This window comes from Poecilia reticulata, chromosome 7, assembly GCF_904066995.2.
Source record: "Poecilia reticulata chromosome 7, P_reticulata-male-v2, whole genome shotgun sequence".
Classification (NCBI taxonomy): domain Eukaryota; kingdom Metazoa; phylum Chordata; class Actinopteri; order Cyprinodontiformes; family Poeciliidae; genus Poecilia; species Poecilia reticulata.
In genome coordinates, this window is record NC_088836.1 from 32572353 (window position 1) to 32638755 (window position 66403).

Consider the following 66403-nt stretch of genomic DNA (forward strand, 5'->3'; position numbering starts at 1 on the left):
GTTTAGAGGTGTTTGAACCCGGAGTTGTCCAGGTCAGTTGGTGGTTCCAGGTTCCACTTTTCGCCTTAAAGAAAACATTTTAGTCACATGATGCTTTCAGCAGGAACCTCCTGCAGTCAGACTGAGTCACTCTGACACGTAGGTAACTTCTTGTTTTACACGGTTTGTCTGGGTGGTTAAAGGCCGCTAGCTTAGCATTAGCGCTAGCTGCTTGACCAGAGTATGACGACGGGTCTGAATGTTTTTGAGCTTCGTTCCCTGGACGGCCAGTGAATTGCTGTCTTGTTGGTGACTCTCCTCCTTCCTGCTGCGAGGCGTGGAAACATGAATGTTCTCTCGTTCTGCATCAATGTCCACTAAACTAAAACACAGCAGAAATGTTTCTTCGTTCTCAGGTTCTGTGGTCGTCAATGGCAACGCTTTCTGCTCCACAGCCAATCACAAGCCAAGCCCAGATTCCAGCAGCTCCTGGTTGGACGACAGGTTCAGTGACCCCGCCCCCGGACGCTTCTCCAGCCCCGCCTCCGGCCTATCAGGGCTCTCCAGCTCAGTGATGTCAGCGACCTCCGAGTCGGCGCTGTCCACCCAGTCGGGATGCTCCAGCGGACGAGACGGTGAGACGTTCAGTTGTTACGATGGAGAATTAGAGCCAGATTTAGATTTTTTATTCTTTTATTGTGAGAATAAAGTCCTGATGTTAGCAGAAGAAAGTCAGAGAATTATGAAAACAAGTTGTTTAATGAGCAAAGATTTGATTTATCCAACAGTTTTGATCCTTTTATGGAGGATTCTGTTTCTTTCTTCTGTAATATTTAGACTTTACCTTTATTGTACGACGTTATTCTTATTACACTGAATGTTTATTATTGACATGTGAAAAAATATCCTGGCCAGGATTTTCTTGTAAAAGAGATTTTTAATCTCAAAAAGATTTTCTGGTGAAATAAACGTTAATAAATAAAAGTTACGTTTTCTGTTGTCTCTCTGTTCTTATTTTGGATCGGGAGTCCGTATTGATCGTATTGATCGTATTGATCATATTGATCGTATTGATCGTATTGTTCGTATTGATCGTATTGATCGTATTGGACATTGGAAAGTCAACATGTCTGGTTTTCTAGCTGTTTGGTTGGTCGGTGTCGCCATCAGACGGTGTAATGGCGCTGACTCACCAGCAGGTGGTCAGCGATCTGATTGGCTGAGTTTGTGACCAGTCCCAGCGAAGTTGTTCTCTTGTTGGCAGGATTCAGTTCATCGGACTTCGTCCTGAACCCTCTGGACCCGCAGAACGCCGACCGGCTCCGAGTGAAGATCGCTGACCTGGGGAACGCCTGCTGGGTGGTGAGACATCTTCATCCTCTCCTCTTCCTCCTGTGCAGCTCCGACCAATCAGACGGCTCCCTCTCTCCTTCACTGTGTCTGAGCAGCACAAACACTTCACCGAGGACATCCAGACCAGGCAGTACCGGGCCCTGGAGGTTCTGATCGGAGCAGAGTACGGGCCGCCGGCGGACATCTGGAGCACCGCCTGCATGGTGCGCGCACGCACACACACACACACACACACGCACACACACACACACACACACAGTCGATAATTTTCAGAAAGTTTCTGTTGGATTTCTGGAAGCTGCTCAGAATAATTCATGTTTCACACAAATGGCTCCCCCTGCTGGTGAACTAGAGAAATGATCAGTTTTCTGATGTTTTAGTTTCTGCTCTCTGCTGCCACCACCTGGTGACCAACGGTCTGTCACACATTGAGTAATATTATTATTACACAATTAGACAGGCTGGAAGATAATAATAATAATAACAATGTTATTATCCCCCAGTGAAGACTCTGTGTGTTATGAGTTGATTAGACAGTAAAAACTTTTATGATAAATATAAAAATAATTATATTTATCAAATATAATTGGTTTTTATGTCACTTATTAATTGACATAAAACAAATTAAATGCAGCAACGATATGCAGCCCCTCCAAGATGCTGCAAAACCATAATTTGGTTGCTGCAAATAACCTTCCCAAAAGGCACAAAGCATGAAACCAGGTCCAGAACCGGGTCCAGAACCGGGTCTAACCATCTTCCTCCTCCAGGCGTTCGAGCTCGCCACTGGGGATTACCTGTTCGAGCCGCATTCAGGAGAAGATTACACCAGAGACGAAGGTAAAGCAGGGGAGGGTTCTGGTCGGGTTCTGGTTCTGTACTTCCTCAGTTGTGTAACCTCTCTGCAGATCACATCGCCCACATCATGGAGCTGCTGGGTCCGCTGCCGCTGCCCTTCGCGTTGTCTGGCAGGTACTCCAGGGAATACTTCACCAGGAGAGGTGAGACCCGCCCACAGGTCCCACCGGGCTCTCTGATTGGCTCTCTGATTGGCTGTTTCTCTCGGCATACCTGTCCAGGTGAGCTGCGGCACATCTCCAACCTGAAGCCGTGGGGTCTGTTTGAGGTTCTGCTGGAGAAGTACGAGTGGCCGCTGGACCAGGCGGCGCAGTTCAGCGACTTCCTGCTCACCATGCTGGAGATGGAGCCGGATCGCCGCGCCACGGCGGCGCAGTGCCTGCAGCACGCCTGGCTGCACACATAACGCACACCTGCACACACACCTGCTCACTGTGACTCGCTGACCCGTGTGGTCGGAGACGCCTCTGCTGATTGGGCCACTGGTCAGTGGGCGGGGCCGATGAACGGTTTAGCCCCGCCTCCCCTCTGAAGCTGACCGCCAGTCACACCTGAGGAAGCCTCACCTGTCTGAACTGAGCTGAGGTTGATGCTCAGAGACGACCTTTGACCTGGCCAGGTGAAACCATCCAGATGTTTAGTCCCAGATTAACAGCTGCTGCTCACCTGGACAGGTGAACTGTCAGAGCTGACTCCAGAAATCGCTTCAGTGCTGCTGTACCTCACTTCCTGTTAGACTTCCTGATTTTCCACCTGACTTCCTGTCTTCCTTTCATACTCACTTTTTTCCTGTCTGATTTCTGATCAGTTGTTTGAGTCGATCTGATCGATGAAGCCAGCAGCTCGTCTGTTGCGTCATCGATCGATCACCGATCGATGGATTGACTATCCATCTGCTGATCACCTGATCGGCCGTCAGTCCATCAACCTGTGTGAGTTTCCGGTGCTGAACTTCCACAGATCCGCTGAAATCTGTTTTTCTCTCATTTCCCTGAATTTTAAGTGTTTTTATTGATCCGTTGTCCCTGCTTATTGATTATTGATCAGTAGATTACGAGTTCCACCTGTTCTGATGACGTTAGTGCCTTGAAACAGCCCCGCCCCCTGCAGTGACATCACTGATGATGTCAGGGGATTTTCTACCTGTTTTTGTGTGAATCTCACCTGGTCAGGTGTTCTCTGGTTTCAGAATAAAAGTCGCCTCGGTTCTGGGTTTACTGGGGGTGAATCGGAACCGTTTGGACCTGGTGGTGTAGAACCGCCCGGTTCTCTGGGTTCTGGAGGGAAACCTGCCGCGATCGGTTCCCTGGTTGTAATTTAACGTTTCTGTGCTTTAATTAAACCTTTTCTTATCAGCATCACTGGATGGGAAATTGTTTCATAATGATAATAAATGAAACGTCCTCTAGTCTCCATGGCAACAGTCCACCTGTGCAAAACGCCTGGGTGGACCTAGCCCCGCCTTCGAGGCGCAGCTCCTTCAGACTAGCCAGCAGCAATTAGCAACCAGCTGCTGAGCTGCTGCTCAGAGCGACGCTGGTAAAAACGTTAATAGAGGAGCCATGTTGGGACGACTTCCTGGAGGCGGAGCTTCAGAAAGAGCAGGCGTTCTTAAAGAGACAGAGGCCCGATTTAAAGGTGTTAAAATAGGAAGCAAATTTTTTTAGTCATATTTGATTTATGTAACATTTTTATAAGAATTGAAGGTAACATTGTTACTGATCATGGTGTCCCTTTAAGAGTCAAACTGACCAGACTGGACCAATTGATCACTGATCAAAGCTGATCCAGTTTCTGTATGAGGATGTAAAAGCTCAGTTCAGTCAGACCAGAAGGTTCAGAATAAATCTGCAGGTCAACGACTCGAAGCTCTGCTGCGTTTCCATAGCAACGACATTAATTAGGACAACAAACCGAACTCGATGTGCTGATTGATGGCTGATCATTGCTTCACTCTGTGTGTGACGGATTATTTGGCCTTTTCTTGTAGTTTCTACAGATGATGTTCGTCATAAACTGGTCCTATATAAAGTAACAGTCAGAGATTAGGGTGATGGTCAGGAGACCATCCAACCTTAAAGGCTCGTGATGGTCAGAAATCTCTTCAAACTGCTCAACAGTTTAAACTTTTCTGCTTTCATGCCAATAATAATAAACTAGGAAAACATTTTTTCCTCTGATTATTGAAGAGTATAATTAATTTTCCAGTATTTTCTTATAAAGCATGAATAAGATAAACATTGTTTATGGAAAGTTGTTGCTCCTTCTCACTGTTTTATGACTTTCAGACATTTTCTCGGTTAAATGAAAATAAATTTAAATCTAAATGATCCAATATTTTTGGTCATGTTATCCAGAAAACGCAGCAGCCAGAGTCCTGATCAAACACGGGTTGTTTCTGCCTTCATTTGGCCCCCAGTCAAATCCAGATTATAATCTCAGATTCTCCTTCTCACATAGAAATAATGAGAAATCCTCTTCCTCATCAAGTTTCTGCTGCCCCGCCTGCCTCATCCTGACTCAAGGATCAACGCTGATCTCTGGACTACAGGAAGTCATGATGCTGCCAGTTCACTCTGGAGCCGAGTCGCCCCCTGCTGGGAACCTGAAGGAAGTGTTCCAGGTGTTTCCATGTCAGATTTACCTTCCAACCTGTAAACATCCTGATGGAAAAACATTCAGAAAGTGAAATAAGACCCTAGAGAAACGGAAGCTTGAGGTGCAAAGGTTGGACCTAAACGAGTTTCAAACAAATCGTCTGGTTCCAGATCAATAATCGGTTCAAAATCCCTCGAAGTCTCTGGACCGATCCGATAATCGGCACAGAGACCGGGACTTTGAACCGATTGGCTTTCAGGTTGGACCAATCAGTGATCAGGAATCTGGACCCATCAACTGATGTGATGTAGTTCAGTTCGTCTCTACAGACGTTAGACGGGTTAATTTGACCCGTTTACAAACCAGCAGTGACTTTAGTGGACCTGGTCCCATCCAGGATTCCTGGTTCTGATCCAGTTCTGTGATAATCTGAAGCGGCGCTCCAGCTGCCATCTTCCCTGTAATCAATAATCCAGAAGCTTCGTGACGTTTTCATCTTTATTTAAGTTCTGCTCTGAATACAGACTGCAAGGGGTTAAATACCAACAAAACGTCCAGCAGCGCTCATTAATTATTCATGACATCATACCTTACCTTTCAGAATAAAAGCAGTTATTGTAAACAACTCCACGAAAAACGACTTCATGATTTTAGTGAAAATATTCCAGAACATCCGAAGAAGCTTCAGCAGCTAATTAGCATCATTAGCTCCTAATTGCAGCTAAGGTTAATTAGCAGGTCCATCAGCTAATGCTAATTAGCATCAGCTAATGCTAATCAGCTTTAGCTAATGCTAGGTGGCATTATCAATAAAAATATTTAATATTTTTAGCTTCAAAGAACTGAAACGTCCAGAACCATTCAGAATTTTACCTAAAGCAGCACAGAACCAGGGAGTCCGGGTCGGAACCAGGGAGTCCGGGTCGGAACCAGGGAGTCCGGGTCAGAACCAGGAAGTCCGGGTCCAGCCTAATATGCTAGCATGTGGTTCTGTAACGATGCTGGATCAGATTGTTTCCGTCATCCTGAAAGTTTCCACCTGCTTCTGGTTCTGCTGGACCTGAGAGCAGAACCAGAACTGATCAGAACTGAACAGACTTTTAATAGTTTTATATTTTTTAATTGATTGGTTCTGTTTAGTTTGACCCATTTTAATGTTCTGAATAAACAAAGATAGTTATCCAACTAGTCCATCAGAACCGGATCATCTGGAGTTGGAAGCGCCTTCCTGGAGGCTCCGCCCCCAACATGGCGGCTCCACAGCAAAGTCCAGTTCAGGTCCGGTTTGTAAAGTTCTGGTTCTGCTCGTCACTTCTTCCTCCGGACCACGGTCCAGCCGTCCTCTTCGTCCTGAGGAGGAGGACGTGTGGTGCTGAGGGACGGGCAGGACTCCTCACACTCCATGCCCTGCACGCACACACACACACACACACACACACACACACACACACACACACACACACACACACACACAATTAATGGACCAACAGGAAGTTCTAATAAACTTGTTACACGTCTACTTTATAGCCATGTTGCTTAGCAACCAGTCCCGTGGCGTACCTGCGTTTCGCCGTTGCTCTCCTCATCGTCCGACTGCGCGGGCGGAGCCGTGACCTTTGCCCTCGGCGTCTTGCTCTGAGTCAGTGTGTGGACGGTGCTGCGGAGCTGCTGCAGCGCCCCCTGCTGCCAGAGGGAGAACAGCTGCAGCAGACGCTGTGACACCTGCAGACACCAGACACACCTGGTCAGGTAGCAGCGAATCAGGAGACAGAGCCACAGCTGCTGTGTGTGTGTGTGTGTGTGTGTGTGTGTGTGTGTGTGTGTGTGTGTGTGTGTGTGTGTGTGTACCTGAGGTAAGCTCCCGTCCTCCACCACCGTATCAAACTCCTGATCCATCAGCTGAGACAGGAAATCCTCCACCTCATACTGCTGCAGGTCAGCTACCCCCCCAACACACACACACACACACACACACACACACACACACACACACACACACACACAACTGAACTGTGACGTCAGACAGGAAGTGAGGTTCTGTTCTGTCAGAACATTAAAACGTTCCAACTGAACAGTTCTGAATCAAACGGGAAGTTATTGTCAGCCGTTACCATGGAGACGTACCGTTGTCATGGAAATACTGCTGAACGACATCCACCATCCAATCAGCTTTCTGCTGGCCGTAAACGCCTCCAAAGCCGTTGTCCACGGCGATCTGAGGGACAGAGGGACAGTTCAGGGACCAGAGGACACATCCGGAACCGGGTCAGATCCGGAACCGCTTCCAGTCGGAACCACAGCTGAAGAGAAATATTTACTTTTTAATATTTCTTATAAAATAAATCATCCGCTGGACGCGGTTCTGATGGGTCAGGGTGGTTCTGATGGGGGAGGAGGTTCGGTTCTGATGGATCAGAGTGGTTCTGATGGGGGAGGAGGTTCGGTTCTGATGGGTCAGGGACGTTTGAGTCTGATGTATTGTTCAAAAGGTCCAATCTCAGCCCGAACCTGTTACTGACAGAAAATGAACAAACTGGGTCAGCGCTGAGCAGAACCAGAACCAAAACCTGGATCATAACTGGATCTTGAGCAGCCGTTTCTGAGCTCCGAATTAGACCGGTTCGGTATGAGACGGAACCAACCCAAACAGGAGCTGCTAGCATTAGCTAGATATTTTCAGCCCACTGATCACGTGTTCCAGTGGAACCGCCTGATTATCTCTCCGTCCCCTCAGACCTGGTTCCGAACCCGGTGGTTGACCCGGTTCGGAGCTCACCTGTAGAACCGGCCACGTCTGAAGAACCGCCCGAACTCCCTCCGTGAAGAGTTCACGCGACGCCGTGGAGGCCGCCATCTTGGACCTTCTTCTTCTTGATTTTAATGGCGGCTGGTGCACAAGGTGGTGCATACCGCCACCAGCCGACGAGGAGGACCAACAACAGCCTCATCCGTTCAACGAACCCAGTTAGCGTCAAATACAGACAAAATAATGTTCAACATTCATCAGAAGAACTGTTTTTTTCATAATCTGATTCTTAGAACGCCAAAGTTAAATATTTACTTAATAAACAAAATATTTAGGTAGCTCAGAGTTAACTAAACATTGAGCTCAGAATATCTGAAGCTAAATATTTATCTGGCTAAATACAATTTATGGAGCTAAATATTTAACTTTCTTACTAAACGTTTAGATGGAAATTGTGACATTTATAAACGAATGAATAACATGGTGAAAATATGGGCTAAAACAACAAATTCCCATCGGTTTCTCTTATGACAGGCTAAGTAACACAAATTGTTGCTGGTAATTTTTGACTGTATGACTTTATAAATGATGAATCATAAAACTCGAGCATGAAGTCGCTGCTTCATCTGTGAACCTGGTTCTGGTCCGCTACCCACCAATCCGCAGTGGATCCACAGGAACTGGTTCAAGTCCACATTCTAATTTTTTCTTCACTCTAGTATTTTTTTGTTTTATTCTGAATGAGATAATTTCGCCTGTTTTGTTATTTTTCAGATGTTTTCTCTGGTTTCATCAGCCTGTAGTTCCACATGTCGGCCAGCAGGGGCAACACCTGGTAACCTTCAGGTTCCATCCGTCAGAAATCTGCGGAAACCAACAGAACCAGAGCCCTGAAGAAACCTGCATGAATCGGTTCTGACCACCCGAACAGAACCAGTACCACCTCACTGAGACCCAAACACTGAAACCAGGACATTTGAAATTAAATAATTTATTCACAGAGAGATTCATCGGAATGTTGGAGGTTCTGGATCTGTGGATTGAGGTTCTGTTTCACTGAGATGCTCAGAACCTGAACCTCAGAACCAGAACCCAGCACTGACCATCATAGGTTCCATGGAAACAGAGCAACAGGTGAGCTCCTCAGGTAAACCCTCCTGCAGTTCACCCATTTCTTACTAAACATCTAGTGCAAAACTTTTATTGTGAAAAGTCAGACTCTGACAGGAAGTGCTCTAGTGTTGTTAGTGATGTCACAGACCCCCACCAGGCAGAATGACGTCTCCATGTCCATTGTTGCCATGGCAGCATCACTGAGCTCCACACCATCCCCTGAACACAACATGTCTCCACTTCCTGTCTGACCTAAAGTCTGGTTTTCACAATAAAAGCTCAGCATCTTCATGATAATGATGGTGATGATGTCATCAGGCTCTGCTCTGGTTGGCTGGTACCTGAGGAGGAGAGAAGACAGGTTTCATCATCGGTCAGGGGTCAGATGTTTCTGTCGGGGTCAGGATGAGTTCAAGCATCAAATCAAGGTTTTGTTCTTCGTCAGTAGAAACGCTGAAACGTTCCTTGCCTCCAGCAGGTGGAGCTACTGAGTTCTGTCGGGCTCGATCTTGGTGTCTCCGTTCGGTTTGTCGGTCTTCTGGGACAGCGTGGCTGCCTGGACGACCGCCTGCAGCGAAGCAGCATGGCGGTTAGAGCAACAGGGAACCACAGCAACAACCACCTGAGAAGAACACCTGGTTCTCACCTTGAAGCTCCTCTTCCTCTTCTGGACGTTCTGCTCCGGGTGGAAGACGATGACATAAACTTTGGGCATGTACAGCATCCCCAGAGAGACAGAAGCACTGAGGGACATGGAGACGGTCAGGGTGGCGGTCTGGATGAACATCTGAGGAGACAGAGACCCGAACTGAACAGAACCACCTTCATGTCTGCAGAACTCCTCCAGAAACACAGAAAACAATCAAATCCTGGAGAACAGAGGAACCTGCTCAGGTTGTTATACAAAAGTTCTCAGTCTTTGTTTCTGGTACGACCATAAATCTGATGCACATCCGCGATCAGCAGCGACGAAGCTGCTTCTCTGCGTCAACTGGGTGTTAATTTCTGCTTCTGACTGGACAACGGGAAAAATATTTTCAGTTTACGTTGTGCTAAAAGGAGTTAGCTTAACAGCAAAGCTATTCAGGCCTAAAATCTCAAAGCTAAGCATGTAGCAGCTAACGCTAACGTCCATGTCCACATGCATACAGAAGCTCCATGGAGGATCAGGGCTTCACTTTGTTCCAATCTGCTGGTTAAGAACAGATTAAAAGCTGTAAATGTCTCTGTTGTTGAGATCAGATGACAGTTTATTCAGTAATTTAGCGACAAAAAGAGTTTTGAATCGAAAATGTTACTTTTTTTTGTTGACAAAATACAATTAATTAATTATAAGCCCTGAAATTAACTCGAGTCCCCCCACTGGCCCATTAATATTTCATATTTATTGTGTGTGTGTATGTGTGTGTGTGTGTGTGGTTGCTTAGCTATGGTTGTCTCTACTGGCCTTTACTTGATAGTGAATAGACAAGAAGGAGGGTAACAAGAGGGGGAAGGCATGTGGCAAAGGTCGCCAGGCCGGGAATCGAACCTGCGGCGGCCGCGTTGAGGACTAGGGTCTCCATATGTGGGTTGTGCTTAACCCTTCGCACCCCCTGGGGACTGGTTCTTGACTTACCACCAGCATTATGAGGACATTTGTAGCTGTGAGGACGTTTTGCACACAATATAAAAAGATAATTTGCGGGGTACACTGTTAGCTATATAACTACTATACTGCCTTTACCTTGTACCTCATGTTAAGGCATAAATACATTTTTGAAAGAAAAAAAAAGATAATTTGTGGGATAGGGTTAGGTATAAACTTGAGGGGGTCAGGGAAAAGGTCAAAGTTAGGCTACAGAAACTAAAGGGAGTCAACTGAAGTCCACAGTAGAATATTGAGGGAGGAATGTGTGTGTGAAGCTAACGGCTCCTGCAGCAGTAATCCTCTCCCAGCTCCTGTTGGTTCTGTTGTTCTCAGATAAAAAGCTTCTCTTAAACCCTCCTTCATGAAGCACCAGAACCGAGAGAGAGGAGGAGGTCCGGCTGTTATCAGAGAACCACAGAAGAAGAACCGGCGTGTGACCTGCTGTTGTTTGCAGCTCTTCTCATTCATGTTTTCATGAATTATTCTCTTTGAAACTTTCCAAGCAGCTGCCGAAACATCCTGGAAAGTCTCCATGTTCTGCTGCGGCCTCCATCTTTAATCCTGCAGAGGAGCTTTTATTTTGTCGGATCAGCAGTTCTGAAAGCCTCTTTCCTCCTCCCTGATATTTTGGTCTGTTTGTCTCTTTTGTTGGGGCGTTTGGGCCTCGTTACGTGTCGGTTCTAATCTGTATAATCCGACCTGAAAGTGTCTGTGTGGTTTATCTGTCGCATAACGGACCCGTCCCTCCCCCCGGCGCCGCTGACCCAAACACTCCAGCCTCCACCTGGTTTCTGTCTGCAGTGACAGGATGGAGCCGGGTTCCTCTGGTCCGCTCACTTCTACTCAGGTTCTGATTGTTGTCCTGATGCACACTGACCAGAAGATTCTGGAGAACCTGCAGGAACCAGAACTGAACCAGAATAATACAGACATGAAGCCGGCTTGTTTAAAGGAACAGAGATGGTTCCTCTGAGGTTCTTCCTGGTTCCTCTAGGTTACCTTTGGTTCTGGCCATATCTAACCAACTCACTTGAAGTCTGGTCCAGTTCTAAGCAACTACCTGAAGTCCAGTCCTACCTTCTCGGTGGACTGAGCGGTACCAAAGAAGATGGGGACGAAGGCCAGCCAGACGATGCAGGTGGTGTACATGGTGAAGCCGATGGGCTTCGCTTCATTGAACGTCTCCGGAACGCCTCGGCTCTTCACGGCGTAAACCGTACATGTTACCTAGCAACGGAGGACACAGTTTCTTACAAACAGAAATATTCAGGTTCCCTCCCAACAGACGTCACAGATGCAGCTGAGAATTACAGTCCAGTTCTGGTGTTTGTTATGGCTTTGAAGGAAAACCCCATACTGTGAAGTACGTTGGTGGAACCATCATGCTGAGGGAAAGTATTTTTTTACCATGAGGACGATGCTGTAGCTCAGGCAGCAGATGATGGATAGGTCCGACATGTCACACTTGAGGATGCCGCGGGCCAGGTCTGGGTTTGGTGGGCGGAGCTCCTCGTAGTCGATGATGGTGTGAGGAGGAACCACAGCGAACCACACGAACACGCCCAGAACCTGACGGACACCCAGGCGTCACACAAGGTACCTGCAGGTCACGTGACCTGCGTCCACTTACCTGGACAGAAATGAGGATGAAGGTGATGGCGAGCTGGGAGGTGGGGCTTATGAATTTGGGAGGAGTCACCGACTTCTTGCCCTGTTCGAAGATTCTGTAAATGCGGTTGGTTTTGGTTAGCATGGCGGAGTAGGTGATGGCCATGCCGAGGCCCAGCAGGAGGCGCCGGAACGCACACACCACCACACCTGGCTCGGCGATCATCAGGAAGGTGATCAGGTAAATTAGAAAGATACCTGGATGGAGAGAGGCGAGGTCATCCACTGCTGATGACCTCATCCTCAATGATGTCATCCATGCTGACAATGATGTCACTCACACCAATGATGACATCATCCATACTGATCATGTCACACAGCAGCATGTCATTTAGTCAGTCTCCAGTTTTTCACAATTCTGCAACTGCACAATTTCCACATGCCAATAAAATATCGTGTTTTGGTGATACTAACTCCCACCTGCAGGTGGCAGTATTACTTGTTCTCCTCTACTGCTGCAGCCTGATGTCCAGCTATAGTCTGTGATCATTCTTAATGTCATACATGAGTGAAAATATCTCAAGATGTCCAGCAAGTATTCCTAAAGTATCACCAGAAAATTGGTCAGTTTGACTGCAAAACTCACCAAAGTAACCGTGAAATCCTGGAGGGACCGATCAGCGAACTCACCGGTCAGGAGGACGTAGCTCAGCTCTCTTCCGGACGCCCTGACGATAGGGGTGTCATTAAAGCGGATGAAGGTTGCCACCACGGCGCTGGTTGCTAGGATCCCCAGCATGGCGAGCGAGGCGGGCACTAGGGCCCAGGGAGAGTTCCACTCCAGCTTGATGATGGGCGTGGGACAGCAGGCCGTCCGGTTGGGGACGGGCCGCATGTCCGTTGGACACATTTCACAGGTGAACTCGTCCAACTGGTACTGGTACCCGTCACAGAGCTGCAGGCAGGTGGGACACGTTTCATTCCTTTTACCTCACTTCCTGTAACCATGTTCCAGGCTCCGGGTACCTCGCAGTGCCAGCAGCAGGGGACTCCCTTCACCATCTTCTTCCGCTCTCCGGGTTTGCAGGGGAAGCTACAGATGGACTCTGGAACGGACTTGTCTCCTCCGGACCACTGCATCTCCTCCAGCTGCAGAAACACACACCAGGTCAGGGACAGAAACGTCCTGCGGCCCGACCTTCATCGCACCGACTCACATTGAGCCTCAGGTTGTTGGTCCATTGGCCGATGACGTGGTAGCCAGGGTGGCTGTGGTTGGTCATCTGAAACTGGAAGATATCGTAGCGTCCTGGAGCGTCTCCGTTCTCATTGAACAGGACGCTGGTTCCAGCACTTCCTGGAAGACAGAGGGACGGATGGCAGTTTTACTGGGAGTTCTGGGATCTGGACTGGAAATATAGAAGCTCTCTTGTCCTACGAATCATATGAAACAAACATCTCATTCACTCAGCCACACCCATCGGTAGGCACCTCGCTCAAAGGCACATCAGCAGGAACCGATTGCAGAGCCACGACGGCACGGCCCTGATCAGGCTTCATCAGGGCCGTGCAGAGACCTTCAGAGGGCTCAGAGTTAACAAGGGGCCCATTGAACAAGGTCTTAAAACAGCGTACAATAACACATATTAATCAAGAATCTAATATTTAATCGGATCATACTGGATCGTGTCCTCATGTGGGGACAATGAAAAATGAATATAGTCCCAGGTGAGGAGATCAGGTCTAACAGATCTATATGACATAGATCTGTTAGACCTGATCTATGTTACAGACCATAGATCTGAACCTGCAGCATCATTTATGGAGAATGGCAACGTTATTACATTTTGTTTAATGCATCCAGATGAGAAAACGTTTCGGATTTAATTAGGACACTCTGTAAAAGTTTAAATCTTGATAGTTTGATTGTTGTGTTGCCATGGCTACAATATGGTGTAATATTTGTGTTTGAGCTGGTTTGTTCACAAATACAGCAAATAACCAATAATCAATTATTGAATTTAAACTCAGCATCTCTGGAATCTACCTGGAAACCACCTAGAATCCACCTGGAATTTACCTGGAATCCACCTGGAATCTACCTGGAATCCCCAGGTGGCCCCTATGTCAGTCCTCTGATGCTTTTGGGACATTTTGATCAATTTAATTGTGTCATGTTTGGTTTATGCTGCGGTTCTAATTATTGCTGCAGTATTTTCTGATGTTTATGTTCTGAAGTCCAATTGGGTCGAATCTCCTTTAACACTGGAGGTTCTGCAACAACTTCTATTAAAGCCGCTCACTCCAGCCCAGAACCTGTCAGCAGCGGCTTTAACCCGCCTGGTAGAAACATTGAAGAGAAGAAGAGCACAGAGAGCAGGTGGTACCGGTTGGTACTGGTTGGTACTGGTTGGTACCGGGGCTCTGAGTTGCTTCACCGTGACACTGGTTCTTCATATCAGGATGTCTGGTTCTGACACAGCGGTGGGACCGACTCAGGCTGCCTGCAGCAAACCGGGCATTTAGCGCGGCTCTGGGGCATTTAGCGCAGCTCTGGGGCATTTAGTGCGGCTCTGGGGCATGTAGTGCGGCTCTGGGGCATTTAGTGCAGCTCTGGGGCATTTAGTGCAGCTCTGGGGCATTTAGTGCAGCTCTGGGGCATGTAGTGCGGCTCTGGGGCATTTAGTGCGGCTCTGGGGCAGATTGATGAGGTTAAAGTGCACAGATCTGCCCCCCTCCTCACCTGGGACCTGCTGTCTGAACAACATGGAGGCAGAGAAACTGAGGGCAGTCAGACTGTATTTACCTAAGTTATTATATTTAGCTAAACATTGTTGCTGAGGGCGCCAGCAGGCCTCCTGACACAGATTAAAACAACAAATATTAAAAAACAAACAAACAAGGGGCACTAGGGGCATTAGGATAAAAGGGGCAGAGGCCCAAGCCCCCCTTCGCCCCCCCCTCAGCGCGTGTCTGGGTTTCATTCAAAACACACATGTATTAATAAACCACATAACCATCTGGTGTTTCATGAGAGATCCCTTATTGTCTGTAAATATTTAATCAGTTGAATCAAAGCGGGTTCTTCTTCTTCTGCAGATCATCCGTTTGCTGACATGTGGTCCGCCTCTCCCAGATGATCCGCTCCATGTCTTCCCGCTGCTGCAGCTTGTCATCTTTATTAAAACTATTCTGGATGTCTGACAGGAGGAGTTTAGGTAGTTTGAGTTTCTGTGTCTGAGAACCAAAGAGTCGGATAAGGATGAAGACTAAGGCTCCAGTCCAACCAGCCTGTCCAGTCCAGCTCCAGTCCAGCTCCAGTCCAGCTCCAGTCCAGCTCCAGTCCAGCTCCAGTCCAGCTCCAGTCCAGTTCCAGTCCAACCAGCCCTGTTCAGTCCAGCTCCAGTCCAGTTCCAGTCCAGCTCCAGTCCAGCTCCAGTCCAGTACCAGTCCAGCTCCAGTCCAGTTCCAGTCCAGCTCCAGTCCAGTACCAGTCCAGCTCCAGTCCAGTTCCAGTCCAACCAGCCTGTCCAGTCCAGCTCCAGTCCAGCTCCAGTCCAGTTCCAGTCCTTCTCCAGTCCAGTTCCAGTCCAACCAGCCCTGTTCAGTCCAGTTCCAGTCCAGCTCCAGTCCAACCAGCCCTGTTCAGTCCAGCTCCAGTCCAGCTCCAGTCCAGTTCCAGTCCAGCTCCAGTCCAGTTCCAGTCCAGCTCCAGTCCAGTACCAGTCCAGCTCCAGTCCAGTTCCAGTCCAGCTCCAGTCCAGTACCAGTCCAGCTCCAGTCCAGTACCAGTCCAGCTCCAGTCCAGTACCAGTCCAGCTCCAGCTCCAGTTCCAGTTCCAGTTCCAGTCCAGCTCCAGTCCAGTTCCAGTCCTTCTCCAGTCCAGTTCCAGTCCAACCAGCCCTGTTCAGTCCAGCTCCAGTCCAGTACCAGTCCAGCTCCAGTCCAGCTCCAGTCCAGCTCCAGTCCAGTTCCAGTCCAGCTCCAGTCCAGTTCCAGTCCTTCTCCAGTCCAGTTCCAGTCCAACCAGCCCTGTTCAGTCCAGCTCCAGTCCAGTACCAGTCCAGCTCCAGTCCAGTTCCAGTCCAGCTCCAGTCCAGTACCAGTCCAGCTCCAGTCCAGTACCAGTCCAGCTCCAGTCCAGCTCCAGTCCAGTCCAGCTCCAGTTCAGCTCCAGTCCAGCTCCAGTTCAGCTCCAGTCCAGCTCCAGTCCAGCTCCAGTCCAGTTCCAGTCCTTCTCCAGTCCAGTTCCAGTCCAACCAGCCCTGTTCAGTCCAGCTCCAGTCCAGTTCCAGTCCTTCTCCAGTCCAGTTCCAGTCCAACCAGCCCTGTTCAGTCCAGCTCCAGTCCAGTACCAGTCCAGCTCCAGTCCAGCTCCAGTCCAGCTCCAGTCCAGCTGTCCGGTTCATTAGGGGAGCTTTGAAACGATAATCAAACTGTGACACAGTCTGAAAAAACAAACTCTGGTCCTCCTACAAACCTAGATCTGGGTTTGGTTGAAGTGAACTCTGGTACGTTTTGAATTCAGATGTGAATACTGAACGCATCAAAGACCACTCTAAAACCAGGGAGCACAGCACAGGGAATTCTGGGTAAATACAACCAAAAACACTCTAGTCAGTAGAGACCTACAGTGCCCAAACCCTCTTATGAGACGCAAACCATCCAGAGAATTCATGAAGGAGAGCCGGGGACTTGCTGCTCTGCCCAGAGGATGAACTTACCGTTGAAGTTGACGGCTCTGATGTAGTCCAGCAGCAGGCGCCCCTCCACCGGGTCCATACTGCTGCAGACCCCGTGGCTGTTGGGACAGAGGTCCTGGTGCATGTTGTGCAGAGCGTAGGCAACGGCATAAACAGCATCAATCACAAACTGGACCTTCCCCTCCTGCTCGTAGGACGAGTCCTGACCAATTCGCTCGCCTCCTGCAGACAGATAGACCGTAATGAGGGAACACCTGAGACCTTCACACATCTCTCTCTCTCTCTCTCTGTCAGTACCTGTGCACTTCTTCTTGTCCGGGTCCAGTTTGATTCCGGGACGGGTCAATTTGCACCTGAAGTCGTCCTCCCAGAACTCGGCGAACCAGATGTTCCTGCGGTTGTTCTCCAGGGACCGAGACATGAAGTACTGATCAAAGCCTGTAGAACATACAAAACAGATGAGATCCCTCTAAAACCAGTGATTCTCAATTCCGGTCCTCAGTTCCCACTGCCTGCATGTTGTAGTCGGGTCTGTGCTCCAGAACATCATGATTGCATGACCTCCTCTGCAGCCATCAAGTGCTGCAGAAGGCTGTTAGTTAGTCACCCACTTAGTCAAATCAGGTGTGTGGCGTAAGGGAACCACCTATAACATGCAGGACAGCGGACCTTGAGGACTGGAATTGAGAAACACTGCTCTAGAATCCTCCAGAACCAGGTGATCCTTGACCAGGTGCATCCGGTTGTACCGTCAATCGAGGCCCGCTTGGGCAAGATGGTGACAGCGCCTTCTGCCATGTCTTCCAGCTCGGCGATTGGTGAGCTCTTGGCCCCCCAGCTGTCTGACCCAACAAACAGGAAGTGACCCGTCAGGTTAGCCTGCCTCGCCGCTTCAAGAACACGCCTACCAGAAAGAGAGAAAGAAGAATCAGCCTCAAGTCTTGTGACCACACCAACCAGGTGTCTCTGGTGGATTACTTGATGTCATCCTCGTTGGCGAAGATGATGACTCCTCTGGCGTTACTTGTCTCCATCAAACGTTTGATGATCTTATCGAACTCGCCCTCAGCTGGCTCTCGGGGGATCTTCACCGACTGGGCAATGCACACACCACCTGGTGGAGAGACATAGGCAGGTCAGAGGCAGGTGGTAGACGGGTCAGAGGTGGGTGAGACAGGAGCGTCCCTACCGGCCTCTCTGGAGATCTGCATGAAGGCCTCGACGCCGCTCTCGCCGTAGTTGCCCTCGGATGCCAGCGTGGAGACGTAGTTCCAGCCCAGAGCCTTGACGATGTCCAGCATGGCCTGGGCCTGGTACGAGTCCGGCGGAACAACCCGGGAGAAGAAGTCATAGCGGTTGTTGTCGCTGAGCTCTGGAGCCGTGGACGCGTAGCTCACCTGAGGAATCTGGAATTCAGAACCAGAACCGGAACCCAGTTCAGAGGGACGAGTGGTGGAGCAGCAGAGACCAGAACCACTCAGACAGATTAATGTTGTGTAACAGCTGAGCTCAAAGTGGGCCAGCTCTTCAATCACATTAACACCCAGTGATTAACAGAGACCTTCTTAACGAGCGGACCTCGTTATTACAGCAACCTCATCATCATCATCCGAGGAAGAGGAGGAAGCATGAGCTGCAGATCTTCACATCATGGAAAACCATTCCCCTATCTAGTATGTTCTACTGGGTTTTATGATGCTCTACTGGGTTCTACTGGTTTTAACTGGGTGTTATGGTTCTCCCCTAAGCTCCAGTAGGTTGTACTGGGTTCCACTAGCCTCCATTGCGTCTTTATTATTCATTTCATGGAGGAAGTCATTCTGTCCACTTCACCAGGTTGGACATCTTTGGTAGAAGGTCTTCATGATGCTGATCTAACTGAAACTGTCCGCTGATGCTACACTCTGTCTCACCTCTCGTCTACTTTCCTCTACCAAATCCTCACCCGTCTCTCACCTCGAACAGCCGCAGGATGTTGGCCACCATGATGGACACGGAGCTGGCCGACGCTCCGATCACGCCCACCACCCTCTCCGGTTTGCGGATGAGGGGCGGCTCGCCGTTGGAGCAGCGGATGTCGGATGTGTCCTTCTGGATCAGCGCCTGGACGAAGGTGAGGGACTGCTCCAGGGCGTAGGTGTCCCTGGAGCAGGTGTCCAGGATGCGGGCGCCCAGTGTGATGTTGGGCAGCAGCTCGGCGTCGCCGTTGATCTGGTCCAGGGCGTACAACATGGCCTCCATGCGGTGGATGCCCTTCTCCTTCTTCAGCTCGCCGCAGTTCACACCGTGGGGGCCGCGGGCGTGGATGGGGAACAGCCCCCCCAGAGTGATGTCACCAGGCAGCTTTATGGAGTGGGGCTGGAAGTGCTGGTGTGATGCCCGCACCTGGCCCAATGGGTCACCGGTCCAGATCCAGAGAGGCAGCAGGAGGCGGGGCCACAGGGCAACAAGGCGACCAGTGGCAACGTCAGGACAGAGGGACAAAGGGGCGTGGCCTGATGATGTCATGCTGAGGCGACGTTCAGCATGGACCGTTCATCCTGACACGGACACCTGGGGACATGTCAACCAGTCAACGAGATGGAACACGACCCGATACAAGTCACGACATGGGTCAGTCGTGACCCCATACGGGTCATGGGTTATGACCCGTATGGGGTCACGACTGACCTGTGACCCGATACGAGTCACGACTGACCCATGACTCATGGGTCAGTCACAGGTCACGACTGACCTGTGACCCGATACGAGTCACGACTGACCTGTGACCTGATACGAGTCACGACTGACCTGTGACCTGATACGAGTCACGACTGACCTGTGACCCGATACGAGTCACGACTGACCTGTGACCCGATACGAGTCACGACTGACCTGTGAGTCACGACCGACCTGTGACCCGATACGAGTCACGACTGACCTGTGAGTCACGACCGACCTGTGACCCGATACGAGTCACGACTGACCTGTGACCCGATACGAGTCACGACCGACCTGTGACCCGATACGAGTCACGACTGACCTGTGACCCGATACGAGTCACGACCGACCTGTGACCCGATACGAGTCACGACTGACCCGTGACCCGATACGAGTCACGACTGGCCTGTGACCCGATACGAGTCACGACTGACCTGTGACCCGATACGAGTCACGACTGACCTGTGACCCGATACGAGTCACGACTGACCTGTGACCCCATACGAGTCACGACTGACCTGTGACCCGATACGAGTCACGACTGACCTGTGACCCGATACGAGTCACGACTGACCTGTGACCCGATACGAGTCACGACTGACCTGTGACCCGATACGAGTCTCATGACTCCTTACATGATCAGACATGAGACCCAGCTTTTATTTTGGTAGTCCACTTCTGGTTATTTTCAGGTGAATTTGCATATTATCTAAATATTTCGCTCTCAGCTGGATATTCTCCAGACCCCAAAAACAAAATAAAATAATAAAAGATGATTTCTGTCCCTCTGATCACTGACCAATCAGCATCGATCAGCTGCAGCGACTCATCAATTTTTATCAGCTGGTTTTAAAAAATGGAGAAAGAAGGCAATCACTTGTCCTCATAAATTTTATCTTTGATCAGAAAACTGGAAATCAGAGAAAATAAAAACTTGAGCGATCAATAAAGTTCTGATTCAATTAACTGGTTCCTGCGGTTTGACCCACTTTACGGGCGAACAGGTGAGAAAAATAAAGTTAAATACCTGCGAGGCGCTCCGTTCCGATCGGTCCGCACAGAAACCCGCAAAGACCCGCAAAGACCGCAACAGCCTGCGGAGAGAGGAAGAGTCCGGCTGCTGCTGCGGCAGCCAGCGGAGGACTGGACACCTGTCTGTCCGTCTGTCTGTCTGTGTGTCCGCTGGTCTGTATCCCTGTGAGGACCAGCTCGGTCTGCGGAGCGGCAGGATTTCTGCCACTGAGGACTCTGGTGACGTCACGCGGGAATAACTGTTCATTAATTATGGAAATTATCGGAGGGGCGGGGCTTGGCTCTCTGACAGGTTTAATAGTGAAAATCTGACCGAACCGAACCTCCGTCCAGAACCAGCAGGTCCAACAGAACCTCAGACATTACCGGATGTTCACAGGAACTCGTTCAGGAGAACCGGATCTCCTGAACAGAACCGACTCCCACATGACTGATGTTATTTTTGGCTCCTGAAATTTATTTATTAGTAAAAAATAAATAAATCAACAGGCTGTTTAATTTGATTATTTTTAATGTCCAACTAAAACTGCACCCCATGACCTTTGACCTCAGGAATCACATGTTCAGATATTGGTGTTTTTAGACCTTCATCAATCAGTCTGTGAGCTGCATCAGAAAATAAAACTAAAATATTATTTTATTAAGATTTTAAATTAAGATTTTAAATTAATTTAATTAAATTAATTTAATTTAATTAAATTTAAATTAAGATTTTAAAATAAGATTTTATTAAAATTTTCAATTTATTTGTTGAACATAAAGTTACTCAACTCCAGCTTTTATTGCTGAAAACACGATAAAATAATAATGATTATAATAATAATCACTGATTTACTATTTTTATGATTATTTTTGTCTGCTAGTCTCAAATCAAATGTATCATTATTATTAAAATAGAAAAGTTGTTTATCTTTAATAAGGCAAACGGCCGTTTCCTTAAAAAACAAAAACTTTAATTATAATATTATGAGCTGGCATAAAAGAGAATAACATAAATGTTGTTGCTTAGTTTTCAACAGAATTATGAATCTGTGTCCAGAAATAAATTATGACAAAGTTTAGTCTCTTCTGGTTTAACGTTAAACATTTTAAAGTGTTTCTGGATTTTAACCGACTGCAAATAAAACATGAATGAACAGAAAATCATCTATTTATTCAACAAAACATCCAAAAGGCCTCAGTTACCACGGCAACGGACAGGTGATGGAGGCGATGAGGAGCAGCTGGAGAGTTCTGGCTTCAGACACCTGGACACACCTGGACACACCTGGACTCCTGCAGCTCCAGGATCAGGTTAAAGTTTCTCTGTCTGGATTTGCTGCAGTCTCACCTGAGTGACATCATGCAGGGGGCGGGGCTAAGCTGGAGCAGAGCAGGTAAATGCAGCAAACACACCTGGACTGGACTGGAGTTCCTCTCAGCCAATGAGAAGCCAGCAGCCTGAACTTCAGGCTCTGATCTCTGATTGGCTGAAAGTCCCTGACCAATCATGTGCGAGTGTTTTCCCTGCTGGAAGCTGATTGGTCGGTCTGAGTTCGAGGCCTTTTGCTCTGCGGCTGCTCTGATTGGTCAGCGTCCCGGAAGCCCTGGCAGGTGATCTGGTATTGGACGGTGGCGTCCATGTGACCCGGGGATTTAACGATGGAGGCCAACCGCCGTGACTCCTCCCACCGGAGGAGGAGCCTGATGGAGGGGGCGTGACCCCAGAGGTCGCCCAGCGCCGGCACCAGCTGCGCCTGGCTGCCGCGCAGCCGCGTAGTCATGTGGTTGGTGGTTACCACGGCGATGTTGTGGTCTGTCGCCGCAGCGATAAGCCGCAGGCCGAGGCCCTGGAGGAGGCGTGTCCTCTGCGACAAATCGTCATGGAGATGCAGGAACGGGAACGCCACGCTGTCGATGACGAGGAGGCGGAGCCTCGGCCGGTCCGGCAGGAAGTCCGGCAGCAGGTGCAGCTCGGCCAGCAGCTCCACGTAGTCACGGCAACGCACCTGAGAACACACACACACACGGTAATCAGAGCCTTGCTGCCTCAGGGTTACCATGGCAACAGCAGTCAGTCGTAGGCTGATTAAAGGCGCCGGCCCAACAGAACCAGCAGAACCAGGAAACCCGACCTACCAGGAAGACATTCGACAGGATGGTCTCCACCGTGAAGGTCGTCATGGCAACGCGCTGCTCCTCATCCTCAGCCAGCAGCGAGCAGTGGCGCACGGCGGCGCCGGCCAGGTCCACCAGCCTCTGGACCTGGAACCCGCCCTCCGTGTCCACGAACAGAACCTGACCCCCGAGACCGCCGAACACCGCCGGCACCTGGACGTCCACGGCCAGCTGCAGGCTGGGCAGAACCAGAACCAGTCAGAACCAGAACCAGTCAGAATCAGAACCAGTCAGAACCAGTCAGAACCAGAACCAGCAGCTTAAACTGGTCTAAGGTTTCTTTCTAAACTGATTCCAGATTTGAAATGAACCCGTTTCTTCAGCGGAACCGGTTCTGGGTCCGGTTGGCAGTGAGGTTTCATAGAGCAGCAGCGCCCCCCGCAGGACAGGAGGTGGTCAGGGACAGTTGGACAGCAGACAGGATGTCCTGGACAGTCTGGAGGAAGGGTCTGACCTCAGCGGTCATCCTGCCATCACCTGCTGAGGCTCGCAGGTTGAACCTGATGGCTTCTGATTGGCTGCTTATCAGCCAATCACAGCTTGGGACATGTGACCCAAACATGGCGTCTTTAGGGACAAGTTGGACCGTCAGGCTGCATTCCAGCTCTGAACACAGAAATATTCAAATTACAGATTTGATCAAACTCATCATTGACCTTTACCACCTATTGACCCTAACGACCCAATTAGTGACCTCAACTGGCTCATTAGTGACCTTAGCGACCCTACTGGTGACCCTCTTGACCTCATCGATGACCCAACGACCCCCTTGGTGTGACTCATGTGAGGCTGTTACTTCCAGCCGTGTTCAGACCTGAAGTCACGTTCCAGGTCATGAGAGGAAACGCCTGTTTACACCTGCAGTGTGTGACCAGGTGTGTGACCAGGTGTGTGTTTTCTGACCACAGCTGCGTTTTCCCGACTCCTGGAGCTCCGCAGATCTCCGTCACTTTCCCGACAGGAACTCCTCCTCCGAGCGCCTCGTCCAGCTGGGAGCAGAACGTCACGATGCTCCTGAACTCCTCCTCCTTCTGCAGGAGCTCCAGAGCCGTCACCGCGGCAACGCCGTGCCCCGAGCTGGCAGCCTGCAGCGCCTCCAGCGCCTCCTGCTGGGAGACTCCAGCCTCTGCACACATGACCAATCAGAGCAACGTTTCTGTCATTAGGAGAGCAGTGTGATGTCTGATTTATTATAACTTCTGCTGATCTTATTAAAAAAATCTAACTTTAGAATAAAAAACATCTTTAATGTTTAATTTACATAAAATCAAGAAATTAAAAAAGTTGTTTGTTCTTTTTTCTATGAAATTTTAATAAATAAAGATATAAAATTATGAAACTCCAACACACAGAACCACAACCTCCAGTAAATTAATCACTTTAATTAATCAGTTTACTGGTTTTATGCTTGATTTTTTATAAGAACTTAATTATAGGATTTGTGTAAAACAAGAAGGTGAAAAATGACCATGATGATCAAAACATCAACAATAATCAGATTTTCTTTTTTAAATGATATTTTGCATACATTTGTTGTGTTAGATATAAAAAAGATGAAAATAAAACTGGCAGATATTAGTTTTATTTAAAAAACTAAATAAAACTAATATCTGCCAGTAATAAATCAAATTGATATTTGGATCACATTTGATCCGGTGAATCCGATCACTGATCACTTCAGCTTTTATTCCGTCTCTGATTGAACGAAGAAAAAAAAAATCGCCTTTATCCATAAAGGGTAAACTGGACCAATCACAGAACCAGAACCAGAACCTGAGCTGAAGCCTTACATCCGCTGAGCTTGAACCAAGATGAGCTTCAGTCTCATTAAACCAAGTGATGAGATGCTTTGATGACACTCGACATAACATTTTATGTTATTTATAAAATCTAAATAACATATTATTTAGGCCCTGCGACAGACTGGCGACCCGTCCATGACCCGTCCAGGTGACCTGTCCAACCCGTCCAGGTGACCCGGAAAGGTGACCTGTCCAACCCGTCCAGGTGACCCGTCCAGGTGACCTGGACAGGCGACCCGGACAGGCGACCTGGACAGGCGACCCGGACAGGCGACCCGTCCAGGCGACCCGGACAGGCGACCCGGACAGGCGACCCGGACAGGCGACCCGTCCAGGTGACCTGGACAGGCGACCCGGACAGGCGACCCGGACAGGTCACCTGTCCAGGTGACCTGTCCGGGTGACCAGTCCATGACCCGTCCAGGTGACCTGGACAGGCGACCCGGACAGGCGACCCGTCCAGGTGACCTGGACAGGCGACCTGTCCAGGTGACCTGTCCGGGTGACCAGTCCATGACCCGTCCAGGTGACCCGGACAGGTGACCCGTCCAGGTGACCCCGCCTCTCGCCCAGAACGTTAGCTGGAGAGGCAGCAGCTCCTCCAGACCCACTGAAGGACCAGGTGTTAGAAAATGGATGGATGGATATTATTTAGATTTTTCTATAAATTGAAAAATATTTTCTAAAGAAAAAAAATCGCCTATTTTCTATAAAATTTCCTTTTTTCCAGAATTTCTGTGACAGAACAAATTTAATCGTAACTTTATTTAGTTTCTACTTTAACAAAAGACAAAGTATGGATAAAAAACAGTTTTAACCTTAATATGAAACTTTTTTAAAAAGGTGGAAAACTAGATGCCTCAAAGCATTGTGACGTGATGAGATGACGTGTTTCCGCCGCGCTCTACCTGCGCTCAGGTGTTCCGGGTTCAGGTCCCGCAGGTCTGTGGCGAACTGGAAACCAGCTCTCACCAGTTTCCCCTTCAAACTGGAGCCCAAACTCAAACTGGAGACGGGCCTCCTCATCCTCACCTCGTTCACGGCAGCCCGCTTCCTCCCAGCGCTTCCGCTTTTACTTTTCAAAATAAAAGCCGCAGGATTTCCGCTTTGCTGCTGAGTTCAGGTGTTTTGATTTTAAATCAGTTTAATTTCTAAAATAATTGGTTTGTCGTCCAACAACAATCAGGATAAAAATAATAAAAGTTTAATATTTGTGAAACATTTAAATTATTATAAAATTATTATATCATTTCATGATTATATCAATCATGAAAATGGAGATTTCTTTAAAGTGTCCATTTCACTTTGCTCTTCTTCACTCCATCAGTAGAAAGTACTACGCAGTTATCAAAAGCAAAACCTGTGAAATCAACAGAAATGTGGAAATACCATGGGATGTGAAAACAGTGATGGTTAAATTACAAACATTTATCTTTTTATTCGGTCTGTTATCTAATCTTTTAATGACCAAATTCTGGAAAATTATCAGTTTTAATGTATATTACGCACGTAATAAAGGATAGTGCCGTAAAACTACTAAAATGTATTTTTCAACAATAAATTTGTTTCTACTCATCTCTGTATTAAATTACTGCTGACAAGTTGAATTAATATTCAGTTTCTCCTGAATTCACTTTTAGTTTTTACATATTTTAAATATTACATATAAAATCACAACAATAAGAATTACTGCAAAAAGAACATTTATTTATTCCGTGTTTAAAATATTTAGCTTCGACTTATTTTGAAAAGACATCAGGAATCTACGTTGCAGCTTCAGTGACGTCAGTCGGACGCGACGGTAGTTCCACGTGAGTCGGTTTGTTGATGAAGGATCGATCTGCGGCTGCTTGATCAGGTAGGTTCATCAGTTATTGATAATAAGCAGGCTGACCCGCAGCAGAGGAAACCGGAAGTTGCCTGAGTTTCCGACAGGAAGTTGAGTTTGGAGGAAGAGCTGCGGTCTGAGGGTCCAGCTGGACGTTTAGCTGGACGTTGACTGGAGGGTTGAAGGTCTGGTTCCTCCTCAGGATGTTTTCCTGTTTGTTGAAGGAGGTTCGAGTCTTAAAACTGATTTTATGTTTTGTTTTCTGGAAGATGAACCCAGAGATCAAAGGGAGGGTTTATTATCGTCTCCTCTGGATTATTTACGCATTTTCCTGTTGAACTCGGTGTTTCCACCAGGCGGAGCTGCTGAGATAATGACACTGATTTGATTGGATACATGAAGTCACGTGTTTCTCTGCCCGTAGATCACAGAGATGAAGAGGCGAGAGGAAGAGGAGAAACGGAGGAAGACAACAGGCCAGAGTCCAGAGGAGGAGGAAGAGGAGCAGAGGAGGAGGAGCTCTCAGAGCGAAGAGGAGGAGGAGGAGGAAGCAGCCAGTGAGCAGAAAGGAGCTGCTGATGATGATGATGAGGCGAAGAAGAAGGAGAGGAAGTGTGTTCCAGGTATCATCTACCTGGGCCACATTCCTCCCAGGCTCCGACCCAAACACCTGAGGAACCTGCTGTCAGCGTACGGAGAGATCGGACGCATTTTCCTGCAGCCAGAGGGTACGACACACACACACACACACACTGAAACACTACAAACACACACTGACACACACACACACACACACACACACTGACACACACACACACACACACTGACACACACACACACACACACTGACACACACACACACACACACTGACACACACACACACTGAAACACTACAAACACACACTGACACACACACACACACACACACACACACACACTACAAACACACACACACACACACACACTACAAACACACACACACACTACAAACACACACACACACTGACACACACACACACACTACAAACACACTACAAACACACACACACACACACACACACTACAAACACACACACACACACACTACAAACACACACACACACACACTACAACACACACACACACACACACACACACACACACACACACACTGACACACACACTACAAACACACACACACACTACAAACACACACACACACACACTACAAACACACACACACACACTGACACACACACACAAACTACAAACACACACACACACACACTGACACACACACACACACACTACAAACACACACACACTGACACACACACTACAAACACACACACACACACACACACACTACAAACACACACACACACACACTACAAACACACACACACACTACAAACACACACACACACACACTGACACACACACACACACACACACACACACACACTGACACACACACACACACACTGACACACACACACTGACACACACACACTACAAACACACACACACACACACACACACTGACACACACACACACACACGCACACACACTGACACACACACACACTGACACGTCGTCAGAACTTTCTGCTGTTATCAATTATGAAACAAGAAATCAACGTTATTTAGTCAAACTCTTCATCCAACATATTGATTGATGTTCAGTCACATCCTCCATCCAGGTGGTTCTTAGTCTTCATTTAAATAAACTCAGTTTTATTTAAATGTTTTCTTCTCTCAGCCACAATAATAATAATAATAATAATAATAATAATAATAACTTCAGTTTCTGTTCAGCTGGAGGACGTTTTGTCACATCCACACGGTTTCCTGTTCTCAGCTTCTGTGCAGTGATTGGATGGTTCTCAGTCACCTGGTGACATCATAATGTAGAGCTGTGATTTATCTGCGTCGCCATAGTAACTCATTTTATTTCTATAGCTTCAGCCAGTGGGAACATGGATAATAAATAGGGGGATTTTTGCCCCTTTTCTTCATATTTTCCTGCTTCCTGGTGGAAACATCCTGTAAACATCAGTTTTTGTGGTCATGCAGGCGACTGGAGATCAGATCTGGTTTCTCCTCTAACAATCAGAAAACAGAAGTTTGACTCGTTAACGCCTCGCCTCCACTTTAACCAGACCTACAGTTCCTCCACTGTCCTCATCATTTCCCTCCCTGCAGGTGAATTCTGCAGGTCCAGGTCCAGGTCCAGGTCCGTCCATTATTGGTTCCTCTGATGTGAAGTTGCTGCTGCAGAAGCTTCTGGTTGCTGTTCCTAACCTGAATGCGTTGATCCCGCAGACCGCCAGGTGAGGAGGAAGAAGAAGAAGTCCGGCTCCAGGAGGTGCGACTTCACCGAAGGTTGGGTGGAGTTCAGGGACAAGCGGGTGGCGAAGCGGGTGGCGCTGTCGCTGCACAACACGCCGATGGGAACCAAGAAACGCCAGAGGTTCTTCTCTGACCTCTGGAACATCAAGGTGCCGCCTGGTTCCCTGCCTGGAACTGGAACAACGCTCCGTCAGAGTCTCACCTGTCGACGTCTGTCTGTCTCAAGTACCTGCACAGGTTCCACTGGACTCACCTGAGCGAGCGGCTGGCCTATGAGCAGACGGTGCTGCAGCAGAGACTCCGGGCCGAAGTCTCTCAGGCCAAGAAGGAGACCAGCTTCTACCTGAACAACGTGGAGAAGAGTGAACACCTGAGGAAGAAACGGCAGAGAGATGGAGAACAGGTAGAGACAGACGGTCTGACACAGACAGGTGAACATCTGAGAGACAGACAGGTAAACCGTTCTGTAATCCTCAGGTAGAGGAGAAGACGTGGGACTTCACTCAGCGCCAGACGGAAGAGGAGATCCAGAAGAAGAAGAAGAAGGACTCCATAACCCAGAAGCGTCTGAATAAGGCCCGCCTCATGCAGCAGGAGAGCCAATCAAACGTCTCGTTACTGGCTAAAATCTTTAACTCCAACCAATCAGAGTGAAGCTCATGAACTTGTTTCCATGGGGACAGTAAACAGAAACGGACTCATCCACTTCCTGTTGTCAGGAAGGGGCGGGGCCACTGGGTGGCTCCTCCCACTTCTCCTCATCATGTTTTGTTGTAAATAAAGTTTGTTGGATTTTGGTTTTGTCTGATAAAATATGGAGCCAGAAATCTAACAAACTGAAGTTAGTGGTTTCAGTCCGGTCCGGTTTACAGCCGAACCGGACCTGGAACATTTATACCAGCCTGCCTGCAGGGGGCGCCGCTCACTTCCGCTCACTTCAACAAGTTTTATGTAGTTTGAGTCACTCAGATGGTTGTAAAGGCACAAATTATTTCTGTAGTTAAATTTAATGAAATTTTGTTTAATCAAAAACAAAAACTTTTTTTTTTTATAAAAAAACCCCCAATTTTTTTTTTTTGTTTTACAAACATTTTTTTTATAAAAAAAAAAAAAAAAAGGAGTTTCCCTCCTAGAGCAGAGGAGGGAAACTCCAGGCCTGGAGGCTGGAGGCCTGGACTCCTGCAGCTGTTAGGTGTGTCTCCACTTCAAGACACCTGAGTCAATCATGACGTCGTTAGCAGAACCTGACGGGACCGAGGAGGAGATTCAGTTACTGGATCCAGGTGTGTTGGACCAGGGAGACACTAAGAGCTGCAGGACTCTGGACCTCCAGGACCAGGACCAGGACTAAACCAGGACCAGGACTAAACCAGGACCAGGACCCCCCACCCTGCTTTACATCAGAGTTCCCCCCCCCGGTCCTCTGCCTCCTGCTCTGCAGGTTCTAGATGAGCCTCTGTCCAGAACCGCTGATCCAAATGACTGCATGACCATCAGGTGCTGCCTGTTAATCACCCAGAGATGCAATCCAGGTGTCAGAAGGGAAACAGCTGGAACAAGCAGGACACCCTGAGGACCAGGGAGGAGAAGCTGCACTAGAAGCTGGAGAACTTCACTGGGTTACTTTGTAGAGCTGAAGAAGAATTAAAAATCAGCAAAAAAATAGAAAAACAATCTTTTGAAAGTACCTTCATAGTTTGTGACTTGCTACGTGAATTTCTAGATTGAAATAAGCAGAAGATCAAAAACCACCAGTTTGTTTACAAACACGCTGGGGGCGGGGCTAGGTGACGTCATGACGCAGTGGAGTAGGAACATGGCGGCGGATTACTGGGAGACGGAGCGACCCGAACCTCCTTCAGACTGAACCGAACCACGCAGAACCCGGGCCGGACCGGGTCCGCCTCTCACGGTAGGTACCGGGTCAAAGGTGGAGGCAGCGGACCCGGTTCCCTGGCCCTCCGGCCCGGCAGCCGATACCGAACCGGAGCCTGGGCGCAGGCAGAACACGAAGCCCACTGCAGGAGTTCAGGATGTAGACGGAGCCGGGCTAGCAGGCTAGCTGTGAGCAGCAGAAACGGTTCGGTTCGGTTCGGTTCTGGGCTTTAAGCTGAAAACGTTTAACTTGCAGCAAGAACATCAACCACATCCGCTATGAATGAATGAATGACTGAATGAGTTAAATGAAAACATTTAGGAATGATTTATAAAAATATTAATTCTCCATTAATTCCTGACTGAAACTGGATCACACAGAGCTTCCGGTGTCAGGCTCGGTCCACTCAGAGTGCGGCCAGGTTCTGGACCTTCTGAAAGCAGTCTGAGGGACCCACTGATCTGTGACGTCATCCTGAAAGCTGCTGATTGATTGGCTGAGATGATGACCTCAGCATCACAGGTCCCTGACTGTGTTTCACACGGTAACCATGGAAACATGGGTCAGCCTTACTGAGTCCTGATTGGACGAGAAGGATCAGGTTGACCTCAGAGTCGGTCTCCATGGTAACTGTTACTGGTGAAACTACCTGAGGCTGACAGGAGCAGGAAGTGACATCACTTCCTGTTGGTCCATCAGGTGTTTATACGAAGACGATCAGTGAATCTAACTCAGTTCCAGATGGTCGCAGAGCTGCAGCTTGGTGTTCATCCATGTGTTTACCTGTACAGGTGTCTCCAGGTGGACGGCTCCGCCCCCGTCGGCGTCTCGCCCCCCCCTGCCGCCTGGACCCCCCCTCATGGAGCGGATCAGGAAGCTCAAACGGCAGCTGTCTGTCACTCTGGGGAGGGGCGGGGCCGGCGGCGGGGACCAGGCGCTCAACGACTCCAACACGCAGGAAGTGACGTCACACAGCGATTCAGGTGACTTCCTGTTCAGGGACCAGCATTACAGTCTGGTACCGAGGGGTTCTGTTGGGACCAGTCAGGCCTCTGGTGGTGGGGCTTAGATTACATATGTAGATTATAATCTGGATTTAGCCAATGAATGAAGGGAAGATAAAAATATAGATTCAGGATGTTTAACATCCAGATCTGATTTCCACTGCGTCACTTCTAACACCTGTTTTCCTCCCTCCTCCTCTTCCTCCCCTCCTCCCTCTTCCTCCTCCCCCCTCCTCTTCCCTCTTCTTCCTCCCCTCCTCCCCCATCCCCCTCCCCCCCCTCCCAGAGGTCCCGTCTCTTCGTTCCTCAGCAGCTCTGAAGGTCCGCGCCTCGTCGTCTTCGGTCCACTCGTTGCTGCAGTCCTACGGCGGCTCCATGAGGAGGCCTCGCGGTCTCGGCCGCAGCCTGAGTTCCTACCTGAACCGGGCCACCAGACTCGGTACCGGCCACGAGAAACCCGGCGGCTCTGGTTCTGAAGCAGAGTCTGAAACTTCTGCTGGTTCTTTCAGAAATAGTTCATGAAGACGTCAAGATGAACTCTGGTGGAGAAAGTGATCCGCCTTCGTCTTCAGACGATGTTCAGAGTCCAGTCCGAGTCCGACTGAGGAACAAGAAGATCTCAACAGAGGTAACGAACCAGAACCAGAACCAGACGCACGAAACACCTGAAACTGACCTGTACCTCTCCTGACCCCTCGCAGCTAAAGCAGGTGAAGTCTGTCTCTTCTCGTGTTTCAGGACATCAACAAGCGTCTGTCGTTGCCGGCGGATATCCGTCTTCCTGATGATTACCTGGAGAAGTTCAGCGTGATTGGTCCGGCTCTGTTCGAGCAGCCAATCAGCAGGCGGCTCCGCCGAGTGTCTCTGGTACGTTTCCTCTCCGCTGCGCCGCACCACGCCGCTCCACGCCGCGCCGCTCCACGCCGCGCCGCCGTCAGCTCAGCGTGTTTCTCTCTGTGTGCAGTCGGAGATCGGGTTCGGGAAACTGGAGACGTACATCAAACTGGACAAACTGGGAGAGGTGAGCTCACAGGGAGAGTCCGAGTGTTTAGGAACCGACGTGTCCGGGTCCTCAGAGCGCCACCTGTCTGTCTGCAGGGGACCTACGCCACAGTGTACAAAGGTCGCAGCAAGCTGACCGACAACCTGGTTGCCCTGAAGGAGATTCGCCTGGAACATGAAGAGGGAGCTCCGTGCACGGCAATCAGAGAAGGTACCGCAGCAGCTAGCAGCAACTAGCAGCAGCAGCTAGCAGCAACCAGCAGCAGCAGCTAGCAGCAGCTAGCAGCAGCAACTAGCAGCAGCAACCAGCAACTAGCAGCAACTAGCAGCAGCAACCAGCAGCTAGCAGCAACCAGCATCTAGCAGCAACATGGTTTACAGGGTTGACGTGTTGCAGGTTGACGAGTTGCAGGTTGACGAGTTGCAGGTTGACGAGTTGCTGGTTGACGAGTTGCAGGTTGACGTGTTGCAGGTTGACGAGTTGCAGGTTGACGAGTTGCTGGTTGACGAGTTGCTGGTTGACGAGTTGCTGGTTGACGTGTTGCTGGTTGACGTGTTGCAGGTTGACGAGTTGCAGGTTGACGAGTTGCAGGTTGACGAGTTGCTGGTTGACGAGTTGCTGGTTGACGTGTTGCTGGTTGACGAGTTGCAGGTTGACGAGTTGCAGGTTGACGAGTTGCAGGTTGACGAGTTGCAGGTTGACGAGTTGCAGGTTGACGTGTTGCAGGTTGACGAGTTGCTGGTTGACGTGTTGCAGGTTGACGAGTTGCAGGTTGACGAGTTGCAGGTTGACGTGTTGCAGGTTGACGAGTTGCAGGTTGACGTGTTGCAGGTTGACGAGTTGCAGGTTGACGTGTTGCAGGTTGACGAGTTGCAGGTTGACGAGTTGCTGGTTGACGTGTCTTTTCTCCTGCAGTGTCTCTGCTGAAGGACCTGAAACACGCCAACATCGTGACGCTTCATGACATCATCCACACGCAGAAATCCCTCACGCTGGTCTTTGAGTACCTGGTGAGTCGTTACCAGGAAACGCCGGATCAATAGGCTAATTGATTATCAATCACCTGATTTAACCAGAATTACCTGGATTTTCACATTTCAGGACAAAGATCTGAAGCAATACCTGGACGACTGTGGAAACGTCATCCATGTTCACAACGTCAAGGTGAGGATGGATGGATGGAGAGTCCAGTAGAACCCAGTAGAACCAGCAGAACCAGCTGACTGGTCTGGTGTTTCTGTCTCAGCTGTTTCTCTTCCAGTTGCTCCGCGGTTTGTCCTACTGCCACCGGAGGAAAGTTCTCCACCGAGACCTGAAGCCCCAGAACCTGCTGATCAACGAGCGAGGGGAGCTCAAGCTGGCCGACTTCGGTGGGTTCTCCTCTGGTTCTGGTTCTGGTTCTGCTTCTGTTCTGACCGGAATACTTGGTGTCCTTCAGGTTTGGCCCGAGCCAAGTCCATCCCAACAAAAACGTACTCCAATGAGGTGGTGACGCTGTGGTACCGGCCGCCGGACATCCTGCTGGGCAGCACCGACTACTCCACCCACATCGACATGTGGTACGGTTCTGCATGGTCCGGTTCTCAGATCCGGCTGCTTTTAGCAACAAAATCTCTGCATGGAGTTAGCATGTCCTCCCAGCGCACGGCCCGGTTCCCTCTCTGGGTTTCCTCCTGGTTCTGTCCAGAAACATGTCCGTCGGGTTTCCTGCTCTCCCAGCTGGTGGTTGCGTCTCCATGGTTGCTTGTCCTGCTGATGGACCGTTGACATGTCCAGGTTGTCCCTTCCTGTCTCCAGTGGTGCTGGTTGTCGGTTCTGGTACCAGCCCTCAGGAACAGGAACAGAAAGTTCTGGTTTGTAATAAAGGGGTCGGTTCGGACCCTCGGCCTTCTACGAGCCGTTTCCACCCGTTTGTGTCTCCAGGGGTGTTGGGTGCATCTTCTATGAGATGGTGACGGGTCGCCCTCTCTTTCCTGGCTCTACGGTTGAGGAGGAGCTTCACTTCATCTTCAAGCTGCTGGGTATTGACCAATCAGCTTCCGTCACCGAGAGCCAATCAGCATCCAGGATTGTTGCTGACTGAAGGTAGTTTTGTCTGCAGGAACGCCCAGAGAGCGCAGCTGGCCCGGGATCGGGTCCAACCAGGAGTTCCTGGCTTTCAACTTCCCTCAGTACCGAGCCGAGAGGCTGAGCAACCACACCCCCAGGTAGGCCCGGGTACCCCACAAATACCCCCAGGTAGGCCCGGGTACCCCACAAATACCCCCAGGTAGGCCCGGGTACCCCCAGGGTAGGCCCGGTACCCCACCAATACCCCCAGGGTAGGCCCGGTACCCCACAAATACCCCCAGGTAGGCCCGGTACCCCACAAATACCCCCAGGTAGGTCCGGGTACCCCACAAATACCCCCAGGTAGGTCCGGGTACCCCACAAATACCCCCAGGTAGGTCCGGGTACCCCACAAATACCCCCAGGTAGGCCCGGTACCCCACAAATACCCCCAGGTAGGCCCGGGTACCCCACAAATACCCCCAGGTAGGCCCGGGTACCCCCAGGGTAGGCCCGGTACCCCACCAATACCCCCAGGGTAGGCCCGGTACCCCACAAATACCCCCAGGTAGGTCCGGGTACCCCACAAATACCCCCAGGTAGGCCCGGGTACCCCACAAATACCCCCAGGTAGGCCCGGTACCCCACAAATACCCCCAGGTAGGCCCGGTACCCCACAAACACCCCCAGGTAGGTCCGGGTACCCCACAAATACCCCCAGGTAGGCCCGGGTACCCCCAGATAGGCCCGGGTACCCCACAAATACCCCCAGGTAGGCCGGGGTACCCCCAGGGGTAGGCCCGGTACCCCACAAATACCCCCAGGTAGGCCCGGGTACCCTACAAATACCCCCAGATAGGCCCGGGTACCCCACAAATACCCCCAGATAGGCCCGGGTACCCCCAGGTAGGCCCGGTACCCCACAAATACCCCCAGGTAGGCCCGGTACCCCACCAATACCCCCAGGTAGGCCCGGTACCCCACAAATACCCCCAGGTAGGCCCGGTACCCCACAAACACCCCCAGGTAGGTCCGGGTACCCCACAAATACCCCCAGGTAGGCCCGGGTACCCCCAGATAGGCCCGGGTACCCCACAAATACCCCCAGGTAGGCCGGGGTACCCCCAGGGGTAGGCCCGGGTACCCTACAAATACCCCCAGATAGGCCCGGGTACCCCCAGGTAGGCCCGGTACCCCACAAATACCCCCAGATAGGCCCGGGTACCCCACAAATACCCCCAGGTAGGCCGGGGTACCCCCAGGGGTAGGCCCGGTACCCCACAAATACCCCCAGGGTAGGCCCGGTACCCCACACATACCCCCAGGGTAGGCCCGGTACCCCACACATACCCCCAGGTAGCCAGGGCTTTTCCCAGCATCCTCCTCTCTGTGTTCAGGCTCAGCAGTGAAGGAGTGGAGCTGCTGTCAAAGTTCCTGCAGGTCAGTGAACGCCTCACAGTGTTTCTATGGTAACGGCTGTAGCAGCTCTGATGAGCGTTTGAACTTTAGTTTGAAGGGAAGAAGAGGATCTCTGCCGACGAGGCCATGAAACATTGCTACTTCAGTAACCTTGGAAACAGAGTGACATCACTTCCTGACAGTAAGTGTAACCTTGGACACAGCCTTTTCTGTCTGTGATGTCACTAAGGTCACATGATTACGTTTCAGCGGCGTCCATCTTCAGTCTGTCGGAGATCCAGCTGGAGAAGGAGAGCGTGAGGCCGCCGGCAGCTCCTGATCCAGGTAACCGTCACACACCTGGTGGTCCCGTCTCTACTGGGCACTACTTCCGCTAATGCGCTAATAGCAGAGCTAATTTTTAGCTTAGTGCTTTAGCCTTCATATGATTAGTGCTGTAGGGTTAGTGCAGCTAGCTCTTTAGCTAGCAGTGCCCACCATTTATAGTGGGTGTCAACATGGTTGAGTTTAGCGTTTAGCATTAGCTTCTGCCATATAGCATGTTGGTGTAGCGCTTTAGCATTAGCAGAACTAATGTTTATGAATAGTGCTTTAGGGTTAGCGGAGCTAGCGTTTTAGTTAGCGGCGTTCACCAGGTAGCCTGAGGCTCCCGAGGGAAACGAACACAAACCCGATTCCTCAGGAAGTTCGGCTCCGGTCTGGTCGGCTTGCAGAACTTTAACCTGGTCCAATAGAGACTGTCGGACCTTTCAGTAGAACATCAGAGCAGTGAGGGTCGAAGGAGAAGCAGGTCACCAGGTGAGCTGTAAGTGTCTGACGTTGAAACGTTTTGTTTTGAAAGCTACCAGCCCGACGCGGAGGCGGAGTCTGCTCTTCTGACACCTGAAGGAGGCGGAGCCATCTGAAAGGAAGTGACCGCAGGAAGTGACATTTTACTTTGAAGGAGCTGAGACTACTGATGTGAAACAAAGAAAACACTACAGATTTCCGGAATGTGAAGAAAACTTGTTTACAGACGATGCAATAATGAATCACAGCAGCTGCCGACCAATCAGAGGGCAGCATGCTTCACAAACAAACCAATCAGCTTCCGTCTTCCAAGACTTACAATCCAAACATGGTAGACCAGCAGCATCACCTCCAGCTTATGACATCATCATGATGTCACACTGCAGCAGGTGGAACCTGACAGGTGATTCCAGGAACCAGTCACCTGGTCCCAGTTAGCACCAGTTAGCGTTAGCTCGTTAACTGCTAATGAGCTTCTGGCCTGTTGCCACCATGACCAGGTGTGTTTCACGTCTCCTACCATTTCTGCTGGACGAAGCCATCTGGACTCTTATTGTGAAAGTTCTCGGCTGCTTCCTGTGTTTATCTACAGTAAACCAGCTGGATTTCCCCAGGGGTAAATATTGATGGGGTGGGGCAGATAACGGGGCAGATAGCATGCTCTGCTCTCTGGGTTCTCCTGCATCTTGACTGTTAGTCGATCTGATGGCGTCGGCCGTCTGAGCAGAAGCTCTTCGTTTCCTGATTCCAACCTGTAGAGTTCAGGGGTCAGTGGGCGGGGCTTCCCAGGTGTCCAGGTGTTAGTGATGTTTATACTGAAGTAATAAATGGGTCGAGTTACCAATAGAGGAAGTGATCGTTAACTGAAACGTGTCGGTTTGTGAAGTGAGAAAGCAGAAGGCAGTGGATGTTTCAAAATAAAAGCATTCCATGGAGGAGCAGGTTGGACAAAGCTTTCTGTTGACCTCTGACCTGTGCAGGTCGTCTCTGATTGGGGGTGGGGTTGGTTCCAGCCACGCCGTCTCCGTCTGACTGCTGAATGTAACTCAGGCAGCTCCCTGATTGGCCGAGCCGAGCGGCCGGTCAGCACACAGGAAGGTCGTTGTGCTGCGTTCAGGTCTGCTACTTTAACCATCGTTGTTGTTTTGAAGCCAAAGTTCTCTGCAATATCCTGACCTGCATGATGACTTTCTTCCAGTGAACTTCATGCTGTTAAATCTTCCATCGGCTCTGAAAGCACTGAAGTGTTTGTTTTACTTGAATGAAAACAGGAAGTGGATGTTGTTGTATTTATCTGTCTGTACTCTGGATATACAAACAGAACTGACATTAAAGATTTTATTTATTATCAGTGTTGGTCGGTTATCATTCCTGTTGGTCTGGAGACTTTTCAGTCCAGTAGAAAGAAAAGACTGAAGCTTTGATTAATTAAACGTAGAAAAAGTCTTGAGATTATTTAACATTTATAATGACGGATTAATTTATTCATCACAAAGAGAAGTAGCACGAAGTGACGGCAGTAAGATGCTCACAGAAACTGACCCGAGTTACCAAACGTCTCACCCTCAATGTCTCATCAGGGACTTTAAGCTTTTAAACAGCCGTAAACGGGGACATGCGGTAAACTTACCTCACCTGAGCGAAGCCTCCTCACCTGAATGTTAGCCTGGCTCTTCATCATCACCATCCTGTCATGTTTGGTTTCTGAACCAACATTTCAGCTTTTGCCCCACAGATAAAACCCTGGAAAACAAAGTTCTTTGCCTTAGTTCTGCATATTAGCATTCTTAGCATTATGCTAACCCATAACCAGAGCAGACATGCAGTAACTGCTGGGTCAGAGGTCAGCAGCAGACATCAGAGTATTACAGGTGAAGCAGGTGAAAGAAGCCCAGGCCGACTCGCCACAGTTGCTGCTACATGCATCTGGAGAGCCAGTAAATTAAAATCCTGTTTTAATTGATCAAACTTTTAGTGCTAAGCTAATCAAAGGCCTTACAGGCATCAATAAACCCATTTTTCCTCAGGAGAAGCTGCTATCTGTAGAGCTCTGCTGTATTGTGAACACCAGCGCCCTCTGTGGCTCTGGGGGAGTACTGCAGCGGCGGTTCACATCTGAAAATGTGAAATTGTGACTTTATACTTTGTTCTGGTGAGTTTTTATAATCCAGGAGTTTCAGTTTATGCTCCTGTTTGTCTTCAAATAGTCTAAAATGTAAACTAAAGACTTATAAACATTGTTTATGAATCATTAAGCCGATGATTTCTGATTAGAAGAAACCGGAAACATTCCGGAAGTTAATCTCTCATACATTCTATCATGTTATCTGATATAATAGTGAGTTTTCATGCGACAGTTCAGGGGGTGCACCGGTCCTGGAGGTTCTGCAATACCAGGTCGATGCGTGGAGTGGACGGAGCAAGCCCCTATTCCATCTCCCTGCTCCAAAAATCAATTTAATATATGGTCCCCGGGTAGGGGACGTATCAGATATTAAACTGATAAGAACAGATACTACACTTGATCTTAGCCAAAAGGCCGAGAAGCGATGCCAGGCGCTGGGCAACGGAAACCATTTCAACCTCGAACATCCCGGTTTGACTCACGGTTCGGAACATTTTTAGATTTTATCGCTCAGAAGACAAACACGGTAAACAGAAAATCTAGTTTGCAAATCACTGATGTTGTTGCTGCATCCGAAAATAAAGATAAATGAGCCAAATCAGACCAAAAAGCTTATGTGGAAAAGAAACCGATTTGTTCATTTCTGGTCACGTGACTCGCTGAGCTCCAATAGAAAGGCTGGAGGTTAAACACGTTTAGAAAAGTTTTCTCCTTACTTAGAGGTTGGAATATGAACGCGGCCTGTACATGTTATGAGTAAAAGTCACTGGATTTACAGTTGATTACATTGTATGCAGCCGTTTGGTTGAAACTAATGAAGCATTTCCCGATTGTTGACTCTCCACACTGGCCTACACCGCCCTCTAGTGGACATTAAGGGCCTGTTCTCAACCTGTGCCAGTGTTTCTCATCCTGTTGGGCCCAGCGCCCTCCAGCATTTATCCAGGCCCCTCACCGCCCCCCAGCATTTATCCAGGCCCCCCCCAGCATTTATCCAGGTCCCTCACCGCCCCCCAGCATTTATCCAGGCCCCTCACCGCCCCCCAGCATTTAGCCAGGCCCCTCACCGCCCCCCAGCATTTAGCCAGGCCCCTCACCAAAGCTTTGCAGGCTACTTTGCACTGACTATTATTTTATCATTAATATTACCATCACTATTGTAGATGTTTTTATTTTTATGCTTGTTTCTGTATTTATCATCAAAAATAATTTCCCAGAGAATAAAAAAGTCACGAGAATAGAGATTATTTTTACAGGCGTCTAAGAAAAATGTAATGAACATTCAAGTTAAAATCTGTAGGCCTATCAGCCAATCAGAATGGAGAATATATTCTTATTCTTTTCCATTTTCTAGTGTTAAATATTCCACTAAATGACCAGATTAAAGATGTTCAACATGCCAGTTTAAACTCTGATCTATTAGCAACCGACTGAGCTGCAGCATTAAAACATGGATAGAACTGTAACTACATTAATCACAGCTCTTCTTCTCTTCAGGGTTTCTGGTGGTGCAGCTCTGTGCTGCCTTCAGGACAATGGGACATCAGAGCATCATCCATAAAACTTCATGTGGCATTTATTGGTCAAACCAGAGCTTTCAGTGGAAAAACTAAAGTTCCTTTTAATGCCATACAGATATGAGACAGAAACATGGATTATATCTTTATATAGACCTGACTATTGATTATAGATTAATAGTTTTACTGGACAGAAATTACAAAGAACAAATCTGGTTCTTAATCAAATCCTAATGAGTCAAAGTGTCATGGAGTCATCAGCCTCATGACATTAACACTGACACGAACAATAATATTGAAGAAACAAATATATGTGATGCCCACAAAAGTGGAAATAAAAGAACAGGCATTATGGGGTTAATGACGATGGTGCAGTAACGGTGTTTCACCGGCAGGTGGCGCATGGAGACTCCGAGTTGCCTGTTGCCGTTTCTCACAAGTTGAGAGAAATTGGAGTAACACAGGCTGCGTCTCCCGTCTGCTCGTTTAAATGCTGTTTTTCATGTCAGGATAACCCTCAAGTTTATGTTAAAGTACTTTATTATTTATTTGGTACTGTTCGGGGAATGTTTGGGGAAATGTGTTAATGTGTTGAGGGAGATAGGACGGGTTTTGTTGGGCTTCGGAGCCAGCAGCGGCTAGAGGAGGTAGCCAGCAGGCCGCGATGCTAGCTGGTTAGCACACACTAGCGGCGGGAAAGGGCGGCTAGTGGGAGCAGCCACTGAATTGCTAACGGTGGTTGCTTATAAAGGAAGTGGGGATATTTATATATATATATTCCATGGAATGAGTTTTGTTCTGTTTTCAGGCTCCATGGTTTGTTTGTGTTCTGGACACAGTTTTGGAGGGTTAAGCAGTGATTAATGCATTCACTTAAAGTAGTTTGTATTCAAAGGTATTTATGCCAGTTACAATAGTTTAATATACATGCCCATGAAATGTCGCTGTGTGTGATTGGATATGCATGTAGAGTGCAGTGAATTGAAAAATATGATGTTTATGATGGAATATGTCTACATAGACTATAAATACAGTAAATTACTGAACTATAAATTGGGATGTGTTGACAGTAGGATGAGCTGGTTTGTTTAACAAATAAGTTGAGAGAAATTGGAGTAACACAGACTGCGTCTCCCGTCTGCTCATTTAAATGCTGTTTTTCAGCTTCATCATCTGCTGCTAACGGATCCGGAAACCTGGTACCTGTTAGAGGTGTGGGGGCTCGTCCGGGATCCTGCTCCCTGCCAGACTGGGATGTGGTTCCAGTGATACAGATGCTGTGGACCTCATACATTCCATCGTTCATCTCAGAGGATGAGGAAGGCGTCTTACCCTGTCCACCGCTGAAGGAAAAGACAGAGAGAGAAAGGGCTCCAGGACTTTGAATGGTGTAGTCAACTGCTGGGAAGTAGGAACAGCTATGGCAGACGGGGAGAGGAAAAGCTTGGGCTGGTCCATCAAGAAGGACTTGCTCAACCTAGCTGCAGATGAACTGTTCCAGGTTTCCAGGTCAGTGGTTGCGGTTTCAGAGGTGGAGCCACTTCGTCCTGAGTCTGCAGATGAAGAGGATTGTTACGATACATCACCAGTTTTATGAGCAGTAAGACTTTGCCAGAGTCTGAGGACACTGGCATGGCTCATTTGTTAGAGCTTAGGGACCTTGTGGATGCAGCCATTCAGGGTCATGCATCTCAACTACAAGTGCAGCGTCCGGATGCCAGGATCACACAGGTTCCTTTTGTAAATCCACAAGGTCATGATGCTGATTTGAAGGACAGTCAAGTTAAGGGTTTTATTGACCCTGTGGTAACATTTCAAAATGATCTTTCTACTATAAGTGATGTAAATGCAGATAAACATGGAATATTGATGGCTAGTGATGTGGGTAGCACTGACATACAGAAGCTACTTGCTAGTTGTGAAGAGCTTAGCAAGCAGGTCAGGCAGTACAAACCCACCACCTCCTCACAGTCTGCATCACATCCACCAGAAAAGTCACAGATTAAGTTGCAGAACACGGAGAGCAGAGATAAATTAAACACACCTCTGGTTCAAGACGGTCTGATCTCATTAGGAGATCTCTCCTACCTTCATCATAGAGCGTTTAAAATACGGGGGGCTGAATTGGAGACCAGGGGTTGGACATCAACTACAACAACATTAGTCGCCAGATTGATGAAGGATTAAGGGATCAGTTCAGTGACACAGAAATTATGAGGGTGGTCCTCAGAGTTAGCAAACCTGGAAATTTTAAGGAGATGTTAATGAATAAGGACGATTTGACAGTAGAAGAACTTAAAGCCTCCCATCTTGGTGAGCAAAGCAACACAGAGTTTTTCCAGGAGCTCATGTACCAAACAAAGGGACAATGAAACACCCCAACAATTCCTGTACAGAGTCATTGGGCTTAAGCAAAAGATCTTATTGGCTTCAAAATGTGCTGACACAGATGTTAAGAACAGCCCAAGCACAGTTCAAGACATTTTCATTCATACTGTGTACCAAGGCCTTGGGCACAAGCATGATGATGTTCGCAGAGAACTGAAACCCCTTCTAGCTGACCCTTGTGCAACCGATGAAGCAATACTACGACAGAGGAGGAAAATAATGAGTGATGAGAATGAAAGAGACGTTTGGGGTCAGCTCCTCGCCAGAGACCCACAAATTTACAGTGTTCAGGCTGAGGCAAATGCTGCCCAGTGTCCAAAAGAGGGTCTAGGCAGAACACCACAAGCTGATGGGGCCCAACAACTAAAAGAAAAAGTTGAAAAACTCACCACTATTGTTGAGTCATTACAAAAATTAACTCAACAAGCATCTGAACCAAATAATCAGCCACCAAGACATAACGGTCAAGCAAAAGGGAAGACATGAGGTGTCTTGAACAAAACTGTCCGGACTGTACCCATTGTTTTCACCGTGGTGAGACTATAAATACAGTAAATTAGGTCAGGAAGCAGTGGGCTGCCTCCAGAAACCAACACGCCAGGAAACGAGCCGGTCCCTGCCGGGGGACAGACAGTGACCGGGCCCCAACAGTCCCTACATGCAACAACATGCTGTACCCATCTGTGAACCCACACAAGACCAGGGACCAAAACACCACAAACACAGACAGTCAACCCACTTGACAAGTACAACCAGCCATAACTCATCAAACAGCTAACGTGACTCTAGCCAGGCTCATTGGGAGAAAAGCTTTAACCCAGTGTAGCTTAAATGGTTTTGCTGTCACTGCTTTACTGGACACAGGTGCTCAGGTGAGCATGATCAATAAAAGCTGGAAAGACAAATACTTACCAGAAATTACTGTCAAGCCACTCAGTGAAATACTGGATGTGCCATAGATGGGGGTGTTATCCCATATGATGGCTGTTACCCATTACTGTTAATTTGATGGGAAACAAATCCTGATCTGTCTATTAATGTTCCTTTCCTTGTCAGTAGTCTTGCCTTGGAAAGACCATTGCTAGGGTTCAATGTTTTGGAGGCAATGATACAAGAGCAGCCTCAGATTCTGGCTCCAACACTCACCAGCCAGGTGTGTAAAGCCATTTCCATTCCAGTGCAGAAGGCCGAACTCCTGGTGAATTTCATCCAAACGGACAAGCAGTGGGAACAACTACGAACAGGCAAACAAGACACAGTCATTCCAGCTGGCCAAGAGGCCTGGGTCAAATGTCAGGTTCCATTTGACACCATTTTCCCTGACTCTGTTGTAATCGTCGATTAGCAGTCGAAGCTATTAACAAAGGCCGCTCCTCTTCCAAATCTATCATGCCTTTTCTACGGCGTACTACATGGCAATCTGTGGTTAATTTCATCCTCTGCGCGCCGCGTCCCGGGTCATTCTAACGCCATCGCCGATGCTCCGTCTCACCTTCAGTTTCAGATCTTCCGCCGTCTTTGCCCTTCAGCCGACCTCCTCCAGACGCCAGTTCCCTCTTTCGAGGATCTCATCCTGAATTAATCTCCCCTTCTCTCCGGCCTTTGCTCCAGTCTGCAAAATGTTACGTTAAGAACGGCCTCGCGCCTTCTACGTTTAAATCCGACACCTTCGCCTGGCACAAGTATGCCAAGTTCTGTTCCCTCCATCAGACCCCACTTTATCCTGTCCAAATTAACACGGTCGAGCCTTCATTACCTATTGTTTTGATCATCTCAATCTCACACCCTCTTATATTCGCAGTCTTCTCGCCAGAGTTAACTTTCTCTCAGCTTCATCAGCCTTCCTCCTCACAAAGCCTCTTTTCTAACCATGTGATTAAGCTTCTCCTGAAAGGTATTTCCAATATTCATCCGTCTCTAGCAGGAAACCAATCACACTTCCTGTCCTCATTCATTTGCTCAGTACTCTCAAATGTAGTTCCTATTCTCCTTATCTTAAGAGCCTCATTAAGAGCTCTTTTCTATTAGCCTTCTATGATCTCCTTCGTTTGGGAGAATTCACGTCCCCAAACACTTATTTCTTCTAGAGATCTAGCCGTTTCCAACCTTAGTTTTCACCTGGACTACTACAGCATTCTAAAGCTGTACCATCGTTGTGGCTCGCACTAATGGTCCGGTCTGCCCCTTTTGGGCCCTGATCAAGTTTGTGCTTTTAAGACATAAACTGAGCGGCTCCCCTAAACCTCTTTTCTTAACCCCAGAAGGCTCGATCATGTCCGCTGCATGGTTTCTTAAACACAGAGACTTTTACCAGCTGCATGCAACCTCCCCCTAGCCAATTTTTAGGCCACTCCTTCAGAATAGGAGCAGCCACATCCGCAGCAGCCCAGGGCATACCCACATCGTCTCTCCAGCAGCTCAGCAGATGGTCATCTGCAGCTTTTTCATCCTATATTCGCCCTGATCTCTCAGCTGTCCTTTCAGCTCAGCGCTCTCTCAGTGCTCAGGTAAGCACTGAGCAATTCGCTGGTGGTGGTTGGTCTCCTGACCCAGAGCATTCATATTTACCTCGTTACTGTCCCGCATACCCTGTCCCCGTGTCCTCATGCCATCATTGCAGGTTTCATTTCAAGAGTCCTGCCTCTCTCCGTTTCTCTCCCACTTACCCTGTGAGTCTATTTAAAGCTCCTCTCTGCCCCACAGTCAAAGCAGCCCTATAGCCGACCTCAGTATATTAGCTTCCTTGAAGTTATCCCAGTATCCCCATGGCTGGCCTTCATCCTCCAGCCTGGCCCATGTCCCAGCTGTTCTCTGTCTATCCAGCGAGGCTCCTCTCCAGCCTGCACCGATCCTTCAGCCTTTCTCCAGGCTATTCTGTATCCCTTCAGCTCGTCCTCTCCACCTGCCCGGCTCCACACCATCACAATAACCGCTAAGCTGTCCTGCATCCTCCTGCCTGGTTTCATTCTAGCTCCGTATCCCTCAGCCAGCCCCTATTCACCAGCCTGGCATCATGTCGTTATGGTATCTCACTGCTGGCTTTCTTCACCAGCTAAGTTTCCCCCGTCATCTGTCACCTCAGATCGATTCCTCCTATCAGCGTCTCACCTTTTCTCGTGAACAGCATCCCTGTCGGCTGACCACTTGTATCCTGTGCCTTTTCTTTCCTCTTGGCATTCTCCTCCTCCTGTCCCTTAAATCAACCCACAGGTTTATGGTCTCACTCTTTCTCTCACCTTAGGGCCTCGGCCCCCTTTTGGGGGGAGAGCGTCCCTAATCAGCGTCGGGGATGTTCACCCGAGTTCACAGCAAATCAGCTCAAATCTTCTGCCGAGCGCCAAAGAACTTATTCATTTAGTCATTTAATTCTTTAATTGTCTTTTCTGCGTCTGAGTTTATCCAGATTGAAGAACTGTGTTTTAACTAACAGTAGCGGTTTCTCTCCGGTCCAGTACAGACAAAGCTGAGCTGACGACTAACGATTAAAACATTTGACAAAAAGAACAGGATACAGCTGTTTTATTGGCTGAGTACAACTAACCAGAGCTAAGGAGACGAGGCTACACGGCATGTACAAGCAGATGTGATCTGAGACGCATAACCGGACACAGTTATAAGATTGAATAACAAAAACTTTTTGCTCCTGTGGTTTGTTTTACCAGATAGTAGATGAAACGTGGACCATGTGTCAGGACGGCACACTGTCCTGGCAGCTTCTCTAGTAGGACACATACATGCAAAGTGCATAAACCTGAAACGTTTTGTTTTTGTTATAACTTTTTTTAACAGACTTTTAGTAACTAGTCTGACTCGCTCTGCTCCTCTAACTCAGACTCGCCCAAACATCTTCTCGAACATCACTGCTCCCATGCGACAGTCTTCACTGATGCAGTGGGTCAAGGATTCATCCTGGGGCAGGAGAACAAACGTCCAGTCATGCACTTCAATGTCCAGCTGCTTGATTGGTAGAGTTTTAGTTTTGCACATCTTCATACTTTTCATCAACTGCTACTTGGAGAAAACTATAAAGTACAGAGTTGGCAACAGCTCACCCCCTACTCTATTTCAATTGGCTAATTCATGAATGTCCCAGCAAAGAATTACAATAGGAGCCACCAGCCGCTGCAGTCAGGTGGGAAATTCATTAACATTTAAAACCCCCTCCTCTCACACACACCCCAAAACCGGAAGTCCCGCCCACCTGTCAGTTTGATGAAAGGTTTACCAGCTTCTCTATTCTCTGACTGATATCCTGAGGTTGAATCGCCTCCATCGGGTGGCGTAGCGGTAAGCCGTAGTGTTTGTGGCTTGGCTGGTTCCTCTGCTCAAGAGGTTCATTAAACTTTGTCCCTGGTTGAGATGTCGACCACCGAATAGTGGAAAATATCTCTTCCTTTTAGTTTGGTATTTATTTGTTACATCTGGTTTTAGTTATTTATTGGTTCTTAGTAAAGGTTTTATCTCCACAATGCAGAGGCACCGCAGTGTTCGCTTTTTATTCAATGAACAAGGAGAGTCAACGGGAATGTCGAGACTGGATTTTTCAAGAAAATTAATCCAGACTTTGAAGTTTCAGCCAGATGACTTAAATTGTATCCTCACCCTGCCGTTCAACAGAAGGTAAGATGTGTATTGTTTTAACCTTTTATTGTGTTTTGGTAAAGGTTTTAACCTTTTATTGTTTTTTAGTAAAGGTTTTAACCTTTAACAGGTGGTGCCTCCACCATGGCGGCTATTCATGCCGGCATGCAGAGGCACCAACATTCGGCTGATAGTCCTAAATCTAGACTTTGAGAAAGCTTTCGATCGGGTCTCGCACCAGAACCTCTTCCAGGTACTGCAAAAAAATGGGTTTTCCTGGGAGGTTTGTAGCGTGGGTGGGCCTGATGTACCGAGACATCTCCAGCAGATTCATGGTTAACCGGTTTCTGACAAAAGCAGTGAAGGTGAACCGCGGTGTCCGTCAGGGCTGTCCGTTATCCACCCTGCTCTACGTGACCCACTGACCTCAGGTGTAACGATACCGGGGAGTGGAGGGCAGGTGGCCAAATGTCTTTTATATATGGATGATTTTATGTACAGATTTTTTATCAGTAGACAGAGTTTTCCTTTTAGCAGACTGGTTCAGTGAGGCGTCAGGCTCAAAACTAAACAAAGAAAAAACAAAAGCACAATTTTACGGACCATGGAAACTCAGTGATGAAACAGGACTTCAGTTCCAGGTGACCCAAGAAGAACAGAAAGTTTTAGGAGTTAAATTTGATAAAAATGGCGAAGGGAAAACAAACTGGACAGAAATAACACGAAGGGTAAAACAAAGAATAGGATTCTGGACAATGAGGAACCTAACAATAGAGGGAAAGATTTTAATAGTGAAAGCAGTGATTTTACCAGTGTTTTTACTAACCAGTTCTGTTTTTATCCCCCTAGGAGAGTGTTTTTAGAGCTGCAACGGGACATTTTTTATTTCATCTGGGACTCCAAATGGGAGAGATTGAAAATAAACATTATGATAAAACCCAAAGAGAAAGGAGGGAAAGGAGTCCCAGACCTGAACCTGTTTTTAGGCAGCCATTACACCAGCACTCATTTTAAACAAGCCATGGACATTTTTAACAATCCAAAAACAAACGCAATGAACAGATTCTGGTTTGGGTCATACCTGAGGAAACTGAAACTTTTAAAGAGTGATTTTAGAAAACCAGCAGCTTTTAAACTGGAAGGAGAGGAAATCGGGATTTTAACTAACCATCGTTTTATTGTCTCTGTTGTGCAGGACCGGGAACCAGTGACTCCAGTGCGCGGCCTCCTGGTTGGAGACGCCACCACAGTTTGGCGCAATGTGGGCCATCCCGTCCTTCCGAACAAACTCCAGGACCTGTCATGGATGGTGGCTCATGAGATCCTCCCGGTCAGAGCCGTCATGCCTCCCGCGGCATGTTGGCGACGTCCATCTGCCCCCGACCCGGTTGTGGCGCGCCGGAGTCGGTGAGGCACCTGCTGTGGGAGTGCAGCGCTGCCAGGGACCTGTGGGCAAAGGCCGGCTCCTTGCAATTCCCATACTTACCAGCAGGGGAGGTCCTTGATCCACAGCTAGTGCTGTACGGGGTGAGCCACCAGAAAATGGTGAAGAAGGACTTCGCGGAGATGTGGCTCACCCTCGCCACCATCAAAGACGCCATATGGACCTCCAGGAACCTGCTGGTAAGCAGGCGCAGGCAGATGCCCCCCGTGGCTGTGATCCGCATGGCGGCAGCAAGAAGAGGAACCATCGGAGCTGCAGGTGGCGCGCCAAGGACACAGCCACAAAGAAGAATCGCCTGCGCCTCCATGGACGAAGGAGCCGGCGCTCCACGAACAGAGGACCCAGCAGCGGCGGCCTGGCCCTCCGGGTGAGGCAGGAGGGAAGGAGCAGCAGGGGGGGCTTCTCCTCTGAGCCCCAGCGCCGTTTGGAAGGACGGGACGGCCCAGAACTTTATAAGGAGTCACCCCGGTCCAGCCCAACTTTTAACATACAGAGTTTGGTTTTAACATCCTTGTTCTTTTCTTCTTTTAGTTGGAAATTATGTGATAAATTGTATTTTATTTTTGTTCATGTGAAAGGAGTTTCTGTATAAATGTGTTATGTAATAAAATGTCCAAAGTAACAAAAAGAAAGAATCTGTTCTGACAGCGATCGCCTCTGCTGGGTGGTGATGGTGTTAGTCTGTGACTTGGCTGTTACCACTGTTTAACAGGTCCATCAAACTTGTCCCCGGTGGAGATATTGACCACAAATAGTGGAAAATATCTCTTCCTTTTAGTTCGTATGTTTTGGTGTGTACAGTTTTAATCTTTTATTGTGTTTTAGTAAAGGTTTTAACCTTTAACGGGTGGTGCCTCCACCATGGCGGCTACTCATGCCGGCATGCAGAGGCACCACAGCGTTCGCCTTTTATTTACGGAGAATGGAAAAACAACTGTAATGTCAAGACTGGACTTCTCACGAAAATTGATTCAGCAGACCTTGAAGTTTCGGCCAGATGACCTGAACTGTATCCTCACCCTGCCCTTCAACCGAGGATATGATGTAAGTTTCACCAGCGGCGACCTGTTAAAAGAGTTTTGGACCAGATATGAAAATGCAAAGACCCAGTTTTCAGCGTTTGACGTTGAGAAACTGACTGACAACTCCCTGAAAACGGTGATTGTCAGGATGTTCAATGAGACTGTCAAGGCTGAAGACATCTGTATGTGGCTGGGTAGATACTGCACGGTGAAGGGCCAGGCTGTGAAGGTGCGGGATGTGGACGGCATCTGGAACTGCGCTTGGCGGGTCCCCATTAAACAATGGGAAGACCCCCAAGGCTTCCAGGGCCTGAAACATCTCCCATCCATGATAGTCCTGGGGGAGAACCGAGGCTACATTCACTATCAAGGTCAGCCAAAACTCTGCCGCAAGTGTGGTGAACACGGTCATCTGGCCGAAGCTTGTAATAAGGTTTTTTGTGGGAAGTGTAGAGAAGTGGGACACACTTTTGAAGAATGTACAAATGGGCGCAAATGTAATTTATGTGGTGAACAGGACCATCTTTTCAGAGACTGCCCAAAATCTGCCAATAAATTGAAAAAGGCAAAAGAAGCAGAAAGAACAAACAGGGTAAACGAGCAGGTTGAAGCCGTTGTGCCGGAAAATTCAAATCTTCCGCCGGCTCCTCTGATTGGAGGAGAAGAGGAGATGATGGGAGAGGGGGAGGGGAAGGAAGCACCCCCCCAGACAGAAACATCCAGTGAGGGGGGGGAAATGCAGACCGTAGGCGGAGCTAGCGATGAGTCCCAGGAAATGGAGTTTGACAGCAGCGAGGATGCCCCCCTCCCCGACGCCCAGCTGGCTAAGAGGCCGGCACCGGAGTCTCCCTCTGACCTGACCGTCACAGTGGAGAAGAGAGGAAGACTTGAGAACCTCTTCGGTTCCTTCGGAGAGGAGACCAAGTTCTTCCTCTCAAATCCAGCCGATGAGGCCTCTTTTCAACATGTTGCTCAGCAATCAACCCCGGAGGACCCACTGAAGGATCCGGCCTTAGAAAAACGTCCGAAACCGAGAGTCCGAAGGGGGAACGGAGCTCCGGCCCGACCTGCACCACCATGCGGGGTCGAGGAAGAGCTCTGTTCACAGGGCAGTCTCTCTAATTTGGTTTAAACGGTTTTAATCCTTTAAAATGTCTTACCTGTTTTTAGTCATTATACTCATGACTCTCACCTTCTCAACCATCAATGTTAGAAGTGTGAAGTCGCGAGTTAGAGCCCAGAGTGTTTTATCCTTTTTAAGTTCTGTACAGTCCGATTTGTTTTTACTACAATGTGCCTCCCGTTTTTAAAAACTTACACCAGGATCTGTGGCCACGACCGTCCATATGGAGCGGCTCCAATGAAAATAAAAACGACGGCGTGGCCATTTTAATAAACCATCCGCACATCTTGGTGAAGGGGAGCACCGTGGTGAGGGAGGGACGAGCACTTTTAGCAAATCTGACTCAGGATTTTAACCTCTTAAATATTTATAGTTTTAATGACAAACATGACAGGAACGACTTTTTAGAGGAACTGCAGCCCCACATGCTGGGAAGAAAACCTTTAATCATTGGGGGGATTTTAACTGTTTTAACTAGAAAAGACAGGAAAAGAACCGGACAGGATTTTAGGGTAGACAAGACATCGCTTTTATTACAGAGAATGGTTAGGGATTTTAAACTAGTGGACTGTTTTAGAACCATGCATCCTGGAGAGGAGGGCTACACCTGGGTCAGTGATGATAGCTCCAAGGCTACACCTGGGTCAGTGATGATAGCTCTAAGGCTACACCTGGGTCAGTGATGATAGCTCCAAGGCTACACCTGGGTCAGTGATGATAGCTCCAAGGCTACACCTGGGTCAGTGATGATAGCTCTAAGGCTACACCTGGGTCAGTGATGATAGCTCCAAGGCTACACCTGGGTCAGTGATGATAGCTCTAAGGCTACACCTGGGTCAGTGATGATAGCTCTAAGGCTACACCTGGGTCAGTGACGATAGCTCCAAGGCTACACCTGGGTTAGTGATGATAGCTCCAAGGCTACACCTGGGTCAGTGATGATAGCTCTAAGGCCTCTCGCATTGACCACTTCTTCACAAGGGACTGCGCCCTAACCGATGCTAGATTGTCACCCGTTTTCTTTTCCGATCACCTCCTTCTGTCCTGCACACTTTCACTCCCTTCAGGTGAGACGACCGGGAGAGGTCTGTGGAAGCTCAACCGCTCCCTGCTGGAGGACCAGGCTCTGGTCAGCCAGTACCGGGAGCGGTACCGCGAGTGGCAGACCCTCCAAGACCTGTACGAAACACGAGCACAGTGGTGGGAGATGGTGAAAGGTAGGACCCGGACTTTCTTCAGACAAGCAGGAAAAAGAAAAAGAAGAAAGAACAGAGATGCATGATGGGGCTGCAGAAACGGTTACAGAGATATCACCTTTTAAACCAACAGGGAATGGATTTTAATAAAGAAATAAGAGAAGTAAAGAAAGAAATGAACATTTTAGCAGAAATAAAAAGCAAGGGAGTCATTTTAAGGAGTAGAGAAAGAGAAATAGAAGAAGGAGAAAAATGCACGAGATATTTTTTCAAGAAAATAATAAATAATCCAAGTTTTATCGCTGAACTGAAATCAGAAAACGGAAATATAGTATCCAACATAGAAGAAAAGAAAAAAGTGATTGAAAACTTTTACAGCGAAGTATATACAGAAAATACAGCTAAAGAAAATATAGATGAAACTTTGGACTTTCTTGAAAAAAGTTGAAAAGAAACTAGTTTTTTAGAGCAGGATTTGACCCTTTTAGAGCTTTTTAATTCACTGGAGAGTTTTAAAAGAGGAAAATCTCCTGGCTCAGACGGACTGAATTTTATTTCACATTTTGGGACATTTTAGCACCTGATTTAATTGTTTTTACTGATTTTAGTAATTTAGACACACTCCCGGATAGTTTTAGAACAGGAATAGTTACACTTTTATATAAAGATAAAGACAAAAGAGATCTTAAAAACTGGAGACCCATCACCCTTTTAAACGTCGACTGTAAACTTTTTAGTAAACTTTTAGCAGCCAGGATGCGCCGAGTGTTGGGGGATCTAATCCACCCGGATCAAGCCTGCGCGGTGCCGGGCAGGAGGATCACGGACAGCCTGGTACTGATCCGAGACACAAACATTCGGCTGATAGTCCTAAATCTAGACTTTGAAAAGGCTTTCGATCGGGTCTCGCACCAGAACCTCTTCCAGGTACTGCAAAAAAATGGGTTTTCCTGGGAGGTTCGTAGCGTGGGTGGGCCTGATGTACCGAGACATCTCCAGCAGATTCATGGTTAACCGGTTTCTGACAAAAGCAGTGAAGGTGAACTGCGGTGTCCGTCAGGGTTGTCCGTTATCCACCCTGCTCTACGTGACCCACTGACCTCAGGTGTAACGATACCGGGGAGTGGAGGGCAGGAGGCCAAATATCTTTTATATATGGATGATTTTATGTACAGATCTTTTATCAGTAGACAGAGTTTTCCTTTTAACAGACTGGTTCAGTGAGGCGTCAGGCTCAAAATTAAAGAAAAAACAAAAGCACAATTTTACGGACCATGGAAACTCAGTGATGAAACAGGACTTCAGTTCCAGGTGACCCAAGAAGAACAGAAAGTTTTAGGAGTTAAATTTGATAAAAATGGCGAAGGGAAAACAAACTGGACAGAAATAACACGAAGGGTAAAACAAAGAATAGGATTCTGGACAATGAGGAACCTAACAATAGAGGGAAAGATTTTAATAGTGAAAGCAGTGATTTTACCAGTGTTTTTACTAACCAGTTCTGTTTTTATCCCCCCTAGGAGAGTGTTTTTAGAGCTGCAACGAGACATCTTTTATTTCATCTGGGACTCCAAATGGGAGAGATTGAAAATAAACATTATGATAAAACCCAAAGAGAAAGGAGGGAAAGGAGTCCCAGACCTGAACCTGTTTTTAGGCAGCCATTACACCAGCACTCATTTTAAACAAGCCATGGACATTTTTAACAATCCAAAAACAAACGCAATGAACAGATTCTGGTTTGGGTCATACCTGAGGAAACTGAAACTTTTAAAGAGTGATTTTAGAAAACCAGCAGCTTTTAAACTGGAAGGAGAGGAAATCGGGATTTTAACTAACCATCGTTTTATTGTCTCTGTTGTGCAGGACCGGGAACCAGTGACTCCAGTGCGCGGCCTCCTGGTTGGAGACGCCACCACAGTTTGGCGCAATGTGGGCCATCCCGTCCTTCCGAACAAACTCCAGGACCTGTCATGGATGGTGGCTCATGAGATCCTCCCGGTCAGAGCCGTCATGCCTCCCGCGGCATGTTGGCGACGTCCATCTGCCCCCGACCCGGTTGTGGCGCGCCGGAGTCGGTGAGGCACCTGCTGTGGGAGTGCAGCGCTGCCAGGGACCTGTGGGCAAAGGCCGGCTCCTTGCAATTCCCATACTTACCAGCAGGGGAGGTCCTTGATCCACAGCTAGTGCTGTACGGGGTGAGCCACCAGAAAATGGTGAAGAAGGACTTCGCGGAGATGTGGCTCACCCTCGCCACCATCAAAGATGCCATATGGACCTCCAGAAACCTGCTGGTAAGCAGGCGCAGGCAGATGCCCCCCGTGGCTGTGATCCGCATGGCGGCAGCAAGAAGAGGAACCATCGGAGCTGCAGGTGGCGCGCCAAGGACACAGCCACAAAGAAGAATCGCCTGCGCCTCCATGGACGAAGGAGCCGGCGCTCCACGAACAGAGGACCCAGCAGCGGCGGCCTGGCCCTCCGGGTGAGGCAGGAGGGAAGGAGCAGCAGGGGGGGCTTCTCCTCTGAGCCCCAGCGCCGTTTGGAAGGACGGGACGGCCCAGAACTTTATAAGGAGTCACCCCGGTCCAGCCCAACTTTTAACATACAGAGTTTGGTTTTAACATCCTTGTTCTTTTCTTCTTTTAGTTGGAAATTATGTGATAAATTGTATTTTATTTTTGTTCATGTGAAAGGAGTTTCTGTATAAATGTGTTATGTAATAAAATGTCCAAAGTAACAAAAAGAAAGAATCTGTTCTGACGGCGATCGTCTCTGCTGGGTGGTGATGGTGTTAGTCTGTGACTTGGCTGTTACCACTGTTTAACAGGTCCATCAAACTTGTCCCCGGTGGAGATATTGACCACATAGTGGAAAATATCTCTTCCTTTTAGTTCGTATGTTTTGGTGTGTACAGTTTTAACCTTTTATTGTGTTTTAGTAAAGGTTTTAACCTTTAACGGGTGGTGCCTCCACCATGGCGGCTACTCATGCCGGCATGCAGAGGCACCACAGCGTTCGCCTTTTATTTACGGAGAATGGAAAAACAACTGTAATGTCAAGACTGGACTTCTCACGAAAATTGATTCAGCAGACCTTGAAGTTTCAGCTAAATGACCTAAACTGTATCCTCACCCTGCCCTTCAACAGAGGATACGATGTGAGTTTCACCAGCGGCGACCTGTTGAAAGAGTTTTGGACTAGATATGAAAATGCAAAGACCCAGTTTTCAATGTTTGACGTTGAGAAACTGACTGACAACTCCCTGAAAACGGTGATTGTCAGGATGTTCAATGAGACGGTCAAGGCTGAGGACATCTGTATGTGGCTGGGTAGATACTCACGGTGAAGGGCCAGGCTGTGAAGGTGCGGGATGTGGACGGCATCTGGAACTGCGCTTGGCGGGTCCCCATTAAACAATGGGAAGACCCCCAAGGCTTCCAGGGCCTGAAACATCTCCCATCCATGATAGTCCTGGGGGAGAACCGAGGCTACATTCACTATCAAGGTCAGCCAAAACTCTGCCGCAAGTGTGGTGAACACGGTCATCTGGCCGAAGCTTGTAATAGGGTTTTTTGTGGGAAGTGTAGGGAAGTGGGACACACTTTTGAAGAATGTACCAATGGGCGCAAATGTAATTTATGTGGTGAACAGGACCATCTTTTCAGAGACTGCCCAAAATCATTTGCCAATAAACTGAAAAAGAAGCAGAAAGAACAAACGGGGTAAACGAGCAAGTTGAAGCCGTTGGGCCGGAAAATTCAAATCTGCCGCCAGCTCCTCTGATTGGAGGAGAAGAGGTGGCGGCGGAGGGGGAGGGGAAGGAAGCAACCCCCCAGACAGAAACATCCAGTGAGGGGGGGGAAATGCAGACTGAAGGCGGAGCTAGCGATGATTCCCAGGAAATGGAGTTTGACAGCAGCGAGGATGCCCCCCTCCCTGACGCCCAGCTGGCTAAGAGGCCGGCACCGGAGTCTCCCTCTGACCTGACTGTCACAGTGGAGAAGAGGGGAAGACTTGAGAACCTCTTCGGTTCCTTCGGAGAGGAGACCAAGTTCTTCCTCTCAAATCCAGCCGATGAGGCCTCTTTTCAACATGTTGCTCAGCAATCAGCCCCGGAGGACCCACTAAAGGTATCGGCCTTAGAAAAACGTCCGAAACCGAGAGTCCGAAGGGGGAACGGAGCTCCGGCCCGACCTGCACCACCATGCGGGGTCGAGGAAGAGCTCTGTTCACAGGGCAGTCTCTGAGCCCCCCTCCTAGGGACTCCCTTGTTCTACTGGGGGACTTCAATGCTCACGTGGGCAATGACAGTGAGACCTGGAGGGGCGTGGTTGGGAGGAACGGTCCCCCGATCTGAACCCAAGCGGTGTTCTGTTGTTGGACTTCTGTGCTCGTCACTGATTGTCCATCACGAACACCATGTTCAGGCATAAGGGCGTCCATATGTGCACTTGGCACCAGGACGCCCTAGGCCGCAGTTCGATGATTGACTTTGTCATCGTCTCATCGGATTTGCGGCCGTATGTCTTGGACACTCGGGTGAAGAGAGGTGCGGAGCTGTCCACTGACCACTACCTGGTGGTGAGTTGGCTCCGGTGGTGGGGGAGGAAGCCGATCAGACCTGGCAGGCCCAAACGTGTAGTGAGGGTCTGCTGGGAACGTCTGGCGGAGCCCCCTGTGAGACGGAGCTTTAACTCTCGTCTCCGGCAGAACTTCGAGCACGTTCCAGGGAGGTGGGGGACATTGAGTCTGAGTGGACCATGTTCAGTGTACCCTGTATGACCGGTGTCAGAGTCTGGTCTGCATTGCCGGCAGTAAGTCGGGCTCATTTCCGGTGAGAGTTGGACTCCGCCAAGGCTGCCCTTTGTCACCGATTCTGTTCAATGTTTCTAGTCCTGGGTGAGAAGCTCGGTCATCCAGGAGGGACTCAGAGTAGAGCCGCTGCTCCTCCACGTCGAGAGGAGCCAGTTGAGGCTCGGGCATCTGGTCAGGATGCCTCCTGGACGCCTCCCTGGTGAGGAGTTCAGGTCCCACCGGGAGGAGGGGAGACCCAGGACACGCTGGAGGGACGATGTCTCTCTATGGGAACGCCTTGGGGTTCCTGGAGGAGATGGAAGAGGCTGGAGAGGGAAGTCCTTACTTAGGCTGCTGTCCCCATGAGCCGACCCCGGATAAGATGGATGGAGGGTAAATAAATATCCATTTTCCATGTTCCTGTCCAGTCTGACTGTTCAATAACTTTGAGTTTATTTTACCTGCATATAGACTAGAGATCAATTATAGCTGATCTTTATCAGAAAATGCTGTAAGAACCTTTAAAGATTCTATTCATGCTTAATTTCCTGTGGATCTCAGAGAAACGGATGGATTCAGCGATTTGATCTCCAACCCTGTTCAAATTCACGTTCACATCGTTGCGTCCGTCTGTCGTTAGCCAACAGTAGCTTCTTTAAGAAAAGACGACGATCATCCACAGGACGTTTGGGTTTGGTTTAAACCAGAACATAGAAAACTTCTCTGCGCATCTAGAGATGTCGATCGGGTCGGTTTCTCCAGGACCTGCAGTAATGTGGGTTGTCATGGCAACAGCTCTGTTTGTAAATGTGTAGTCAAAGTAAATGGAAACGTTTGGCTTCAATCTGATGTGTGATCTGGTTGAGTAGATCTACGTTTCATGTTTGCATAAATTTCTGATATTTTTATAAAGTGAATATTTTGATCCAGTCAGGATTTCTTCCTAGAATCCGTCAGATTGAATCGGCGTTTCGTTTAAAACCATCCGGAGTCTCAGGACTTCAGATTCATGTCCGACTGTCACATTTTGCTCTGCAGGTTCCAGGAAGTGAATCTTTAATCACTTTTGCTTTTTAAAACTCCTGAGGCAGAAACAGGAGCAGCTGTTTGTTGAACAGAAAGCAAATTATATGAAAACGTTTATAAAACCTCATGAAAACCTGCAGAACTGTGTTGATTTATCACTCAGCTCCTCATCAGGACAGTGAGCTGAAAACAGCCTGACTGGTTCCAGTTCATCCAACATGGTGTTTTATCACCGTTCCTGTCAGGATGGTGTTGGAGCCAAAGGCCGAGATGATTTAAAAACTAAAACTTAAAATTAAACCAAACAACATGGAGAATTCAGGGAGCTGGAGGAGAACAGAAATAAGAATAACGGGAGGAACCAGAACAGAGGGAGAGCCGGGTTTAAATACGGTCAGGTGAACTGGAACAAAACAGCTGATCTGATTGGCTAACGAGCTGCAGGTGTGAGGAGAGAGGGAAAATGGGGCGAGGGAGAGCACAGCAGGAGAAACAGGAAAATGAATCTGAGACTAAAATACAGGTCCTTCTCAAAAAAGTAGCATATTGTGATAAAGTTCATTATTTTCCATAATGTAATGATAAAAACTAAACTGTCATATATTTTAGATTCATTGCTCACCAACTGAATTATTTCAGGTCTTTTATTGTTTTAATACTGATGATGTTGGCAAACAGATCATAAAAACCCAAAATCCATGTCTCAAAAAATGAGCATATCATGCAAAGGTTCTCTGAACGAGCCGTTAATCATTAATGATTCAGATGATTAATCAGTTGATCATCTGAATCAACAAAGTAACTCTAAACACCTGCAAAAGATTCCTGAGGCTTTTAAAAACTCCCATCTTGGTTCATTACTCAAAACCGCCATCATGGGTCAGACTGCTGACCTGACTGCTGTCCAGAAGGCCATCATTGATGCCCTCAAGCAAGAGCACAACGAGAAGAAGAGGTGACCGGACCCTGAGGAAGATGGTGGAGAAGAGCCGATTCCAGACCTTGGGGGAAGCAGTGAACTGAGTAGAAACATCCAGAGCCACCGTGCTCAGGCGTGTGCAGGAAATGGGCTACAGGTGCTGCATTCCCCAGGTCAAAGGTCAAGCCACTGTTGAACCAGAAACAGCAGCAGAAGCGCCTGACCTGGGCTACAGAGAAGCAGCACTGGACTGTTGTTCAGTGGTCCAAAGTACTTTTTTCAGATGAAAGCAAATGTCATTTGGAAATCAAGGTGCCAGAGTCTGGAGGAAGACTGGGGAGAAGGAAATGCCAGAAGGCCAGAAGTATAGTGTCCAGTACCCACAGTCAGTGATGGTCTGGGGAGCTGCTGGTGTTGGTCTACTGGGTTTTATCAAGGGCAGGTCAATGCAGCAGCTATCTGGAGGTTTGGAGCACTTCATGCTTCCATCTACTGAAAAACTTTATGGAGATGAAGATTTCATTTTTCAGCACAACCTGCTCACAGAGCCAAAACCACTGGTATACTGACCATGGTGCTACTGTTGGCCTGCCAACTCTCCTGACCTGAACCCCATAGAGAATCTGTGGGATATTGTGAAGAGGAAGTTGAGAGACCAAGACCCAAAACTCTGGATGAGCTTTAAGGCCATCGAAGCATCCTGGGCTCCATGACACCCAGCAGAGCCACAGGCTGATGGCCTCCATGCCGCCTTGAAGGCTGCAAAAGGATTCCTGACCAAGTATTGATGCATAACTGAACATAATTATTTGAAGGTTGACTTTTTTGGTATTAAAACACATTTCTTTTATTGGTCGGATGAAATATGCTAATTTTTTTAGACAGGGATTTTGGGTTTTCATGAGCTGTTTGAAAAATCATCAGTATTAAAACAATAAAAGACCTGAAATATTTCAGTTGGTGTGCAATGAATCTAAAATATACGACAGTTTAGTTTTTATCATTACATTATGAAAAATAATGAACTTTATCACAATATGCTAATTTTTTGAGAAGGACCTGCATAACGACACAAAGAATAAATAGGAATAAACTAGAATCACTGAGAAACTAAAGTAGAAACTAAAGTAGAATAGAAACGAGGCTGAATTGTTCAAAGCAAGAAAATAAAGAACAAGATAATAATGGAACCAATGAAATGATCAAAACAACTGAGGTCCAACAGGCAGACAGTAAAACCAACCTGTGACTAGGTTGGTTTGTGACAGAAACCTGTTTTTATGACGTTTAGACAAACGGTGGTTAAGTTTTAAATGTTTTAAATGTTTTAAATGTTAAAGCTTCACTCTGCATGGTGGGGAGCTACTGGATAGTAGCCACAGCTGCCCTGGTTCAGACTGACTGAGACCAGGTTGCCATGCCAACGTGGCGACCCCTGACCCGGGTCAACTATATGATGCACTTAATTACTGGGAACCAAAACAATTTGAATTTCTTCTGTTTTTTCTGAAACAAACATTTTCTCTACTGAAACAAAATCTGATTTTATTTTTAAAGTTAATTATATTTAGACTTTTTATACTTCCTGCTCTTAAAGGGCCAGGAACGTTTCCAACAACCAGAAGGTTACATGAGCGCGAGAAGTTTTCTGTTGCTTTATTTACGTTTCTCTCATGTGTTTTCCAGGCACATAATGACCAGTAGCTATGTTAGCTTCAGTTGTTATAAAAAAACTGTTTATATCAAATATGACTTAACCCTTGTATGTAGAAATGGGCTCCAACCGACCCTACACAGGGAAAACTTGTATCATTTGCAATAGTCCTCTACGTTTGCCTCAGTCTTCACACACACAAGGGTTAAATTGGACTCTGTAATTTAGCATCTTGAAATTGGGTCTGTGTTTCTTTAAGAACTCCTGCTCTTTCTGAAGCTCCGCCTCCAGGAAGTCATCCAACATGACTCCTCTTTTAACCCTTTAAGATTTTTACCAGCGTTGCTCTGAGCAGCAGCTCCTTTAATGAGCTCAGCAGATGTTTGCTAATTGCTGCTGGCTAGTCTGAAGGAGCTGAGAGGGAAGGAGCAGGAAGGCGGGGCTAGGTCCACCCAGGTGCTTTAACAGCTGAACGGTTGCCATGGAGATTAGAGGATTTCTGAAACATGAAAGAACCAGAGCAACACTGCAGGTTTGATTTTCATTAAATAGCATAAAATCAAGATGGAAAAATTTAAAGAGATGATTTTTCATGATACTGCCCCTTTAAGAACAGTTTCATTCAACGCCTGCAAAAGTCTGGCATCTATTTGTTTCTAAACAAATCAGCAGCGGGGCGGGGAGGGGCGGAGAGCTCAAACCAGCTTTCTGTTGGTTTTCCTTTGTTTTTTGTTTTAGTTTTTATCTTCATTGATTCTAAAGGAAGTAACATTAAGATGACCTTTGGCCTCTACATCACAAAACTGACTTCAATATTTGAAATAAGGTGGACAAGTACGGGTTTCCATTGGTGACGCTTCAGGGAAACTGAGAGCCGTTTTATCTTGTCTCTACTGGAAGGAGACCAAATTTAAAACATCCAGGAAAGTTTCCAACAACCAGAAGGTTACATGAGCGCAAGACGTTTTCTGTTGCTTTATTTACGTTTCTCTCATGTCAAAAAGGTGCCGTGGTGGCACAGCGGTCCAGCACAGCCCCCATATGGAGGCCTCAGCCCTTGACGTCGCTGGTTCGATTCCCGGCCTGGTAACCTTTGCTGCATGTCTTCTCATTGCCCTCTTTCCTGTCAATTCACTATCAAATAAGAGCCAATAAAACCTTTAAAAAAAGATTTTCACCAGCTAGAACTAAAATAAATTTCCTCATGCATAAAGACTTTGCAGTTTTCACACTAAAACTTGGTGCACAAAACAAATGTGGATGTCTGAAGATGTGCTGAGCTCAGAGCTGCTCACCTTTTCTCTATCAATCCTGATTTACAGGAACCAGCAGCTGCTGCTCCGCCGTCACCTCCATAAATACATATGAATGTTAATTATGGTAGTTTAAATACCAGGAAGTCCCATCCTTTTATTTTTATTTTCTTTATTTTCCAGCTTTTTGTCTGAGGATAAATGTGGTTCAGTTTCATTGTTTAAGCACTAAAATATTAAAATGATGACATCATCAGGTTTGATGCTTCCTGGTCTAAATCACTGAATCAGGTTTCAGAGGATTTAGTGAGTTTTCTACTTTATTATTGGCTGCTGCACATTTTCACGCCAGGGAAAAAATGTGTGTATATTTATGCAAAGTTCATTTTTATATGCCGACTTGTACGTAAAATAAGGCGCCACATAATTTTTATGAGTACAAATGATTTACACATGAGGCCCTGGACATTCACTTGGTTTAACTTACAGTCAAACTTTACATGATTACAGCATAAAGTCAGTGTTAAGTAACTGAACATATGAATTATTATTACTGCTCATCGGTGTCTTTACTATCAAGGTGAATAAGGAATGTTTGAAGAGAACTCCCCTCCTCCACAGGACAGACTTGCTCCGTCTTGTTCCTGTGCATCATGTGGCGACAAGATTAAAAATGTAAAGACAGAAACAGAGGAAACTCTTTGGTTGGGCGGAGTTTGTTTCACACCATAACAATGATGAGGCCTGTTAAACTGTAGAAGTTGACCAATCACAGCAGGTTGCTCCTTTTAAGGTTGCTGTGACTCAGAGGGAGTTTCTACTTCTGAAGATGTTTTGATGCAGAATCTAATAATCTGATCACAGTCGCTGTGTCTAAAGACTTTCACGATGACAAAGATCAAGAGTTTCCTTTTATCTCACATTACTCACATTGCCACCTACGCTATGATCATTGTGGTTTTCACACACAATGTTTTATTTGAGAGAGAAGTGGCCTGCACCTGCAGGCATCCGGTGCGCGACTGCTGGATCTACATCACTCTTCCAGTTTTCACCATCATGTTTTTGTTACTTTGGATGAACAAAGTCTTCATGGGTTCCTGCAGGACGTGCAGCTGCCAGATGCTGTGTGACTGTAGCTGTAGAGGGAAATGTGTCCGTGTGGTTGTTCTTCAGACTCTGAAGGCTTTTTTTGTCGGGCTGCTGTGGGTCGTCTCTGTGCTGCTGGACGGCGATTGGCTCGCCTGCTGTCAGAACAACCTGTTTGGACTGCAGGATCTGATTCCCTGCAAGGCCAACAGAACCATGGAGGAGCAAATCATCGTTGACGACCTGAAAAATTTATCAAAGGTGAGGAGCATCTTTATTTTTACGTGCAAGATTAGATGTGATTAACCTGTAAGTTTTTTGACAGCATTATTAAATATTTGCTACCTTTTGCTTCAGATTATTGGCCTGGGAATGCTGTCTAGTTTTCTCTTCCTGGCTGTTTGCTTCTCAGCAGTGAGATGGAGGAAATGCTGCAACTGCTCTGCAGAGGGAGACAGAAAACGCTCTGAAAGCTCTGCAGAGGGAGACAGAAAACGCTCTGAAAGCTCTGCAGCAGGAGACGGAAAACGCTCTGAAAGCTCTGCAGCAGGAGACGGAAAATGCTGGAATCGTTTCACAACAGGCTGTGAGGACTGCCTCTGTAGCTGTGATGGATTTGCTCCCTATGAGCTGATCGTTGTAAAGGAAGGAGAAAATATCGTTGACCAGATCCTGAAAGAAAAAGCCAAAGAAGCTCTGACCCGAAACGTTGAAGAAATCCTGAATCGGAGCAACAAGAACAGATTTATTGAAGGTTTTGATGCAGCTGAAGAACTGATGAAAGATCTGTGGCCTCAGGAGAACCAGGTAACTATCAGACATCTGAGTTATGAAGCTAATGAGCCCAAAGCAGATATTTACACCAAACCTCTTGATTCTGTCTGTGAAACAGAATAAAAGACTTTAAATCCCAGGAAACTTCATTTAGAACAAGGAGATTTTTTATCACCTTAAAAGTCAAACATTTAAATTCACTGCAAGGAACCTGGCAGAAGCCAGAGGATGATGTCGACGTTTCCTCCCCCATCAGCACCAAAACACAGCAGAGCTCAGAGTTCATCTGAAACATTTCTGTCTTTCAGGCCGATGCATCTTAGGCGCCTGTATTAGAGGTAAGTTCATCAGTTCCTGCAATGTAACGTTAAATTAGTTTTCCACATCTCCACATGTCTGAACTCGTTTTGTCCGACTTCCTGTGGACAACATGAACCTTCAGTCCAGTAAATCCTCCGTTGCTCTTCAGCATGCAGTCTGATGGGTATTTTTCTCGAACCTTCATTAAAAGAACCACAGACAACGTAAATGAATTTTATGACCAAGCTTTTGCAAAAGGAGACTCAGCAAGCTGCTCCTCCGAGCCGTTCACTGAGCGTCTGAAGACCTTTGGTTGCAGCTCGTCTTTTATTACCAAGCAGAGACAGCAGAGATAATTTATTACTGCACACAGGCAGTTTCTAAGATAGGGAGTATTCCGGTTGATAAGAAGGTGGAAACGTTTTTTAAGGTCTGGGAAACACAGGTAACTGTTTCACATGAAGACACAGGCAGATGGGCCTCCAGGTCACACAGAAGAAAGAACTTTAAACTGAACATTAGACTGAATATGAACTAAAGTAATAACAAAATGATAATACCAAAATATCTCTATCACAGTCTGTTCTAGTTTCCTCCATCCTGTCCTGGTCTGAGCTGAACGTCTCAGGCCCGTCCTCACCGCCATCACACTGATGGACAGGAAGTCCTCCTGCTGGTGGCAGGACATTCAGGTCCAGGCTCCTGAGGACAACAGTTATCAGGACTAAATCCAGGAAGAGGCGTGTGGATGTGCTGATTTCCCTGCAGCAGGAATCAGGAGCTGAAGCTGCAGAACAAGCTGGAAGTTCAGCTCAGACCAGAAGAGATTCGTCTTTCTGAGCGGAAGAAACGATATTTCTGACCAACATGTTAATATTTTACATCCATCCACACATTGCATTATTAACACTCTTTCTGATTCATTCTGAACTTTTAACGTGAGAAAAAGAAGCTTCATTGTTTCAGGAAGAAGTTTTACAGTTATGGAAACTTGTGGATTAACCAACAGGTTCATGCTCCTGATTTCAGGTCAGCAGCTGATTGAGAACCAGAATAATAAATTGATCATATTTATGTTTCACTGACGTCGGGAAAAACTCAGCATCTGATTTCTGGTTTCTATGAAGTTTCTTCTTAATGACATAATATTTTTCAGGCGCAGCGACCTTCACTGGACCAGGAGGAGAGTTCAGACTCACAGCAACATGTTGAACTGGTTTCATCTTCCTGATACCAGAAATCAAATCAAATTAGCAAAATATCAGCAAAACAAAAGGTTTTAGTGTAAAAATATTAATTTCAGGTTCAGATGGATGTGAAAACAGATTTTAAAACATGAATAAACTCCATGAAATCCACATCCTGTTAAAATCTCTGAATAATATTTTGCATTTATGTTTTACAGTTTGTGTATTATTTTATATTACCGGTAGTATATTTTATATTCTTTAATTTTGCAACAAAGATGAAGCCAGATATTTAAATCCACTATAAAAAAACATTAAATCAAATTAGAATTGTCCTGTTGTAGATAAATTAGGATTATTGAAATTCCAATAGTTAAATAATAAAATTATTTTTCATTATTATTATCCATCACTGCAACATCAAGAGGCAGACCTCGTAAACGGAGTCAGAGTGAAGCTTTGGAGTCCTCTGACTTGATAAACGCTAAAATGACATTTAGGATTTACTGACCTTTGACTCTGAACTGTAGAAGCAGCTGAACCAGATGTAGAGTCAGAACCAGGACTTCTGGACCTTAACATCAGGTCAGCAGAAAACCACGGGCTCCTTTTCAGCCTGAACATCATCTATAATCACGTTTGTCCGTCACTGGAAACATCTGCTGGTTCCTAAATTCTTCTCGACTCGTTTCAGTCGTTTTCAGCTTCAAGTCCTCAGAAACCTGACGACCTTCGGCTGCTGGTCTTTTTATAATCCTGATGTCAGAAATGATCACTGATCAATTTAATAAACATTTATAGGAGCTGACTGGATGGAAACATTTCTCCAGTTTTTTAATGTTTTCATTTAAAAACAAACAGAAACTTCATGGAAACGGCATCATGCTAATATTCTTAGAAACTCAGACTTGACATGTTTGTGTAACACAGTTGATGGGTTTATAATTTTGTATCATGTTATATATTAAGTTTTACATTAGGTCACATATACAGTTGAAATATTTTTAGATCTGCTTTTTAAAAATCTTCATTTTTTCTGACGTTAAATTAAATCAGAAACATTTTATTCTGATTTTATGTAAATATTTGATTTATCTGTTTATTCTTGGTTTGGATTTTAGCCTCATGATGTAAAACATGTTGATATAAATATTCAATCATGTTTTAATAGTGTGTTCATGTTTATTACAGGATTTCTTCATTATCTGAATAACTGCAGTTTTGAAGTTATTTTTTCTTTATTTTCTACTTATAAACAATAAAGATTCTGTGAGATTTACGTCCCTAACAGATGTTGCTTTTGAACTTTGTATATTCCAATTTATCTTGTAAATGTATGTTTTTTGTTTGGAGGAAATAACTTGTTTTATAGGTCAACTGGGGCCTCGCATCTAAAACACTGCGCAGTTTTGGCACTAAAACTTGGCGTAC

The 66403-nt window shown here is 47.5% G+C and overlaps 8 protein-coding genes, 1 long non-coding RNA gene and 1 other non-coding gene across 30 annotated transcripts in view; 5 read left to right on the top strand and 5 right to left on the bottom strand.

Annotated features, from left to right (window-relative positions):
- Nucleotides 1-3548, top strand: part of srpk3 (SRSF protein kinase 3) — an 11194-nt gene extending 7646 nt beyond the window's left edge. For 3 of the 5 annotated variants that reach the window (XM_081609455.1, XM_081609454.1, XM_081609451.1), the window contains 5 exons: nucleotides 396-614; nucleotides 1244-1341; nucleotides 1428-1535; nucleotides 2103-2172; nucleotides 2241-3548. In XM_081609455.1, the coding sequence (XP_081465581.1) occupies nucleotides 396-614; nucleotides 1244-1341; nucleotides 1428-1535; nucleotides 2103-2172; nucleotides 2241-2596 (851 nt within the window). In that variant the 3' untranslated portion in view covers nucleotides 2597-3548. The remainder of the gene's footprint in view (nucleotides 1-395; nucleotides 615-1243; nucleotides 1342-1427; nucleotides 1536-2102; nucleotides 2173-2240) is intronic. The other 2 variants (XM_081609453.1, XM_081609452.1) reach the window with 2 other exon arrangements.
- A 1724-nt stretch (nucleotides 3549-5272) lies between these two features.
- Nucleotides 5273-7721, bottom strand: tsr2 (TSR2 ribosome maturation factor). Its single transcript, XM_008402332.3, has 5 exons — nucleotides 7565-7721; nucleotides 6913-7003; nucleotides 6637-6728; nucleotides 6349-6510; nucleotides 5273-6195 (listed from the first exon to the last, which is right to left on the bottom strand). Exons 1-5 carry the CDS (start codon nucleotides 7694-7696, stop codon nucleotides 6097-6099), a joined length of 576 nt encoding a protein of 191 aa, XP_008400554.1. The 5' UTR covers nucleotides 7697-7721; the 3' UTR covers nucleotides 5273-6096.
- Nucleotides 7722-8509: 788 nt separating this feature from the next.
- grm6a (glutamate receptor, metabotropic 6a) lies at nucleotides 8510-20971 on the bottom strand. 3 transcript variants are annotated; one of them, XM_008402331.3, is made up of 16 exons: nucleotides 20317-20969; nucleotides 18546-19142; nucleotides 17779-17995; nucleotides 17568-17703; nucleotides 17339-17493; nucleotides 16887-17027; nucleotides 16611-16811; nucleotides 13103-13242; nucleotides 12912-13034; nucleotides 12576-12840; nucleotides 11908-12143; nucleotides 11685-11846; nucleotides 11355-11504; nucleotides 9294-9434; nucleotides 9117-9215; nucleotides 8510-8988 (listed from the first exon to the last, which is right to left on the bottom strand). In XM_008402331.3, exons 2-15 carry the CDS (start codon nucleotides 19095-19097, stop codon nucleotides 9132-9134), a joined length of 2703 nt encoding a protein of 900 aa, XP_008400553.1. In that variant the 5' UTR covers nucleotides 19098-19142; nucleotides 20317-20969; the 3' UTR covers nucleotides 8510-8988; nucleotides 9117-9131. The 3 variants fall into 3 exon arrangements, 1 of the variants encoding a protein (XP_008400553.1); XR_014088348.1 differs by lacking the exons at nucleotides 8510-8988; nucleotides 9117-9215; nucleotides 9294-9434; nucleotides 11355-11504 and having other exon boundaries at nucleotides 11711-11846; nucleotides 11908-12001; nucleotides 12096-12143; nucleotides 20317-20971; XR_014088349.1 differs by lacking the exons at nucleotides 8510-8988; nucleotides 9117-9215; nucleotides 9294-9434; nucleotides 11355-11504 and having other exon boundaries at nucleotides 11711-11846; nucleotides 11908-12001; nucleotides 20317-20971.
- A 484-nt stretch (nucleotides 20972-21455) lies between these two features.
- Nucleotides 21456-25681, bottom strand: rad51c (RAD51 paralog C). The gene is made up of 4 exons (XM_008402333.3): nucleotides 25189-25681; nucleotides 23382-23604; nucleotides 22440-22656; nucleotides 21456-22309 (listed from the first exon to the last, which is right to left on the bottom strand). The coding sequence occupies exons 1-4, from the start codon at nucleotides 25304-25306 to the stop codon at nucleotides 21809-21811; spliced, it is 1059 nt and encodes a 352-aa protein (XP_008400555.1). The 5' UTR covers nucleotides 25307-25681; the 3' UTR covers nucleotides 21456-21808.
- Nucleotides 25682-26035: 354 nt separating this feature from the next.
- Nucleotides 26036-29237, top strand: abt1 (activator of basal transcription 1). 2 transcript variants are annotated; one of them, XM_008402335.3, is made up of 5 exons: nucleotides 26036-26138; nucleotides 26533-26836; nucleotides 28414-28589; nucleotides 28667-28843; nucleotides 28918-29237. In XM_008402335.3, exons 2-5 carry the CDS (start codon nucleotides 26542-26544, stop codon nucleotides 29092-29094), a joined length of 825 nt encoding a protein of 274 aa, XP_008400557.1. In that variant the 5' UTR covers nucleotides 26036-26138; nucleotides 26533-26541; the 3' UTR covers nucleotides 29095-29237. The 2 variants fall into 2 exon arrangements, with proteins under 2 accessions (XP_008400557.1, XP_008400556.1); XM_008402334.2 differs by lacking the exon at nucleotides 26036-26138 and adding an exon at nucleotides 26147-26335.
- A 983-nt stretch (nucleotides 29238-30220) lies between these two features.
- cdk16 (cyclin dependent kinase 16) lies at nucleotides 30221-37931 on the top strand. 13 transcript variants are annotated; one of them, XM_081609501.1, is made up of 17 exons: nucleotides 30221-30352; nucleotides 31108-31299; nucleotides 31607-31759; nucleotides 31830-31948; nucleotides 32059-32187; nucleotides 32285-32341; nucleotides 32419-32533; nucleotides 33239-33333; nucleotides 33425-33487; nucleotides 33570-33693; nucleotides 33762-33882; nucleotides 34247-34344; nucleotides 34425-34530; nucleotides 35770-35812; nucleotides 35882-35972; nucleotides 36041-36115; nucleotides 36633-37931. In XM_081609501.1, the coding sequence occupies exons 2-17, from the start codon at nucleotides 31176-31178 to the stop codon at nucleotides 36668-36670; spliced, it is 1551 nt and encodes a 516-aa protein (XP_081465627.1). In that variant the 5' UTR covers nucleotides 30221-30352; nucleotides 31108-31175; the 3' UTR covers nucleotides 36671-37931. The 13 variants fall into 13 exon arrangements, 4 of the variants coding, with proteins under 4 accessions (XP_081465627.1, XP_081465628.1, XP_081465629.1 ...); XR_014088359.1 differs by lacking the exons at nucleotides 35770-35812; nucleotides 35882-35972; nucleotides 36041-36115; nucleotides 36633-37931 and adding exons at nucleotides 34562-35032; nucleotides 35145-35166; nucleotides 35197-35448; XR_014088355.1 differs by lacking the exons at nucleotides 35770-35812; nucleotides 35882-35972; nucleotides 36041-36115; nucleotides 36633-37931 and adding exons at nucleotides 34562-35196; nucleotides 35279-35448.
- LOC103460236 (uncharacterized) lies at nucleotides 36767-38587 on the bottom strand. The gene is made up of 2 exons (XR_532881.3): nucleotides 38450-38587; nucleotides 36767-38323 (listed from the first exon to the last, which is right to left on the bottom strand). It is a non-coding gene; the product is annotated as an uncharacterized LOC103460236 (long non-coding RNA).
- A 353-nt stretch (nucleotides 38588-38940) lies between these two features.
- On the bottom strand, nucleotides 38941-39131 carry LOC145552376 (U2 spliceosomal RNA). The gene has a single exon (XR_014088411.1). It is a non-coding gene; the product is annotated as a U2 spliceosomal RNA (small nuclear RNA).
- Nucleotides 39132-50336: 11205 nt separating this feature from the next.
- LOC145552336 (uncharacterized) lies at nucleotides 50337-53112 on the top strand. The gene is given in 3 exon segments (XM_081609541.1): nucleotides 50337-50947; nucleotides 50950-50973; nucleotides 50976-53112. Coding segments are annotated over 3 exon segments (651 nt in total). The 5' UTR covers nucleotides 50337-50808; the 3' UTR covers nucleotides 51464-53112.
- A 9069-nt stretch (nucleotides 53113-62181) lies between these two features.
- On the top strand, nucleotides 62182-66059 carry LOC145552335 (uncharacterized). Of its 2 annotated transcripts, XM_081609534.1 has the most exons (4): nucleotides 62182-62972; nucleotides 63069-63518; nucleotides 63794-63823; nucleotides 64365-66056. In XM_081609534.1, exons 1-3 carry the CDS (start codon nucleotides 62511-62513, stop codon nucleotides 63806-63808), a joined length of 927 nt encoding a protein of 308 aa, XP_081465660.1. In that variant the 5' UTR covers nucleotides 62182-62510; the 3' UTR covers nucleotides 63809-63823; nucleotides 64365-66056. The 2 variants fall into 2 exon arrangements, with proteins under 2 accessions (XP_081465660.1, XP_081465659.1); XM_081609533.1 differs by having other exon boundaries at nucleotides 63794-66059.
- Nucleotides 66060-66403: the final 344 nt, after the last annotated feature.

What these genes read in the sequence shown, in the direction of transcription:
- tsr2 (XM_008402332.3), bottom strand. Translation starts at nt 7,696, where the DNA reads ATGCACCACCTTGTGCACCAGCCGCCATTAAAATCAAGAAGAAGAAGG. An exon ending in AGGACGGGAGCTTACCTCAG is followed by an intron (nt 6,511 to 6,636) that starts GTACACACACAC and finishes TGGTGTCTGCAG; the next exon opens with GTGTCACAGCGTCTGCTGCA. An exon ending in AGAGCAACGGCGAAACGCAG is followed by an intron (nt 6,196 to 6,348) that starts GTACGCCACGGG and finishes GTGTGCGTGCAG; the next exon opens with GGCATGGAGTGTGAGGAGTC.
- grm6a (XM_008402331.3), bottom strand. Translation starts at nt 19,097, where the DNA reads ATGACATCATCAGGCCACGCCCCTTTGTCCCTCTGTCCTGACGTTGCC. An exon ending in CAGAGCCGTCAACTTCAACG is followed by an intron (nt 13,243 to 16,610) that starts GTAAGTTCATCC and finishes TCTGTCTTCCAG; the next exon opens with GAAGTGCTGGAACCAGCGTC. An exon ending in CCAACAACCTGAGGCTCAAT is followed by an intron (nt 13,035 to 13,102) that starts GTGAGTCGGTGC and finishes GTGTTTCTGCAG; the next exon opens with CTGGAGGAGATGCAGTGGTC.
- rad51c (XM_008402333.3), bottom strand. Translation starts at nt 25,306, where the DNA reads ATGAGGAGGCCCGTCTCCAGTTTGAGTTTGGGCTCCAGTTTGAAGGGG. An exon ending in CCCGGAACACCTGAGCGCAG is followed by an intron (nt 23,605 to 25,188) that starts GTAGAGCGCGGC and finishes TCATGTGTGCAG; the next exon opens with AGGCTGGAGTCTCCCAGCAG. An exon ending in GTCGGGAAAACGCAGCTGTG is followed by an intron (nt 22,657 to 23,381) that starts GTCAGAAAACAC and finishes GGTTCTGCCCAG; the next exon opens with CCTGCAGCTGGCCGTGGACG.
- abt1 (XM_008402334.2), top strand. Translation starts at nt 26,312, where the DNA reads ATGTTTTCCTGTTTGTTGAAGGAG. An exon ending in TTTCCTGTTTGTTGAAGGAG is followed by an intron (nt 26,336 to 26,532) that starts GTTCGAGTCTTA and finishes CTCTGCCCGTAG; the next exon opens with ATCACAGAGATGAAGAGGCG. An exon ending in CATTTTCCTGCAGCCAGAGG is followed by an intron (nt 26,837 to 28,413) that starts GTACGACACACA and finishes TTGATCCCGCAG; the next exon opens with ACCGCCAGGTGAGGAGGAAG.
- cdk16 (XM_081609501.1), top strand. Translation starts at nt 31,176, where the DNA reads ATGGAGCGGATCAGGAAGCTCAAACGGCAGCTGTCTGTCACTCTGGGG. An exon ending in TCCACCCACATCGACATGTG is followed by an intron (nt 33,883 to 34,246) that starts GTACGGTTCTGC and finishes TTGTGTCTCCAG; the next exon opens with GGGTGTTGGGTGCATCTTCT. An exon ending in CTTCATCTTCAAGCTGCTGG is followed by an intron (nt 34,345 to 34,424) that starts GTATTGACCAAT and finishes TTTTGTCTGCAG; the next exon opens with GAACGCCCAGAGAGCGCAGC.
- LOC145552335 (XM_081609533.1), top strand. Translation starts at nt 62,511, where the DNA reads ATGACAAAGATCAAGAGTTTCCTTTTATCTCACATTACTCACATTGCC. An exon ending in ACCTGAAAAATTTATCAAAG is followed by an intron (nt 62,973 to 63,068) that starts GTGAGGAGCATC and finishes CTTTTGCTTCAG; the next exon opens with ATTATTGGCCTGGGAATGCT.